Genomic DNA, 64,501 nt, shown 5'->3' with positions numbered 1-64,501 from the left:
CCGGAGAAATAACTTGAGGAGCTGGTTGGGTAATGACTTCAGCTGCAAACAGAAAGAGAAATTAAGAGGTAAAATAGGAAAACCTAGGCCAAGTCGAAATATTACCTTGACCAATACGCATGTTCAGCGATATGTGGTTGAAGATTTCGACGGGCACATGATACGGAAAGTTCCATAAGTGGTACTTGGTCCAAGTCACTCGCTTTCGAGGAGGAAGAGCTTGATTGGCCAACACATTTATATTTACATGGTCAACCCATTTGGGCAAGACCGGTGGAAAGGCCAATGCAAACCTACTCGTAGGCAAAGATGGGAACCTAAAGCCAGTTTTTCGAATAACAAAAGATAGACCTTCCTCACAAGGAGGAATAACTAACTTGGATTTTTTGGCTTTAAATTCCCATTTTTGCCTTAATACCTGAGCTGCTTTCGCAACCGTATCTCGAAGGCGAAGAGTTGGATAATACACCACACCAAAGAACTCTTGAAATGATCGAATTTCTGCCAGGTGCATACCTTTGGTCTTCTTGAGATCCTGCTTCTGCAAAAGAAAAGCATCTGTCATGCATTGTAGACAATCTACGAGTGGCTTCGAAATTTGGGCCCAATACTCAGACCACCAAGCTTTGAAAGCATTAGTGGCATAATACGAAGGAGCGTAGGTGAATGGACTCAGGTTGAGAAGTTTCTTGTTATAGAAATGAACAGTCGTGTCAAAAGCAGAAGCCCTTTTAATAGCCCTAGGATACAAGACAAGACTCTTGTCGAACAAGGTGTTGGGCAGAGCTTGGCTAAGCCCAAACTGTCGAGAAACCAATTGGGGATTGTAGCCACATAAAGTATAATCACTGCTAGCAAAGCCTACAGTTAAAACCCTAGGCGAGAGGATGGTCCTCCAGAGCGTAATATGATGTTCTTTGGGCAATGCGGAATCACAAGCGTTAGGGTAAGAATTCCTCAGCCAGAAGGGGCCACGAATAGCCTTGCTATAAGGAGAGAAACTGGAGCAATAATGCTTTAGCTCAAGAAACATGGTGAAATATTTTCTGAAATCAACTTCAAAGCTCGATGCATCATAAGCCGGGGTCAGGGTCTCGAGCCTGTGGGCATCAATCCTGGTGTTAGAAACAGCTGGGGGATTATCTTGTACCGGCAGGAGAGATTCGAAGACCGCATTCAACCAAAGTTGAAATAGCCAAAGAGGTCCAGCTGCATTCAGAGAAATGGTCTTGGTATTCCTGATGTCCTCGACAGCTTCATTCAGCATTTGATAAAGGTTGCCAAGGACAAGCCTAGCCATAGCAAGTTGTCGACCCTCGTGGAGTAAATTGGCTAAAGGTAAAAGCTTGGCAGGTATACGCAAAGACTTGGTGCAAAAAACATAAGCAGACAGCCAATACAACAGGAACGCGACATGTTCAGCATCAGACACCTCACCACTCTCGACATAATGGTCCTTAATAAATCGACTAAATGAAATATTGTCAGTGGGAATCGAAATAGGGTTAACAGTTGCAGGCGCAGAGTGATAATCGTCACCAATGGGCCATAATCCAGTGATGGCAGCAACATCCAAGAGGGTTGGAGTAATCATGCCAAAGGGAACATGAAGGCAATTAGTAGACCTCTCCCAAAAATAAAGCGCACTCAATAGCATAGCAGGGTTATACGAGATTTGCGATCTCGACAGCTGAATCAAGTCGAGAATCCCGACATCCTTCCAGTGTTGCCTCTTGTCTTCCTCAACCCTATCTAACCATTTGAGGTAGGCCTTGTCGTTAGCAGAAGGGTTAGGAGGAGCTGAACGAAAAGCTCGTTTTGGGTCGGTAAGAAATGGCATACGGTAAGAAGGTTGGAATGCCAAAATAAGCTCATCTCCCCTAACACTAGGGTGAAATGACTCATGTTCTTCAGGAAGACTATTGGGCCTATCATGCTTCACTACTTTCAAAGGACCCAAAATGGCGCGTAAAGTACCATTAACAGAGAAAGGAATGAGTACCTGGGATTTCCAGATAGCTCTCTTCTCCGCTTCGTTGGGAGGTTCCGGGATTGCCACGCGTTTGGATTCATCCAACTTAAGCTCAGTGGCCAACGGAATGGTCTGCTCAGGATCGGAAGCCATTGAAGGAAATAATAGGTATTCCGGAGAAAACGGAGGAAGATGAAGTGAGAACTTTGGGGAAAGAAGCTGAAGGTTTGGGGAAGAAAGTAAAGTTTGAACAGGAAATGTCAATAGGGTATTTATAAGCAGAAAGGCAAACGGAACCCAGGCCGCATTGTGCATTAATTTATAAAAATTTGGAGTCCAAGTGATTATTTTATTAGCTAAATCATGTCATTTCTCAGCTTTTTGGCATAGGTGAAATCATGGCCCTAAAAAGGCTATAACTGTCAGCTAGTGGAAGGTCATCAGACGTTATGGCTACTGATTGGACCTGAGGATCGAACGGTCAAGAGCACAAAGTATTTGAATCGTTGAGATTGAACGGGTGCGATAAAAAATGCTTGGTATCTTCAAGCTAAAGCAGTCGACAACCAACATTTTTGGGGGGCAACTGTTGAGCCAAGATTCCTAATGCTACAATTATCGACACCGGTGTTAGGAGGATGACTCCCCGACAGGAAGAACCTTGATGAAGCTCGAGGTTCATTAGGCGACACTCCCTCAAAGTCAAGGAAGTAAAGAAAATTCGACAAACCAGCAAGCTCGACGAAGGAGGCAGTTACCAAGTGGTGGGCAATTATCAGCACGTGTGCATACCCACGATGCCACAAATGGCGGTGGTTACCCACGACTCAAGGCTACCCACGTCGCAAACAAACCAACTAAAGTCACGTGCGCAAAGCCACCGGCTAAACGTGGGGTAAGGCGCCAAAATTCAAACCCACGAAGCCATCATGCATTGAAGAAAAACCGCCAAGAACGTGGAGGAAGAAACAACACTATAAATAGAAGAAGCAGCAACAGAAAAAGGGGTTCCCAACTCAAACTCTGAGAAATTCACCAAAAGCTCTAAACGTCCGCATCAATGAGACTCAAGGAGCAAGACGTGATGATGGAGGAGTATGTTGCAGAACCAACACTTAGTTTTCTTGTATTAAGCTTGTTAATTTCCAGTTCCTTTATGCACTTTTCTTGTCGAAATCCACATTTCTTGTAGCTTTCGTGTTATTTTGATGTATGTGACTTCTTTGTAATTGACCCGTGCTTAATGAAATCAAGTTCTATTTGAACCGATTCGTTGTTGTCGAAAAACACTCACACACACAACACTTTGGCAAAGCGTTTTCTCAAAAAGACCCTGAAATCTAAACTTCCTTTAGTCGAACTAAGAGGATATTTGTTTACCAAAAATCAGCATAAACAACAAGTTATTTTTGCCGGTCTGTGTGCGCTTTGGGAGAGAAGGAATTGTGTGGTTTTTGACGATTTACAAGCTGATATTCCATGACTTCTTAAAAAACAACAACAATTGATGTTTCTCATTTCCTCTAGGTCGAATGTCCCATGTGCTCCCGCTAGGACTGCTGAGGCTGCTCGTTGAGTTCCACTTGGTCATGGAAAGATCAAAATCAACATTGATGTTGTGTGTGACAATGGATGTGTTTCGCGTGTTGCCTTTATGGCTCGTGATGGATATAGGATCTTCTGTTGGTCGAGGGTTGTGGTTCGGTGCATCGTGTCTCTTCCCCTTCATAGCGGTGGTGTTATTTGATGCTTGGTAAAAGTCTAGACTCAATGTATGTCATTTTGCAATTGTTTTGCGGGATTGTTAGGCGCTAGGGTATGCTTTTAATTCTTTTAGTTGATTTTTTTTAAAAGAGATGGTATTCGAAATGCTGATTTTGTTTTAAAAATGATTTTTGTTAGTCCCGATTTTATCTGGGTGGAGAATATTCTCCCATACTAATTTCTTTCCTTCAGACGGATGTTTTGGAAGTAACCCATGTTTCCATTGGTTCATATAATATGTTGCATTTAGAAAAAATAATGATGAATTCAATAAAAGGTATTCAACTTTGGTTGTAATAAAACTAGTATTCAACTAACTAATTTTTTTCTGATAATATCAATTGTACCAAATAAACATAATACTCCCTCCGTTCCTGATCTTTTGTTGTTTAAGGTTATGCACATTGTTTAAAAGTGCAATCATTGATATATTTGTTGACATAAGCACCCCTATTTAATGTTCTCTTATAGTGAAGAGAGAGAATTATAGTTATTGGTTAAGAAATTTGTTATGATTTTGATTGGTGAAAATAAGAGGTGGTAGGTGAGAGGTATAGTATTAAATGAGGGTATATATGGAATAAATTGAGAAAAAATCATTGGATTTGTAAAACAACAAAAGTTTTGGAATTTAGGCCAAAAGTTAAAACAACAAAAGATTAGGAACGGAGGGAGTAAAATAATAATAATCAAATATTTAGTGGTTTTAGTAATTTCTTATAAATATTTTCTAACAGTATAAAGATTAACGATATGTGTACTTTCAGTGTAAACTGGTTTACATTGATCGACTGTGTATATTTATTAAATTCATATTTAAATATAACTAACTAACTGAGATTAAATTCTTTCTTATTTTCATACTTTCTAACTAGTAATAAAACAAGCTAATAAAAATAAAGTCAATTAAAAATTTCATTAATTAATATAGAAAATAGTGATAAAAATTGACAATATCAAATTAAATTATTAGTTTGCAGTTAACATTGAGAAAGAAGTGAAATGAACAAATAAATTATTACTGTACAATTGAGAATGAAAACCAAATTGTAAATTGCAAATTCGAGAAGTTAAAACTTTAGGAAGAGATTTAGTCATATGGGGTATTTAGGAGTATTATATATGGGGTATATAATATTCTTGTGGGGGCATATAGTATCGATGTTCAATTACTGTAATATATTTGCTCTTACATTATTGAAAATCTCGTGGGGCAGATAACCCTTGGAGCTATAATGGGGCAGACCCCCAATGTTAACCAACACCCAAAAGCCAACCTATATTAAGGCACATATTCATCATCGCCATTAATTTACCTACACAATTTTTACTACACATTTCATTGCAAGACAAATGTAATTAAAATTTCTAGTTAAATCTACTGTAAGAATTCATAAGTTACATCCAGATATCATCACCAAATCCTATGGTTAAGGTAATGGGCGTAAGTCCTTTATTTTATACATTTGTACACTAGATAATTTACATAATGTGGAACTTATTTGAGTTTCCACTTGCTATTTTCTAATATTTCTCCTTTAAGTGAGACTGCATTTTTTTTATCTTATTCTTCTTGCATGGACTTGTTTCCATTTTTGTTTGAATCTCAGAGGCTTTACGACTTTACTTTGTTTGGGCTAGGCTTGTACTCCAATGGGAACATCAATGGTTGTTGTTCTTGTGCTCCTTCGTTTGAGTCTTAGAGGCCTTACGACTTTCTTTTTTTGAGATTGTACTACAACGAGACCATCAGTGGTCTTTAGACTTTTGCTCATTCATCTGAATTTTCGAGGTCTCACGACATGCTTTGTTTTAGATTTGAGCTCAACGGATACCAAGTGGAAACTCAAATATGTCTCATATTGTCCATTAAACAAGTAATTAGAGTTTCGATTTCCAACTCTTGTGACTAAAAAAAACTCATTAGCTAGTCTTCTATTGCTGACAATGAGATAAAAAAATTAATCTCACACCTATCACTGTGGACATACCTTGATTAATACCAAAAAAAAATATTTAGTCAATATAATTTATAACTTCAACATATTCATGGTATGCATCAAAACAAAGCTTGAGCAAATAAAATAAAATCAAAATAAAGCTTGAAGCATGTGCAAATGGTGCTGATGAGCACAAACATATGTTTCTCTTTTAAGATGGATGATGTGACAAAAACCCGGAGATATTCATAGGTAAAGTTCAGCGCATTAGCATTAGCTGTATCATAAAAATAGGCATTGTAGCTCCAAATACTTTATCCTTTTATTTTTTTTATAATGACTTTATCCTTTTATTGTTTCCAATATGAATTTTCTTCCTTATTTGAGGCTTTGAGCTTGTAGACAACAAAATTGATCAGCACTCATATGGGCTCACGGCTGCTATATATTCCTTCTCTCTCAAAATAGAATTTGACATGCTACTTTCCCTTTTCCAAATTTTGACCAAGAAACATATAGTTATATTTTTTCAACTAGATCAAGAAAAAAAAACGAGTAGATATATCTACAACTATGACAAATTATTTCAGAGTATTGATATTTTTTACTCACTTAATTGCACATTTAATCTCTCGACTATAGTTGATGTGTGATTTTGGTCTCCTAGTAGTATTTTTAGCAAATTTAATCTCTCAAGTTTAAAAATTGTTACAATTAAGTCCACTATTCAATCTTATTTTACATTAAAATATCAAATTCTAATTCTAGAAGTAAGAATTTCACTCACCGACCAATTCATAAAATTTCACCTAAGATTTTAAAATAATTACAAATTTCTCCTCTTTTAACTCTAAAATCTTATAAAGTCCTTTGAATTTCATGATTTTTCACCAATTCTTCACCACTGGACTTTCACATTTATATATGTTATATCTCAAATATACAATCGACTCTAAAATATTTGAATAGAACATAAAGATTTAAGCATATAAAAATTGACAAAGGAATCAAATTTACTTATTTTTTAAAGTATGCAAACTTAATTAGTTAAAACATAGGGGGATTAAGATCACACATAATTGGGGACCAAAAATACAATTAAATGTTTTTATTTTAGTTAATGTATAGTCTAGCTATGAGAGTCGGTATTGTTTGAATCCAAAACATCTATATCTTAAAGCTACCTCTCTCTCAATGAGAGTTTATTTAAAAAAAAAAATTACTTAAGGGCATAAAGTATGTAACTTTTTCTTTCATTTATCTTCCTCTTCTAACGTCTTATTCATCAATTCCGCTTTAACCCTGGTCTCCAAGATCTTGGTCTGGGACAAACGTCCAGGACCCTCCCCACTACCCATTATCCAGCATCAACTACATAGCTAGTAGATTCAGTTTTAGACACTTGGTCTGCATTCAGACAAGAAACAATTAGTGTTGAGTTTGCAAATTAATGAAGGTGACAAGTCTCAACTGCTAAGACCAAAAAAAAAACAAGTCTTTTGCTGATAGGTGGGTTCCCACACTAACAATAATATATTTTCCTATTGCAAATTTGGCCAGCACGTGTCAAGCTTAATAATAAAATAAACCATGCACCATCCGATCATTTACTAAAAAAATTAGTAATATAATGATAATGCTTAGATAGTGTGCACTATTAGTAATCTCTCCTATCTATAAAAATGTATATTAATAATTACTTGCCTCTTCATTATTATACGAATATTTAGAGACATTTTAGTGTTTTTTATATAATGTCTCTTATTAATTTTTTTTAAAGGAGAAATATATTGATGTAGGTACACTATAAGAAAACAGTCCTGTAGTGACCGCAAAATCGGTCACTAAATGGATAAAATCGGTCACTAAAATATTTAGTGACCGATTTAGTAACCGAATTATATCAGTGGTTAAAATGTTGGTCGCTACGGTTAGTGACCGAAATAGTGATCGAATTAGTGACTGAATTTAGCGACCGATTTAGTGACCGAATTAGCGACTGATTTAGTGACCGAATTTAACGACTGATTTTGCAACCGTTTTAGTGACTGAATTAGTAACCGATTTAGTGACTGATTTAGTGACCGAATTTGTTCCATCCTCTACTACCACGGTTGCACATAAAACCGTCGTAATAGATATAATTTTTTTGTTGTTTCCAACATGGCATGCAGTCTAGTACTAGCTGGCTAGTTCAGTAGCATTGATGATATCAAATCTAATACACACTGTCATTTTAGGTCCAACAACTTATCTAAGCACATAGACATGATACAATTCATGAATTATCTAAGCACCTACACAGAATAGTATAATACCTTTCAAGGATCAAACTCAAACCAATCTTTCCTATTATTCAAAGACTATCTCATGAAATTAAGTCTTGTAGAAAGTATGTGATAGAACTAAATTAATCTACAAAATATAGCTAGAAACCTAACTGATATGCTCCAAATGCCAAGCTCCATGATCACCCCTACAGTACATCTATATCAAAAGCAAATCAAACCAAGACCTATTATAATCTTTAACTAGAAAACGTTAGTTTCCAACAGCATCCATAACAGTATAAATAAAAAGGAAACAAAATACCTTAAATTTGCTTGCTTTGGATGAAATAATTTACTTCAAACATTTTTACAACAGCTTTAATTACCTATTTCTAGAGGTATAAGACAACAAAAAACACTCACCTTTATTATTGTTAAAACAGCTTCAGCCCAGCTTGTCTTCAAGGGTTTGAGTGCTTGGTTAGGATTGAAAATACAAATGAAGTCAACACCACAGATATTTCCTCTAGGATTTCGATGACTAACCTACTGCAGATTTAGGAAAATAAAAATCCATGGAAAATAAAAATCAGTTAACCTTGTGCTTTTAATAATTTGAAAGCAAAGCATACATACAATTTTATCTACTAGTGAGAATGTTGGATAATTTACCTTGTGAGCATCAGCATAACTGTCAATGTATTTATTAGCAATATCATAGGATGAACCAAACCTCTGAGACCTAAGAAACTTGTAAACATGTCCAAGCTTGCTTCCATTCCAGTCACTGCATTATATTGAAATATGAAGTTCAAACTATAAGGACATCTGATTCCAGTAGAAATTCAAATATCACTAGAAATTCAAACAATAAACTCACCCAGAGTACAATAGACATGGATTTGAACCTATTTTCTTTCTGATATGATTCCACATACTGCAATATTTGGTAAGCCTACAAGTAGACAAAGAGAGAAGAGTTTTAGGATAGAAAGCACGATGGCTACAAAAATCATAAATGAAATAAGAAACAAGGTTTTTGGGGACTGATTTAGATACACTCCCTCCCAACAACTTGCTGGTATTTTAAGGGTCAAACAGAAAATTCAATCCATATCATACAAAAAAGTATAGATGTTATTATTTACTATATTCCTCAGAAAAGAGCAAAATATATAATCAGGAATAAGGGGAAACCATTTTAACTTGTAAGACCTTCCTAAAATTACACATAAGATCTTTTAACAACCCCCTGCCCCCCTCCCCCTGCCGGAAAGAAAGGTCTTTTGATCTGTTAGTGAAGAAAGGAGACACAAATGGGGGAGAGCAGCAAGAGAACCATTGCAGGTGACATAAATACGTGAAATTTGACTATAATCAATTCAGTGGGTTGAGGGAAAAAAAAATATTCTCAATTTTATAATCTCCACTTAGCCTCATTCTTCTCCTCCCCCAAACCCATTAAACTAAATAAACATAAAAACTCCACAAACTGAGTATTCAACTCTGCATCACTTAATCAAATCACATATAGCTGGGTGATAGAGCTGCTATATCACTATAAAGCAATGATTTATCACTACACAGACCATGAATAACAAAGACTTATACTCTGCTCAAAACTAACTAACTACACATCTCCTAAATCTAACTAGATTCAAGGGTCGAAAACAAAATAAAAACCATGAGATTTTTGTATACCATCAACGATCTCTTTCAACGGAGACATGGTGGGGTTCCGACGAAATCAAGAAGGGGGAAAAGGGGGACTTACCTCGGCGAGATCATCGCTGAGAGAGTCTAGGGTTCCGACCCGGAGATTGGGGATGTTGAACTGCGAAATCAATGTGAAATTGTGAATCAATAAAAGAAGTGAATTGAAGAACAAGAAGATGAGGTAGTTGGTTACTCTGTAAAGAGGGGTATCGAAGGAATGCTTAGAGACATTTTGCTGCAACTGGTTCCATAACTCAGATGCAGAGTTGTGAACGGGAAGAGAGACTACCCACCACACCACCTAACTAACAATCAAACCCAACCAGCCACGAACCACCACGATCCTCCCTTCATCGGCACTAGAACCCTTCCAGAACAACCCCACGAACCCAGAACCTCCAGCGAGCCACCCAGATCCAAACCATCTCCCCTCCTCCATTCGACGGAGGACGGTGCAGCCGCGGCGGCGTTGAGTTTGAGAGAAAGAGTCGAAGATGTATTGAGAAAGAAACTATTATGGTTCAAGTGTTTAGTAAGATTGAGGATTTTGTTTCCAGTGTTTTATAAAACACTTAATGAAAACAAACACATTTCACAGATTAGAAGAGATTTCAGTCCAGTTGGCAAGTGGAAGCAAGGTTAGTGCACCTATTCAAAGGAGGCCAAGGATCGAATCCCCAATTGAGAGACTTTTGTATTATGTTCTAATTTTACAAAGAATTTTAACGTGAATTTGTGACGGAAAAGTTTGTCACAAAAATAGCAACGAATTATCAATTGATGAATTACTTAAAATAGCGACGAAATAGTCCGTCACAAACTTTTCCGTTACAAAATCGGTCACTAACCGTTCATATTTGGAGGTAGTGAAAAAAAACCTTAATTCGGTCACAACTGTGACCGAGTTAATTCAGTCCCTAAATCAGCCACAAAACAGCAAATTTCTGGTAATGGTAGTGTTGAGAAACAACCCCTCAACAGCATGGGTATAGTAACCTGGTTAACCAAAAAGTCGACAAAATTCGAGCCCCAACAAGGCACAATCTACCCTAAAGATAGAACAAAAATCCTAATTACGAAAGATAAAATATTAAAGCCCTTAAAAAACTCATGGATCAAAATCCTGATAGCAGATCGCCCACCAAACCCAACCCTGCAAGACAAAACCACAAGAACACCGAGAATAGAAATTCATCGGGGACCGAGATGCAATGGCAAGCCACAGAAACCCAACAAAAACAGAGTCTTATCTCGGCATTGAGAGGCACGATAGGCAGACAACGCAAAAGCCATGAAAACTAGAGAGCAGTAGGCAGGAGACAGAGAAGCAAAACTCTGAATCAGAAACAACAAGACACACGCTGAACATGATGCAAATGGTTGAAAACTCCAAGATAACCAAAACCCCAACAAACCAGTCACAACAACGCCTCAGATCTACTCTGCCTCACCAAGCAGAAGCAAAAGAAGCATAGAGAAGCACCGCTGGCATTGAATCCCCAAATGCTCATAGCTGCGCTGGGTAAAAACAGCCTCACCACCAAAGAAACCAAAAACCACCACCAACAAAACTCATTGAAGAATCGGAACCAGAGCGCAACCATATCAGCGAAACCCGACGATTCTAACTCAGCCACAACCACGAAATTTCGGTCAACCCCAAGACTACGAACTAGCCACCCCTAGAAAGGAACACATAAAGTATAACCAGAAATGTTCTAGCACGCCGCAAGCTTACGGTAACGAACGCCCCTAACGAAATATCACCACGATGAAAAGCACTCATCGCCACCGCATCAGGCCACCCCGCATTAGATCCATAACCCAACGCCTTGGTCCTCACAGACGAGCCCCTGGTAAGCACATTGATAAACGACCCAACAAGGAAATCATCGACACCAGATCAACGACGTCAAAGCATTAGAACTCGTTGGCCAAGGAAGGAGTGACCCAGACCACGTTGAAGCCTCCTTGCGAAACGAGATCAAATAAAACCCCAGCTGAAGAGAGACGAAGACGAAGGTGAAGTCCAAGCCAGAACGCAAAAAATTACTACTTATTTTTATATATACCGTTGCATTTATTAAAATTTTGTAATTTCAAAGTTTGATTATCATCTATCTATATATATATGTAAAGCTCACTTGAGCTATAAGTATTAAATACATTAATGATTAAATAATGAAGTTAAACAATTTTCTATTTAACTTTCAATATACATCCACTTATTATTAATTATGAATTAGTAATGGTTAAACTTGTCAATTTCTCATATTTTAAATTAAATATTAATATTATTCAAATTTTAATTATTCATTACAAATGAGGGAAATTTTAAAGTAATAATAATAATTGAAATTGACTAACTTTACATTAATAACAATATTAGATAGTTAATATTAATCTTTTATACTTCTTTCCAATTGTAAATATTTCTAATTTGTTATATATTAAAATTAAAATTAAAATTAACTTAATAATAATTATTCATCATAAGTTGAGGATTTTTTAAAAAATAATAAATAAAACTTATTACTATTTTTTACACTACCTACTAAAATGTAAAAGTTACTTTTAACCTTTGAATTAAAATTTTCCTTTGTATTAAATAAATTAAATTAAAACATTAAAAATGAATAAAATTGCCTAAGTCATTAGCTATTCAACTACCTACTAAAATGTACAACTCAATTTAAATTTTGGTATAAATACACCAAAAAACTAAAAAAAAAAAACCTTTGTATTATATACATTAAAGTAAACTAAAAACTTATCAATAAAATTTTCAAATCAATTAGTTGTTCAACTACCAACTAATTTTCATGTTTGTTGTATAAGGAAGAATAGAACATGACAAATGACTCATGAAACATAACACTTTAGTTCTCTAAAAAATGGTGAAAAAATAAACGAACCTAGACACTCAAATAAACAAAAACTACACTTTTATTTGAGGTAGGAAAGTTGATACGAGTTAATATAATAATTTAATAAAATATTTAATTAGATACAAAATATTTCAAAAAAAAAAAATAGTCACAATCATTTATTTTTTAATTTAATTATCATAAAAAATTTAATTAAATAATTAAGCAGTAAAATTTTCCTACGTTTGTATTAATATAAAGGAAGCAATAACAAATTTCTCTGTAATTAATATATTAATAATAAAATTAAATATTTTCAAAAGTAATTCAACTACCTAAATTGAATAATAATATTCATTCTTTTAAAAAATGGAAATATATTAGATAAAAAGATATCTTGAGAACACCCTCTCTCAAGTGAGATAAACAGAAACGGAAATGAACATAACAAAGAAATTGAAATGAAAATAAACAGAGCAGTCTAAAAAACATAAGAAAGCAAGCTGCCTAGAAGCTACAAAACATACGAAACCTACACCAGGAAAGCAGGAAACAAAAGTAGCTTGAAAAGAACATAAAAAAGTCACCAAGGACAAGGTGCACAAGCCAAGAGAACTCAGCAAGGGAGAGCACGGAGAGACAGCCGTGAGATAGGAGTAAAGAGAATCTCCTCCAAGCAGTTGTAAACATAAAAATTGACTTGAATTTTGCATAAGGGAAAAATAACAAAAATTAAACTTGATTAATGACAAAATAATGTTATCAATAAATAATTTAGATAAAACAATTTAAATTAAAAAATAACGCTATAAGATATTTACCATGAACTATAACGTATGTGTGTTTTATTAAAAGAAACAATCTCAATATAATTTTATGATCTTATTATATATTAGTAAAAACGATTTTGAGCAAGCTTAGCAGAAAAAAGTTATGACCAAAGTTGAATAAATATAAATTTATTACATAATACTTAATCTATTTAATTTATATCTTATTATAGTTGAACAAATGAAATTACTGTATTTTTCTCGATTTTAACATGTGTAAACCTGTTTGGGAAATTGTGATCGCCCTTCCCAAAAAATGACTTTCTCAGTAAAAAGTATAAAAAATGGTAAAACAACTTTTTTTATGGTATTAAAAAACTTATTGCTTAATTTTTTTCAAATGGATTGTATTATGTTTCAAATTATTAAATAAATAAATAATTAATTTTATAAAATGATCTAATGTTGATTATTAAATATTAGTAATTAAATTTAAGTAATATTAATTATTTACAAAGAGAACTCCAATACTATTGAAAAGTCTTTTTTTTTGAAATTATTGAAATGGTGAACACAATTATTATTATTTTTTAAAATAATAACTATTTTAATATTTATGTAATAATTTAAACTATAATCATTATTATATAATGTTAAAAAATGTTAAAAAAACCCGTGCAACATAATACCTAGTTATAATTAATTCTCTTCAACGTCAAGAAAAATTGTCTTCAAAATTATCTATACATCAATTAAAAGTAAATATGAAAGACTATATAATCTTTTTAAAAGTTAATGTATTAATAACTTCATTTCATATTTTTAATAAGCATAATTATCTCAACAAGGTCCTAGAATTAATGTATTACATAACAAATAACAATAATATACTAAAAAATGTAAACTTTGCAATATCCAACAAATACTTCATTAAAGTTATGATATATACACACTTTTCCACCCCCTTTTCACCTTAATTTTTATCTATTTATCTCTTCTTAATCAAATAAATCAACTATCACATCTTTATTTTCTCTCTCCTTTCTTCTTATCTCTCTCCTCTTCCACCTCCCCACACCTAAAAAATGAGGTGTAAAGATATAATTATTCACTTCATTATCATTTCTATTTTTTCCATTAATTATATTTTAAATTTATTACTATTCCTTATCTTGCTTTCTCATTTTTTTTATATAACGGAAATATAAATTACACATTCAAAAAATTGGTCCCTTAACCTTCTTATCTTTACCTCATATATCATCGGGCTCTTACCACTTGAGTTATTCTACTTTCTCATTTCAAGTGTTTGTTGAATTTTATATTGTGTAAACCTACGAATCATTTTCCAACAAAGTAAATAAGCAAGAGTTTAATTTGGATATTATTTTAGAGGTCATGCTCCTTGGTTCTTATATAGAACGCCTATCCCATCAGCTTTTTGCCGAATCAAAATTGGCCAATCCAAATTCAGCCTAAAGTCCAACTTAGCGGCGTTAATCAATCAAGTCGCAACAAAATGTCCTTTGATTATATATTCAGACATGCCCAGCCACGTGGAGGTGTCTGCAAATTAAAGCAATTACACTTTGATTGAATCATTTCCTTTTTCAGCCTCTGTTCATCATCTGAAAGGGTACATGTGACTTCCTAACTCCTCTCAAAAACGGATATTATACTTAATAGCACGTATTAAACATGCTTTAAAGTTAAAGGAAAGAGAGGACAATTTGGAGTATAAGAACCAAATTGAAATGCATGTTACTCATTTTTATAAGAATCAACTTAAAATTTGTAGTGCATTAATTATATTTTTGACAAATTTACCTTCATTTAATTGGATTTTATCTCTATTTTCATTATACAACACATTAATGATCAATAGAAATTTTAAAAAGTGCGTTGGGGTAATTTGAAAAGTTGATAAAATTGAGAACAAATTTAATGCTAAAATCTACTTTAACTACATTTTTTTGAAAGTTAAATATATAAATATATAGATAAGAAGTATTGAGAAACAGCCCCTCTCAACATGAATCTACAGCTAATCAAATGTACTCTTTGTCAATATTTTGTTTTCCAGGATCTAAGCTACTGCTAACAAAATACAAATAAATCATTGAAAAGAAACCACAAGCAACCCCTAGAATAACCACTCACAACCATAAAAAAAAGAAGTGTATATCTCACATTTAAAGGTCTATCGCAGATAACTATGCATAGAGATTGATCATACCCTTGGAACAAGCTTTATCCTGAGCTTTTAATTGACAACGACAATCTATCAACACTTAATAGATCATAGAAATCAGCATGATGTTGTTAAGAAAGAAAAACACTGACTTGGATTTGGTTACTCAAGCAGTACCTGTGCCAAGTCACTGCAGAAGGTGGATGCATAGGTGGTAGGTGCACGATATAAGGACGACAGATGCAGTGGCGAAGGACGGAGCGACGATACAGAAGTGGGCGGCGCATAAGAACTTGTGGTTGATGCGAGGTGGTGTCGTAGAGGAACTGGTGATGTAAGGGGAAATTAGGGCGTCAGAGGGAGAAGGATGACGATAGAAAGTAGGGGGTCGGTGGGAGAGCGGGAGGTAGTGGCATAAAGAGGGGGCGAAGGTGACGGTTAGGGAAATAAGGACTTGGTGGCGTAGCGATTCTAGGGGAGAGGGTGCGATAAAGGGAAATGGGGCAACAGAGGATATGTGGAGGTGAGGGTTTGAGGGTGTGGAGGGAGAAGTGGGGGTGAGGGGGAAATGATGGTCATGGGGCGACGCCATGGGAGGTAGGGGTGGCGTCCATAATACGAGGGTATGAGTTAAGGAGAACCAAATAAGTGTGATTGGTTTGAGGAGGGAAGAGGCTTACAAGGTCATTGATGCGAAGACACTTTCAAAGCTTAGTGTCAGTTAGTCGACGCTAAGTCGTGTACCTATATGAGATGGGTCGGGCTTAGTTGGTCGGTGAAATTATCGTCGATGGTAAACTATTGCTAATTAACGTTGGACAGACTAAGTTAACTTGTGGTTTTAGCATCCGTCATAGCCAACACTAATAGTAGTTAGCAGATGATAAATTTAAGTGTAATTAAATTTTAACATAAACTGACACTAAAAACTAAAAAGTGAAAATTAGCGTCAGCATCAAGACTGACGCTAAATCTTTTCATTACAATGAGCCTTTCCTCATAGTGAACATGCACCCAATCATAATTTCTTTCATGGAGAATTGCTACTATTATAAGCTGCAAAAGATTGAATAATGCAATATGCATGACATGGGATTTTCATGAAAGATTAACTTAATTAACAAGATCAAATAGCATTAATAAAAATATTTTTTTATAGACTTTCTTTCTTACTTATTTAAAAACAACTTTAATAGATTTACATTCCTTTACCACATTCCCATACTCCCCATGAGTGGGAATGGAATTTTTCCATTTAAAAAACGTGGCATTTGAAATGAATGGGCCTAAAGCAAATTTAACCCACACTTGGAGTAGTCTTGGACCATCATAGAGTACCTGCATTGTCGAATGGCTTCCATCACTGCGGTCCCTTTACACATCCTCAAACTACTCGAATATACAGTACAGTAAATTTGGGAATTAGTTATGACAGAGTTTATAATAAATTAATTTGTAGCAAATTTTTAACTCATTCGGCTGTCATTTACTTTCCCACGATTTTGATTTTATGGACTTTTCTTTTGTTCGTAGAGCGATCATTTAACATTTGATTTATTTCTCAAAAGGCTTATAACTTTTCTTCTCTAATTACATAATACAATAACTAATAGCTAAATATTATTAAATATGTGTAGCAATATTGTGTAATTATTTTTTGTTTTCGATGAATGTCACCATTCATTCGGGAAACACTTGCATGTCCCTCCCAATAAATTTTTTTATCAAGATTTAAACTTGTGCTCTCGTCCTTCTAGATAGATAATTCACAGTTAACGAGTGGGTATGGAATAGTTTAAAATAATTCAATTTGAAGTTATTGGGAAAGTAACTTATAATTAATTTCTTATTAATTTAATTATTAGTTAATTTCAAACAATTTTTTTTTGCACATAAAACATAAAATTTTGCCATGGTTAGATCACATAAATTTTTTATTATGAGAGCATCATTTCCTTATCAAATACTTAGGTAGCGTTTGGTAGACAGGTGAGAAGGAAACGTATTCCGTTATGTGTTTGTCATGTTTTTAAGATGGAAAGGAACGAGACAAAATGCTCCAGGAACAGGACACTTTGGTTCCCTAGAAAAGGGTGAAACAGAAGGGAACGGAACGGAACACTCTCTTAAAACTTCTGCAAGTTCAATAATACCCCCCTAATTTATATTTGAAATTTTATGTATGTAAATAGTTTAAAATCACTTCTAAAATTGAAAGCACTTATTATATTTGTAGACAAAGTTAATGAAGATCTACTTTTTCAAAAAAATCACTTAAAATAAAATCAATTATTTTTTCAAAAGTAAAATCACTTTTTGTAAGCAATGATAAACGAGTCAATTAGAGTGCGTTTGATTCAACTTATTTTGGAAAAAAAATCACTTTTTAATCAAAAAAACACTTTTAAAATAAAAAAATCACTTTTTTTAATCAAAAATCACTTTTTGTGTTTGTTTCAGCTTCAAAACAGAATATTTGAAACAGTTATTTTATATTATCATGAAAATCTATGATGATAGATGAGAGGAGATAAAAAAAAAGTGATTTTAAATTAGAGTAGTGAAACACGAATCAACTTAATTAAAATAAAATCAATTATTTTTTTAAAAGTAAAATCAGTTTTTGTAAGCAATGATAAACGAGTCAATTACAGTGCGTTTGATTCAACTTATTTTGGAAAAAAATCACTTTTTAATCAAAAAATCACTTTTAAAATAAAAAAATCATTTTTTTAATCAAAAAATCACTTTTTGTGTTTGTTTCAGCTGAAGCTGAAAACAGATTATTTGAAACAGTTACTTTAGATTATCATGAAAATCTATAATGATAGATGAGAGGAGATTAAAAAAAGTGATTTTAATTAGAGTAGTCAAACGCGAATCAATTTAATTAAAATAAAATCAATTATTTTAAAAGTAAAATCAGTTTTTGTAAGTAATGATAAACGAGCCAATTAGAGTGCGTTTGTTTCAACTTATTTTGAAAAAATCACTTTTTAATCAAAAAATCACTTTTGTGTTTGTTTCAGCTGAAACTGAAAACATATTATTTGAAACAGTCACTTTAACTTATAATGAAAATCTATGATGATAGATGAAAGTAGATGAGAAAAAAATGATTTTAATTAGAGTAGTCAAACACAAATCAACTTATACTTTTCTCAAAATCTCTAAAAAAAAATATAGTTAAAAATCATTATTTTTTAATCTAAACAAAACTTAAAATAGCTTAAATAAATAATTAGGTTTCTACTTTTCCCAATAGCATACTGAAACAACTTAAACAATATATAAGTGATTATTTTAAAGAAATAAGTGATTATTTCATGAAGTAAGCAATAACAAACGGTTTATTTACAAAATGTTTAATTGAGTTTAATTTGTTTTCGCCAATCAAATATTAAACATGCAGAGTTATATATGTAATTAAAATCATGGTTCCGTTCTATTGACTTGGTGTTACCAAACACAACATACATAATATTGTTGTACTGTTCCATCCTGTTCTGTCCCGTTCCGTTCTGTTTTACCTTGTTCTGTTCCGTCACCAAACGCTACCTTAGTCTATATATGTACTGGTTGATAAAAATGTTAGAATTAATCAATATGATAAGGTTATAGTCTCTTTCTCAAGTTGAGGTAAACAAACAAGTTGAAGTAAACAAACCAAAACTTACAAAATTTCTGGTATTGGTCAATTATTTAATGTCCAAGTCATAAGCACAAGGGACAAAGTTACAAACGTGTAAAGGTGTCTTTCCATGTGATCCAGTACCAAGAGTGGAATATAGTTAATAAAATTTCCTTGCAAGAAGAGTTCCTCTCAGAAGTACATCTAACCACTTTAGACATGTTTAATCAAAGGATGACTCAGATGTGGTGCCTCAACTTTTATGCAAACTTGATCACCATTGTCACATCTGTTAGGCATAATGGACACAATGAATAATCTTTGTATATCAGAAGTAGATAATTGAAAATTGAGGTTTTTTTAATAGAAAAAAACTAATTACCAAAAAGTTATAAAAAAAAACTTCACCACGAAGAAGTTGATTTCGGCGGTAGGATGATGATATGACATGTATGTGAATCTCCCCTCACATGAGGCATGTTTGCATGCAATATTTTTGAAATGAAATCCGTCTCATGTAAGATACCTTTTATGGTCTCACACATTTTTCTCACCTAACTCGTCTCATGAAATTTGGATTTTTTACTGCCTCTGCATCCTCTCCAGCAAATGAGCAACTATAATTATTTTTAATATAAAAATCTAATTTTATTTAGGCTGATCTCCAACCATTAATTGTAAAATTTGATGGTTATAATTGTGTAGGAGGGATTTGTAGAGGACATTTGTTACAGATAATCCATATTCTACCTCATGTGAGAATATTTCAATTACATTAAACTAGCTCATGTAAGACACTTTTTGTTGGATTCAATTGGCCTCTTATGACTTGTTTGCTAGGGGGAGGAAAGAGTAAAAAAAAAAAAGGGTAAGAGAGAGTTAGGAGAGAGGGCAGATGATCACCCTTATTTGGTCATTCAATACGGTAGAGAAGAGATAATTTGAGTGGGCTGCAGGCCGCTTTTGACAATCTTTACAAATTACGAAGAAATTAAGACAAGCTGAATTTTATTTTTCCTAATCAATCTGAAAAAGTGGAGTTTTAAACTGCCACTATTTACTTTTTGATTGCCACAATAACTTTTGTTGTATCAAAAAATGTTTTTACTCAAAAATTAATTTTTTTTCTTTCTCGTCCACCTCATTCTTTCTTTTCTCCTTATGCTCTATTTCTATTATACCCCAAACACATTCAAATCTACTTCAACTTCACTGCTGAATGAGACTTTGAGCGTTATATTATTTTCCATAAATGACATGTTCTGCGTCCAGCCTGTGTCCTATACTGACTTTGAGCCTTATATTATATTATTTTCCATAAATGGCATGTTCTGCCTCACCACACACTCATTCTCTGACTTTTCAAATTTCAATCAACTTACCGGTTAAGACACTGCTTGCACGTGGTGGTCAGGTGGGTAATGGATAACTATAATGGATTAGGATTCTTAATTCTATATTATACAATATCAAGTGAAACATAGTGTCTATATTTTTCTATAAATATTAAAAAAAATTCACTTATTTAACATGCATAAAATGAAAATAGAAAAATATGCATTACATTTTAATATGAGAAAATTTTCACATGAGAAGACTTTCACCTATCAAATACAAATCGTGTATGCATCTCCATACCCACGTGATCCTTTGTTTTTTTCGTTAACTCTGAAAACAATTTTATAAGTAAATTATACCAAAGTTGTGTACATTTCAACATTGATATGTTCCCTTCTATAAATACCCAACATGCCTAACTACCTTGAACACACACAGTTACCTAACTCTAGTGTCTCTTGTGCCACAAATGCTTAATGGCTTCAAGATACCAAAGTTCACCAATGGCTTCTAACTACAACAACAGCCATAGAAAAAGCCTTGGCAATGGCCCCAAAGTGTTTCCCCCAAGCCAAGTGGTAGTGGTGGTGGTTCCTTTTCCAGCACAAGGCCATCTCAACCAGCTCCTCCACCTCTCTCGCCTCATCTCATCACACAACATCCCTGTCCATTTTGTTGGCACACCCACACACAACCATCAAACCATAGCTCGTGCCCAAGGCTTTGACCAAAACTCCATCTCAAACATCCAAATTCATGACTTCAAAGTCCCTCCTTTTGCCTCCCCTGCCCCCAACCCAAATGCAGAATCAAAATTCCCTTCCCATCTCCTCCCTTCCTTTGAAGCCTCCTCCAATCTTCGCGAACCGGTGGCCGCGCTTCTCCGATCCCTCTCATCGGTTTCTCGAAGAGTTGTAGTCATCCATGACTCCCTCATGGCATCTGTGGTACAAGATGTCACCCACATAGCAAACTGTGAGAGCTACACTTTCCACAGTGTCTCTGCTTTCACCATGTTCTTCTACATTTGGGATGCAATGGGAAGACCCCAAATACCAAAAACTCCCCTCATGATCCCAAAAGTCCCTTCTCTTGAAGGATGCTTCACAACCCAATTCCTAGATTTCATCACTTCACAATATGAATTCCACAAATTCAGCAAAGGGGCCATCTACAACACAACAAGAGCAATTGAAAAACCTTACATGGAGCTAATAGAAACCATGATCAATCACAAGAACCACTGGGCTCTAGGGCCATTCAACCCTTTGTGTGTTGACAAAGGACTAATACCCAACAACAAAAAAGGTAGACACTCTTGCATTGATTGGCTTGACAAGCAAGAGAAAGAGTCAGTGATCTATGTCTCTTTTGGAACAACAACAGCTTTCACTGAGACACAAATCAAACACCTGGCGTGCGGGTTGGAAAACAGCAAGCAAAAATTCATCTGGGTATTGCGAGATGCTGATAGAGGCGATTTCTTCAACAACAATGGTGATAGCAACACAAGAGTTGAGGTACTACCAAAAGGGTATGAAGAGAGAATCGAAGGGATGGGTCTAATCGTGAGAGATTGGGCACCCCAATTGGAGATTCTGAACCACCCTTCAACAGGAGGGTTCATGAGTCACTGTGGGTGGAACTCATGCATGGAGAGCATCACAATGGGGGTGCCAATTGCAGCATGGCCTATGCATTCGGATCAACCGAGGAACATGGTTTTGGTGTCGGAAGTGCTGAAGGTTGGTCTTGTTGTGAAGGAATGGGAACAGAGGAATGAGATTGTGGCAGATACGGCGGTGGAGAATGCTGTGAGGAGGTTGATGGCGACGGAGGAAGGTGGTGAAATGAGACAAAGAGCGGTGAATTTGAAACATGCGATTCGGAAATCGAAGGTTGAAGGTGAAGGTGTTTCTCGTGTGGAGTTTGAATCTTTCATTGCGCATGTTACCAGATATAGTTTGGTCCAATCACATGAGACATGAGGCATGTGACACATGTTGGCAGTGTAAACTAGTTGAATACTTGAATAGGACATTGATGGTGGCATTCATACTATGTGAAAGTGAATGAAAATACATCAAGACTTTTATTTTAGTCTAGAGATTAATGTATGTATGGATAAGTTAAACTTTAATATAAATTGTTTAAGCATGTTCCATGTTGTAGACTTTTCATTTTCAGAAAAAAAATCTTCTTGTCAATCAAAGTTGCAGATATGATGAATGGCTAATAAGAGAGATAGAATGAAAAAGGAGAAGAAAGTAGATTTGAACATATCAAAGTTGTTTCTACCATCACACATGTAGAATATATTAATGGGAAGTTCAATTGTGTGAATTGCCTTATGATCTTATCTTCTCCTTGGATAGACTAAAAAATGTAAATTTAAAACTCATTAGTATCTATCATGAGTCGATGACATTTATTACACGTATAAGCACTCAAATATTGTTTAACTAAAAAAATAGATAAAGTTATTTGACCAATAGCTATAGCAATGGACCAATAAGCATTTTTTTACGGGAGTTGGAATTGGCACCCACTCTTACACTCTGTTTGGTAGAGAAGAGAGAGTAGAGAAGAGAGAAGTTGAGTAGGGAGAAATATGTGAGAAATAGAGTAGATTTATAGGTTGTTTGGTATGATAAAAAAGGAGAGAGATAGAGAAGAGAGAGACCCCTAACTACCCTAAATCAAACCTTCACTCATCTCTCTTCAATTTGGAGAGACCAAAAAAGTGGTGGGACCCACCATTTTTTCTCCCTTCTATCTCCTTCCTCTCACCTACCAAACACACATACTTCATCATTCCTCCCCCTAACTCTCTCTTCTCCATCTCTTTCTATCCAAACCTCCCTCTACCAAACAAAGTGTTAGAATTGTTACCCTCATTTAAAGTGGGAAACCTCCAAAATATCCCTGTTAAAAATAATTCTCGAGCTGTGGGACCTCGGGAACACCCTGAGCCTTAAGTCTCGGAATATATTATAATTCTTATGACTTTTTTGAGCTTTTGTACCTCGGGAACACCCCAAACTTTGGACTATCTGCGATTTTGTCCCTTTAAAATTTCAATAATTAAGTCTCTCTACTTTTGAAATTAAGCAAATTTGGTTATTTTTTCAATCTTTATATGTATAAATCACAAAATCTTTATTTTTCATTTTAAAATTTTTAGGTAAATGATGCATTGGATATATATTATTTTAATAACATTAATAAGGTGTTGGTTTAGTGGTAAACAAGTTGAACCCCAGAAATGATGAGATCACTAGGTTTGAATCTCGGAAAAGACATTTGTTGGGAGAGAAATGCAACTGTTCCCCGAAAGGGTGTTGACATCAATCAAAGACAAAAAAAATAAAATAACCGAATTTTGATTAATTTTAAATGATTATGTAGAATATAATATTAGGGGTTTAAAGGTCGGAAATTGGAATTTTAAATCTTTGGTTGAAATTAAATATTTTGATTAATGAGTTTTGTTGGAAAGAACTCACAAAATTAATGAGTTCCTTCATCAATTTTAGAGACTCTTTTCCTAAAAAAAACCTCTTGCTCTTTCGGTTCCGGCTCTTCCTCCACAATTTCTTGAACTCTTTCCTCAATCACATTGCTCACTGAAACGACCTTGTTGTTATAGTTCTGGTTATTCTCAACAATGATGGAAGTTGGAGGCGTCAGAGCCCTTATTGGTGACAAGGGGATCGCGACGTGAGGGATTTCTGCTTTGATCTAGATTTCAACTTCACCTTCTTTGGTCCAGATTTTGGCTTCACTTTCTTCAATCCAGATTTTAGCTTCACCTTCTTCTATCTAGAGACCGCAACAACCCCTTCTACACCTACCTTCTTCCTCTGCTCCTTTCCTTTCTTGATATATGATTGGCTTTGGGCAGGGGCGTATCCATAATTTTTTTGTTGGGGGGCAAAATATAAGACAAAAAAAAAATCTTTATTGAATATTATATAAACTTTAAATAATAAAAAATTATTTAAATACAACTGTTTGTTCTTTCATAGTACTAAACTTATCTATTATTGTATCAACAAGGATATTTTCAGCAATTTCTCTCTCGATATATAGAACTAACAATTTTTGAGAAGATCAGCTTTAATTTTGTTGCAAAGCTGAAGTCTTAACTACTTTCATTGCAGAAAAAGATCGCTCAGTAGATGCGGTTGAAACAGAGAGTGTCAAAACAAGACGTATCAATCTATCAACAAGTAGAAATATTGTTGTTTTTTTAGTTTCAACTAACTTCTGGTAAAACTCGGATAAAATGAAATTTATTCCTAAATTAGGATCTCGGGAAACATTTGAATGATAATGTCTCAGTTGGAACGACAAATCCCTTTTTCCTAGCTCGGAAAAATCATCTGTATAAAATTTCTCAACAAGCTTACGAATTTTCTCATTATCAAATGTTTTAAAATTTTCCTTAGGATCTAAAGCTGAACTAAGTATGAGAAGTTACGCTGCCTTTACATTAAATCTTTTATTTAATTCAGATAGTTACAAATCAATTGCAGAATAAAACACATATATTCTATAATGATGTTTCATATCTCCATCTTGTTTCTCATGACGACCATTACCAATAAAATAAGGGGCTTTCATGTCAAGAAACTTAACTTGATGAACATCACAAAATATTATAACATTTTCCTGTATAAAAATACCTATAGTCGGTGAAGATTTCAAAATTTTTGGGGGGCGATAGTCCCTACCTGCCCCTCCCTAGATACGCCCTGTCTTTGGGTTAGATGTTGCTATGGATAAGTTAAACTTCAATGTAAATTGTTCAAGCATGTTCTATGCTTTAGACTTTTCATTTTCAGAAAAAAAATCCTTCTTGTTAATCTATCATCACTATTGTTATGATCACTCTCAATTTTTACTTAGTTGGGTGGGATGAAGAGTGAAGGATAAAGGGTTCGAATTCTGAGATCACTAATTTATTAACATTACTAACAACTAACATTTGTCTATAAAAAAACTCTCAATTTAAACATATCAATATGAAAGTTGTTTCTACCCTCTCACTTGTAGAATATATTTGTGGATGTTGAATCGTGTGAATTGTCTTATCTTCTCCTTGGATATACACTAAAAAAATCTAAACTTAAAAGTCATCATTATCTATTATGAATCATGACATTTATTACATTTATATGCAACTTACTAATAGTTATAGCAATCGACCATTGATAACCATATAGGCTTAGTTGATTCTTTTACCCCTTAATTTGGCCTAATATGCGATTTTAGTCCCTTTAAATTTTTAACTATTAAATCTTTACTTTTGAAATTAAGCAAAGTTGGTTATTATTTCAATATCCATATGCATAAATTACAAAATCTTCATTTTCGTTTTACAAATTTTTAGGTTAGCAATGTATTGGATATATATTATTTCAATAACACCAACAAAGTGTTTTTTTTGAAAGTAACACCAACAAAGTGTTGGTCTAGAGGTAAGTAAGCAATACCTCGTAATAATGAGAGCACAATTTTGAATTCTAAAAAATACATTTGAAATGAAATGCAACAATTTCTCGAACAAGTGGCGATATCCATTAAAGACAAAAAAAGTAAAAAAAAAATTAATTAATTTTAAACAATTATGTAGAATATGATATTAGGGTTTAAAGGTAGACCAACACAGTGGAGGTTGTGCTAGTGGTGTTGTGGCTATGGTGGAGGTTAAGCGACGGTAGTGGTGATTTTGCTGGTTTTTTTGGGGTGCAGGATTTTGAGATTGGGAGTTTGCTGATTTTGAGTTTGCAAGTTGAGATGGTGGGATTGGGGGAGACTGTGGGGGGAGTTTGCTGGTTTTGAGTTTGCAAGTTGAGATGGTGGGATTGGGGGGATTGTGGGGGGAGTTTGCTGGTTTTGAGTTTGCAAGTTGAGATGGTGGGACTCGGGGAGATTGTGGGGTTGGGGTGCTAGGTTTGAGATGAAGAATATTGATGAAGATGAAGAACACTCATGAATTTAGATTATTAATTTTTTTTTAAAAAAATCTTAGTCCTGTAGTCAATTAAGATTAAGATTTTTTGTAATTTTTATTTCTTAATTAAAATAATAATTTAACTTAGTTCATAATTATAGATTTAGAAATAAAAAATGGCATGGATATTGACACGTGAGTGTTTGTATGCAGTCACTATGCATGGTCACAGGAGCTCCACCCTCCAACAAAGACCAAAACCAAACATAGTGCAAATGGAGGGGTTATAGGCAACTATTTTCCAGCTACGAACGGAAAAGAAATAAGGTGACAAACATGGACAAATTTAACCATTAACCCAACATAAATTAATGGAGTCTGAATACAATCAAATAACAGGCAACTGTTATATAATTTTTAGACGTATTGGGACTTTATTTTATAAAAAAAAACTTCTAACCTATAAAACCTGTATAAAAGTTCAATAAATCCATATAAACCTTGGAAGTAATTTAACCCTTCTTTTTTCATAAGATGTTCCATTCCCGAAAAGCTAGAAAAATGTTGTGTGCATTAGTAAAATCATGCATACAAAACCATATTCAATATGGACTACAACTGTCTAAAGAGGAGGAAGCACCAATTCATCCATAGTTTACCAATTTCTTCTACAAAGGTTACATAGCAAACCAAAAAAGAACAAGTGATTATAGAATTTGGGTCTTCTAAAGTAACTGCATAGAAAGCAGATCAGACTGTTAATGAAATTAACACAACAAGTTAGAATAATAGATTGAACATATGCAGTATCCTTGTTTTTGCTCTAATAATAAATCCCCATCCATCCAACTCAAGACATTATAAACTTCAGCATATATATGATCAACAGTTACATGGGCCTGCATCAATCATGATCAGATTGACCAAAATCAAGCGCTGGTTGTGATCTGAGCCTTTGCAGCACAAGGTACAGCTTCTGAAGCTTTTTTGCACATCAATGGATCCTACATAGGTATTCTCTTATCTTTGCCATCTTTCCCTTTAGGCCCAGAGTGAAAATGTAGGCTTGTTGCCAAAAGTTCATGGTAGAACAGGAAGTTCAACCTTGTCAAAGGAAAAGAAACTGACCCTTCCCTCTGTGACCAGGCAGATTTTCAAAGGAATGCCATCACATTGTCTCTCAAGGGCTTCAATTTCTGCTCTAGATGGTGGATTACTCCTAATGATGATACATATAATAACTTATTTAATGGATGTCATAAAACCAGAAAAAAAGGGAAATAAATAAAGGAAAATAAGGGCTAAGGACAAAATTGTGTAGCTAAGTGTGTTTTTTTAAATCAATTTTGAAATAGTAACGGTAACAAGTGCTTATGTGGTCCTAATAGATAAACTTTACTAGCTTATTCCTATCTCTTGTAACCCCAGGAATTAAAGATATTGCTCTGAAATGTCTATTTCTCGAGACGCTATGTAATGTAGCAGATTTATCAGTCAGAAGTTATTTTAAGAGAGAAAATTGAATCCTATTGTAGTAAGAGCTTTCTAGGTCATCACCTTAAAATCCTATCAGAGAACATAGAACTACAAGAACCTTCATCAATTCCTACTATTTACTGTGAGAAAATATGCTTGAATTTATTTGATTCATGTTCTTGATTACTCATAAATCTTCAGGTAACCATATCTAGTGATCACTAACTAATTAAATTTCTGAATCTAAAGTAATCATACTACAAAAACAGAGACTTTGTAATTACCTGGACAAGTACAGCAAAAAATTCGGATCACCAGGAGAAGACTTTCTAAACCTGCTGTTTGGAAGATAAATATCAAAATCTGGCTTCACATCACTAATCTTCAACTCACCAAATAACTTATTGATACAAAGCTCAACTTTGGAACCCATTTCTTCTAGTTGACTGCTTTCTTCTGTGGCTTCAAGAGCAATAGGATTATGAGAACTTCTAACACTCTTCAAACTCCAAGCAACATCATGCCGCCTAATTATGTAGCCAAGAGACTTGAGGTGCCTGTAAACCTCAAACAGCTCCCAACAACATCCACTCTTCCCGCCAGCAACCTTTTCATACATTTCTATTAGAGATATACTTCTATCACTATTATCAAAGAGATCTAAGGCCCCTAGTTCCATGAGATACCTGCCAAATTAAAATTTACATAAGCACATTTTTCATAACATTTGATCCTAGCAAAAGGGTATCATCACAAATTCCCTTTTCCACTAATTTCTCTTCTAACAACATCATGAAATCTCAATACATACTTTTTTTCTTCACGTAAGCGTATCAAATAACTAAATATTCATCATTTACATAAAGCTATGGCTTTAAGATTTGTGACAATATCCTACTTCTAAACATCACAACAGAAGGCATATATAAAAAAATGGTATATCACCTACAAAGTCTCTTCAATTGAAGAATAAGTCTTGCCACCGCGAACTATTCCAGTTGTTACCCACATTTTCCCACTCTTCTCAATGACTTCAGCCATTCCCATCTCTTCATCCCATCTGCATTTGGATTTCACATTCCTGGCAAACAAAATTCAAAACCTTCATTTCATAATTCAGAAACAACACTAAAGCACACTACTAAGCAACTAATTTACACTTGACCTGAACTGCAACTTGGGCATGGAAGCAGATGAAAAGCCAAGCTCCTCTTCATCACTTGCAGTTTCCAAATAAACCTCATCATCATCACTATCTTCCATGGATCAAAAGCTGTAATATAAAACAATAGGGTTAAAACCTCGTTTGTTGTTACTCAAACAGAACATAATCAAATGCAAAGGGAAACATTCAGTGGCGGATCCAGGACCCCGGGGTTAGGGTTAAAAATTTTCAAATGAGCAAATCGATAAAAATATAATTAAAAGAAGACTACATGCACACTTTTTTTTTTGTCAGCAAAAGTGAAATTAAATTAATCAATCCCACTACAATAAACCAGAATATGACAGATTTATTATACACCACTAAAAAGAGTACTAAATTACTTAAGCCAAAGAGATATCTCCAAGAAGCACTATAGTCTAGGCCATCTTCAAATGACAAAGCTAATTCCTAACACCAGCAATTCCAGCTATGGAAATTCACCAACCAATTAAGCTAACGCAACTCTGCCAAATGCCCAAGAATGAACCCTGCAAAACTATCAACCTTCTTCTCACATAGATCCTCACAATTAAAAGCCACATATCATATTGCTGTCAAGACCATGCCCCCAATATCGCTAATGAATCCCAACAATGTATAACAAAGCTTCATGAATTCCAAGATGCACTTCTAGTCCGCACCATGCCCATTGAAATTTAGATGACAGAGCCTCCCAGCATTTAAACACGCTGCATCCATTCATACCTTACCTTACTACTCCTTTGACCTTTCCAATAACATCAAAACCATATCACTCATTAATCAGATTCAAATTTTCCTTCCTGCTACAGCAATATCATCCTCAACTCATATCAGCAATACACGCAAGTGGATCATTATACCATTCTCCAAGAGCATGTAGGAAATCCTTATTCCTGGCCCACAACCACTCCCATGCCCTCAATTTACTCTTCTCAAATACTTCAGCTGGATTACAATTGCCACCCTTGAAAATACCATCACCCTTGAAATTATCTAATTAATTATGGAAGAATGCAACCCACAATTTCACCCGCTGAATTAAAAAGCCAAATTCAACCACCCACTGTCCACAATTTTTCATCACCCATCGTTGAAACTTGAAATTGTTCTTGAACAATTCAAATCAAATCTAAAAATTTATTTAACACATGATGATGCATTGAAAAAAATGAAGGGATGCATTTGACAAAGTAATTCATCAATTACAGGTGCTTCGCTGTGGTTTTGCAACTGCAGCAAAAAAAACCACAACCCCCATAGCTACCCCAATGAGCCACCAGTAGCCCCATGAATTAACCTTCTACTTCAAACCCAAACCTCCCAAATACACCCATAACAGTAACCATCCAGATCTGCAAATCCCAGAGCCACCATCCTAGATTGAAACCCAACAACTCCAGCACCTGTAAACCCATAAAATAACCAGAAGAAACCTAGAAAAATCAACAACAGAACACATCCAGGAGTGCATCTGGTTCTATGAGGGGCCATACCTAGGGTAGAGCCGCATAGGGGCGGCTGGACTGGTGGACGGTGGTGGCGTGGTGGTGGTGCGCCGTGCCCTGCGTGTGTGCTTGAATCTTGATGACCTAAGTGAGAATCCGAGAGGGTGAGGGCGTGGTGAGCGTGAATCGTGAGAGGGTGAGTCTGTGAGTGTGTGTGAGAGAGAGAGGAGTAAGTGGGGTCTGGGTGCAAATTAAATTTCTCAGGGGTTCAAAAAAAAACATAACAGGGGTAAGTTTTTTTTTTTTTTTTCAGAAGGTTCATCTGAACCCCTGACTTGGCTGTGGGTCCGCCCCTGGAAACATTTATTATGGTAAGAATGAGAAATCAGAACCTGAGGCGGTGGCGGCGGCGACCAACGAGGCTGCAAGTGGTGGTGGTGATCGACGACGAGCAGCGGCGAGGAGTTAAAATTGGGAAGGTATCGTCAATTCAATAGTGAACCAATTAATAGGATTTGTATCAATTTTATATCAATGGCTAACAATTACTTATCATTAATTGTAATGGTGTAGCAAAACTGGTAGATAGTTGAGCTCCTTAAGCATCTAGATCCAGTCCTAGGTTCGAATCTTGGGCAGATTAATCTCATGGATTAAATGTTTAAGAAGTTCAGTTATCTAACAGTTGTGTGACACTTTGTATTTTTAGTGAAAAATCATATAATTTTTTGAGTTTCCTAAAGTACCTCACAGTGAGCGACCGTCTGTCCCACCAAATCCTCCATACGCACCCCTTAGAGATTGAAGTCTAACTTAAATGTTTAAAATTCCAGCTATTTAGCGGTTGTGTTTGATCTTGTTGGTGATCTCACACAAATTTTAACCAATTAATGATAGAGGGTTGGAAAGAGAGTATTGCCACCAATTTTCAAGAAGATTTTACAATGATATTTAATTGTGTTATGTCAAGTGAGCTTATAAAATCAGAAACACTTACATTAATTTTTATTTTCTGAACTAAACAATAATTGAATGTGAATGTAGAAAAGTTTTACTCTAGAGCATGAATATTAATCCTTGGTACTTGATGTAGTACCTTAATTTAAACCAATGTATGGTACCCAAAATGAGTTAGCATAGTAATAATGACTCATCTATCACATGAGCGAGCAATTGTATTTTCCCAATAATGTAACTTAAGATTTATTGTGTCTATTAGATCGGTGTCAAACCTCTCCCTTGATCGAAACCACAACACTCAGACCCAATGCTACGGTCGAAATTCGCTGCAACTGCTTTAAGGTCGTGGTGGATCCCAACAAAAGTTGTCGGGTGACAGTTGAGTTGCCCAGTGAACGAGAGCACTATTTGATTAAAATTATAACGTTGAAAATTGTAATTTCAATTACCACATGTCATTAATCTACTGAATCACCTAATGTGGGCATCACAAATAAATAAAATGCGGGTATCACTGAATTCACCTTAATCGTTTTATATAAAGAATAAACAAACTTATGAAATTTTACAAAGGAAAAATGAGAAATGGTACATCCTGTATAAATAACTTTTTTCATTATTAACAAATCAGGTTTGAGAAGTTTTTTACATCATCATTTAAATTAATAAACTAATTTAACTCAATTAAGTAAACAAACCATTTCTCTCATGTTGAAATGTGACCGGTACTATCAATGCCCAAAAATAAAACTCAAGAAAACTTATGATTTGGTAAAATCAATTTTTTTTATTTTATTTAATTAGTTGATGTGTCATAACTTTTGTTGGGGAGCCCTCTTTCTTACCTACGCAATTCTCAAACGGGGGACTAGGATCGGTATCGGGGGGAGCGAATGGTGGGGCGAAAGAGCTACCTGGAATTCCATTACGGTTGTGCAAAGAATATGAGGGAAACTGGTACTCTATTAGTTCATTCAGTCGATGACAAGTGAGAAGAAGAAGATCAAATTCCAAAGACTCATCACAAATATTGTAGGTTATATCTGAAACAGCTGATGTTAGGATTAAGGAAGTAGACTAACATCTCATATCCTCAAAATCTAATTCGTTGATAGTGGGGAAAAAATTACATTGTTAGTGAGTATACATTTTTCTCTTATAAATATACTTCACTAGATAAACTTCTTTCCCTCAAATTCCTTGGACAAACAGCATATTCATCAATGGCATCAACCATAAAAAGCACCTCATAATACCCCTTAAGTCTCTACATGAAGGGGGGAATTCTCAACAGATTTCTTTCTTCCACTGGTAATGTAGTAGATGTAACAAACTTCACAACCTACTTTGAAATTGTCAGCAGCTACTTTTACATGGAACTTTTTCATGGATGCATCAATCACCTGACAGAGACGAGTGAGGGCGCTACAGACAAGCTTCTAGTTCAATACAACCTACTATTATTGTGTACCATGGTGCTGAAGCACATTAATAGCCACATGTCCTGCCATATTGCCAATATGCAAATACATCACTGCATCCATGTCTACAACATTTCACAAAAAAAAAATATAGGGTTAAATAAGTTTTTCGTCCCTGAACTATAGCGAGTTTTTGGTTTCCGTCCCTCAATTAAAATTTTGATGATTTCCATCCCTTAACTTAGTAAACCGTTTGATTTTCATCCTTTGACCATTTTGACCGCTGATGTGTGCTGCCAGCGTGTAGGTAAATGGTGACGTGTCATTTTTTCCCGATTTTCATATATTTTTAATTACACCTGGAATAATTTTATCATTTATATTTTTTTAATTCCACTTGAGATATTACTTTCCCCCAAATCATTCTAGGGTGTTCTTTCACCGTGATTTCAGAGAGAAAGAGAAGGGAGACGAAGCAGAAAAGAGAAAGAGGGAGACCACGAAGCAGAGAGCGTTGACAGTTCGAAAAGATGTAGGCGAACAGGAACGGAGCTAAGCGGCGAACACGAACGGAGCAAATCTGCAGCAACCAAGCTTCAAATCCTTCCCCTTAAACAAACAGCAAACCCCCACTGCAGCAACCTTCGCGAACTCACCATAGCCCTCTGTTAAGAGCCGCCACATCCTTCCTCTTCCAAGCTTCGATCTTCTCTCGATCTCACTCTCTCTATCGAGGTGCTCTCTTGTGGTGAGGGTTGAGAGGTTGTGGTTCTCATTGTGGTGTTTGGAAGAGAAGTTCAGGTTGTGTGTGTGAGGAAAAGGTGGCTGGATGGTTGCGTTGGTTTTGGAAGAGAGCAAAGGTTAGGGTGTTGTGTTAGGGGAAAAGAGGAAGGGAATTTTAACTTTAGGGCTTTGGGGTTATTTAATTAGGGATTTTAATTTGGGGCTTGGGGTTATTGAGGGTAAAAGGATTTTAATTTAGTTTGGTGTTTAGGTTTTGAGTAAGATTAAGTTAGTGATTTGTGCCGCAAGCTGTTGCTGTTTTGATTTGTTGATGTGCTCTTCTTCATCTCTGCTTGGGTATGCTGTGGTCGTTTTTTTGGTCCCCGAATGGTGGAAGGTGGATCAAGCTGATTTCTAATTAGCGCTGGGTTGGCTTTGTCATAGTCTTCAGCTGGTGCTGGTTTCTCCTTTCCTATCTTTTCTTTATGCTTTTCCTGTTTTGCTCTAGCTTGGTTCTTTTCTTTTCGTTTTGTTCGCTAGTGATCTTTCCAATTGTTTTGTGTTCTGACTCTGTTTCCTTCTTCCATGTTTTTGGAGTAAGATTGCATTTGGCCTTGAGTTTTCTCTCTTGGCTTTATACCTCTTTAATATTATCTCTTCAACTTTCAAAAAAAAAAGATTAAGTTAGTGATTTGAAGATGAATGAGGAGGAAGAAGAGAGATGAAGAGGAGGGTAAATTTCTGGGTTTTTTAAGTTTAGGAGTTGAAGATGGAACAAGTCCATGGAGGTTGAAGATGATGAGAGATGGTTGAATTTCATTCCTGCTAGTGTTTGATTTTCTGGCTAAAAACCCAGGGAAAAAAGGCTTGTTAGTGTTTGCTTCGTCCCTGTCAATGTTTACCGTCCCTTGATTGTTTATGATTTTCTGAAGGACCCTATCCAAATTGATCTGGGGTAAAAAATAAAGGAAATATGGAATAAAAAATAAAGAAATTAGTAATTTCCTTCGTGTATTTAAAGAAAAAGAAAAAAACCGCCTAAACCTGCTAATTTACTGACACGTCACCAATTACCTACACGTTGGTAGCACACATCAGCGGTCAATATGGTCAAAGGACGAAAATCAAACGGTTTACTAAGTTAAGGGATGGAAACCATCAAAATTTTAATTGAGGGACGGAAACCAAAAACTCGCTATAGTTCAGGGACGAAAAACTTATTTAACCCAAAAATATATATTCATCTGAAATGAATCGACCTGTCCTGTCTTCATCTGAAGATTACATCCTAGAGGCACAGCATAATAGACCCAACGGAATTTGAAGAAGGACTTCACAGCACATTCAATGACTGGCATGCCTAACACAAGCTGTTTGGAGTCATTTCTAACAAACAACAATAACCCATAACTGGTGACATTTATTATGAGGACAGGGCAACATATTCAGAAGAAATCATAATTTTCCTATGCACAGACAGAACCTCTTTTCTGTTAAGAGTTGTTATTCGGTATCATAGGCTACTTATTCATTTATTTATTTCTGCATTTTGCGAAATCTCTGGTTGTTTTCAACAGAATCCATATCAAATGCTGCCTCAACTACAATGTATACAGCTCACAAAAAACAGGTCATGGAGGCTGCTAATTGACAAAAAACAGAGTTGTTAGAATTAAACTGATAATAGACTGTAGGACTGCATGACCATAAATGAAATTATGATAACACAATACGGAAAATAAGTCTACTTATATCGTTGTTTAACTTAATTCACCAAAAAACCATAAAAGGTTTTACTGGTGTTCCATAACTTCAAATTTGTAGGAAAAATTTCATGGGCAGCAACAAGGGATTGTTAATTGTGACTCAAGATGCAGCAAATAATATTTGATGATTTGATCATACCGCAGGATGCTTGAATTTTTCTTCTTCTCAGTCCTGATTCTTCATTAGCTTCATCAGGTTGTTCTTAGACTCTCACCTGTAAATGTTGCAAGTTCAACGGGTGGCATCGTATTTTACCTGATGATGGGGTTGCATTCCCGATGTTCTATGATAGACAAACCCTTGCATCATCCCTGTGAGTACCAATTAGATACACCCTCACTTTCTCACTTTACAAACAAAATCATACAAAGAGCTTTTTCCCATTAAAAACACAACTAGTAAAAATAGAGAAGGGCAAATTGGCTGCAATACAATATGAAAGCAATGTATCGAGACAACTAGTAGCTATTAGCTAAGAAAGAGAGAGAATGTGGCTGCAATACACTATGAAAGCAATGTAGATAGATAAATAGACAGAGACAGAGAAATATCAAATAACTTTCAAGTCAAGCTTAAATGAAAGAAAGTAAAAGAACCCTTGGTGCAATGTAGTATTGGAACGTGTTTGGATTTAAATATTTTTGGGAAAATAATCGTTATTTTTCAAAAGCTGTCTCACAAAAATAAAATATTATAAATTGTTTTAAACTCAAATAAATTAATCCAAACAATAAACCTAACTTTAGAGTAAAATTTTGACATCCCCCAAGTTAAGTTATATCCTCAAATGCACATTGCACACAAACATTTCCTCCACATAACCCTATATAATTAGTAACATTAAAAAAGAAAAACGGAATAGATCCCCTAGGGACAGAGTGAAGAGATACATGAGCATGAAGAGAAGAAAGAGGGTTATGCTGCAATATACGAAAAAAGATAGTAAGAAAAAGGTAAAACTAGAAATTACCAGATACAGCTGAATAACTGTCCAAAATTTACCACAGAATGAGGCCTATTCAATGCATGATCATGAGGGACAATAGCATAAAATTTATTGTGGATTAACGTGGGAAAGCAGCATGGTATGAGAAAAAGAAAATTTTGACATCCCCCAAGTTAAGTTATATCCTCAAATGCACATTGCACACAAACATTTCCTCCACATAACCCTATATAATTAGTAACATTAAAAAAGAAAAACGGAATAGATCCCCTAGGGACAGAGTGAAGAGATACATGAGCATGAAGAGAAGAAAGAGGGTTATGCTGCAATATACGAAAAAAGATAGTAAGAAAAAGGTAAAACTAGAAATTACCAGATACAGCTGAATAACTGTCCAAAATTTACCACAGAATGAGGCCTATTCAATGCATGATCATGAGGGACAATAGCATAAAATTTATTGTGGATTAACGTGGGAAAGCAGCATGGTATGAGAAATTGAAACAAAAGAAGTTAGAAATAGAAATGAAAGTGGAGATGGAGAGTGTGGAATTGTGGATTGAAACTGGTAGAGGAAGAGAAGCTCCAAGTTTCCTGAAAAGTGATTAGTAATAGAAGGAAAAAAGAACGATGCAGAACGGGAAGAAAGAGATCAAGAAGCTTTGAAAATGAAAAATACCAAGTACCAACTCCTACGGGAAGGGGAGGGGGGAGCATCTCACAAGACTACATAGTTTAGCAGGACAACCCACAGTTTTTCAACTTGGCATCTTAAGGTTCAAAGAAAACCACGAAAGACATGACTATTAAGTTTCATTATATTTAACATTCATGGACAAGAACACAAGCCAAGTCCTTCAACATGGAACCTTAGAACAATGGTGCAAGATCTACAAAGCCTATTCAGAGACAGACCACAGGGGTTTTTTCAGGGGGGGAGGGGGGGTGTGCAACTAGGACATCAAATAGCAGAATATGACTTAAACTCCTACAACTTTAACAGAAATTACCTATTGAAGGGATTGGCTGGTGGCTGCAAAAGCTTGTTTAAAATCTACATATATTACTGACTGAATTAGATTGGTTTGCAGTGCCCAATTTAGAGGAATGTTCATTCAATCAAAGTGGAAGTTGTGTTCCTCGGTCTATTCAACCTTGTTGGACTAATCAAATTTCTGGCAGGAAATCTATAAAAGATACAGGATGAGCTCCATCTAATTTCAGTATTCCCAAAATTGATGGAAAAATGAGAAGTATGGATGAACAGTCAAAGTTCCATACCATCCAGTTAAACAAACTGATTTAAGGAGACCAGATAATCTATCCAGCAACAGACAAACAATAACTTACACAGGAAATATCCACAAGTACTAACATACTACGTTATTATATTATTAACTTCACCAGAAAGCATATTTGAAATGGATTATTCCTCAAATCAAGTATAAAAAGGAATGGTTGGTGAACTAATACAAATGCCTAAATAATTTAAAACATTCATCCAGTGTTGTATATATGGAATTACCTAAAAGATTCTGAAACTTGCACTTTCTTCACAATGAGAGACATCCAAGCTCTCCTGCCCTCAACTGAAATCAGCTGTATCCTATTGGACTACATCAGTTACCAGTAATCACCACAGGAGCAAACCCCATGCTGAAAATGATGGAAACGATTTATATCTCTGACAACAATTTCTCGTTGCACAACTTCTGATATCAGCTTTATAACAGTATGACAATCTACACATATACGGAGATTTTTCAGGATACGAATAGAACATGTTGATGGAATTCGAAGCAGTCCAAAGGCCAATGCTAGTCTTTCACTATGAACCCACAAGTGACGCTCCTTTTCATCATCCTCTACATCAAGCAAAACAGCATTGCAATCAGGAACATATCCAGCATCCCTAGTTTTCTTGTTTAACCATTCAAGCATTGCACATATTAGTTTATTGTCAGGATGAGAAGTGTCCCCCACACTGAAATAGTGAACCACACCTTGGTTTTCAACCCAGCTTAAGCCTGGTTCCTTCTTCACTCCTTTCCTTTTCATATTCTTTCTAACAGAAGCAACATTGTCCCATCTCTTAGCAACTGCATACATGTTTGACAAAAGTACATGGGTTCCATCATCATGGGGTTCCATCTCAAGTACATGCTGGGCACAAAATCTTCCTAGATCAATATTCTTTTGGACGACACAAGCCCCAAGCAATGCACGCCACACCATAACACTAGGTTGAAATGGAATTTCTCCAATGAGCTTCACTGCTTCATCAAATTTGCCCAGTCTTCCAAGAAGCCCAACCATACAAGTATAATGTTCTATACATGGTTCAATGTTGTAGTCTTGTGACATTGACTTAAAGAGGGATTGTCCTTTGTCTAACAACCCTGCATTGCTACATGCGGACAGGACGCCAACAAAAGTTAGTTTATTAGGTTTACAATTAGTTTGTTGCATCTTGTTGAACAAATTTAGAGCCTCCGTACTCAAGCCATGCATAGAATATCCACATATCATAGCATTCCATGAAACTTCTTCTCGTTTGTCCATCTTATCAAATGTTAGCCGGGCATCATTAATTCTTCCACATTTAGCATACATATCTATCAAAGCATTAGCAACTGCAATGTCATTGTTATACCTGGTTTTGATTGTTAAAGAATGAACTTGAAGCCCTGGATCTAATGCTGCAAAACCAGCACAGGCACGGAGAACACTTGAGAATGTCACTTCAGTTGGCTGCATGTCATTTCCAATCATAGATGAAAACAAATTCATTGCTTTTTCCCCATCCCCTAACTGAACATAACCAACAATCATAGTGTTCCATGTAACTTCATTCTGCTCTGGCGATTCCATGAACAATATCATGGAGTTCTCAATTTCTCCACACTTGGCATAAACATCCATGAGGGCATTTGACACAAACACATTTGAGTCCAGACCAACTTTCAGTACATTAGAATGAATTTGCTTTCCCAAAATGAGCAAAACTTGAGCGGCACAAGCTTGCAGCACACTAGCAAATGTAAAATTATTAGGGACAACAGATGATTGCCTCATACAATGAAACAACTCCAAAGCCTCCTTACTTCTGTCACTCTGAGCATATCGCGCTATCATTAGACTCCAAGGTATAACATCTTTTTTTGGCATTTCCTCAAAAAACAGTTGGGCATCAACAATATCTCCCGACTTAGCATACAATTCAAGCAACTCGGTGCCAACATAAAGATCCTGATCATAACAAGCTTTCAAAGCACATCCATGAACACTTTTCCCAACACCAAACGCCTCCAGACCAAGACAAGACTTAAGCGCGGCTGTAATGGTATAATTGTTAGGTCTATACCCCATAACCCTCATCTGGCAGAAAAGTTGCAAGGACTCCTCATAGAAACAATTCTCAGCATAACAACCTACCATCCCAGTCCAAGACACCATGTCCTTACAGAAAATGCCATCAAAAACTTGACGGGCAGCATCAACATTTCCACAAACAGAGTAGGCATCAATAAGGGAAGTCCCAACAAACGCATCAGCCTGATGGCCACGCTTATAAACACAAGCATGGATAGTCCAACACACGTGAGGCAAATCCATGCTCACCAGCAACTTGATAATAGTAGTACAAACAAAAGGGTTCACCTCATGTCCTTCTTTGAACAACCTGCACAAAAAACTTAGATCATAACATGTGCAACGCATAATTGTAAAATACAAGTCTGTAGACTACACCCTCATTTCCATGCCCTTAAACATATTATTAGTGTGCGTTTTTATTTGTATTACTTTCAAGTTGAAAGTACTTTCAAGTTTCAACCCAATGAAACAAATACTCACTTCTACTTTTTGTGCTTTGGAATGTGTGCAAAGTGGGTTGGAAGCAAATGAACTGAAACCCAAACACACCCTTAGTAGTTCATAACCCAAACACACCCATAGTAGTTCACTCTTTTTTCTTCCTATCTCTCTGCGCATTTCCTGTCACATCACTCATTTTTCTCTCTTCACTTCATATAACATTAAGGTGGAGGTGGATTTGAATTGTGAACAAACAATTATTCAAAAGCATGTACTTTTCTTAGTCTAGGGACTAGTATACGGACTGCAAAGGTCGAAAACAAAAATGGGGTTGACTCTAAGTTGATGGACTAAATAAAAAAAATAAAAAAATTTCTAATAAATCTGGAATGGAGGTGCAAAAAGACCTGAGAATGACGTGAAGGGCATGATCAAATTGGTGGGAACGAGAGCAACCCTGAGCCAAGGTGACAAAAGAGATGGTGTTTGTAAGGGGCATTTCATCAAACAGTTTGGACGCATCATCCAAACAATCAAATTGTACATAGAAGTTAAGGAGAATGTTGTGAGCAAACAAGTCGAGAGGAGCGCCTCGCTTGAGGATATCACAGTGCAGTTGCTTCCCTGCATTGGGGTGGCGGTTTTGAATCGCTTGTTGGAGCAATGCGGCGTAGGAATGAGAATCCAACGGTGGTTGCAGATGGAGATGGTGGTTGTGATGATAGTGGTGGTGGTGATGGTGAAGAAGTGGCCTTATGGTTCTGTAGAGTGGCGCGCCGTACTTGTGTAGAGTTCGGGAAGCATTGACCATCACCGCCTTGGGTTGGAAGCAATCTACTTCGCTTGCTTCTGCAACTTTGTGAGAGGTCGGAGTTGATGGAAGAGTGAGAGACTGAGAATATTACTCGTTTACCCTTTATATATACATTGATAGAATAATGAATAAGGGCAGTTTTGTGATTTCATTACTCTAACACATATTCATTTGCTTACCCAAGGTTGAAGGGAACACTTTAGATGCATGGCTCACCATTCCCCCTTGTTTTCCTTCCTAAGCTAAATAACTCATGTCACGTTTTCCCATCATAATCCTTCTTTGAGTTCTTACCTTTCTCTTTTCCACCATTTTTACATAGATCCAAACAAAGTGCAAGTATGATAACATCTTGTTGCTCCATAAACAATCAAGTTTTAGGGTATTCGTGTAGAAAAATGGTGTTTAGTGACGGTCAAAATGACGTTTATTAGTTGTTTTTGACTGTCACTAAACGTCATTTTTCCGCCGAGATACTAAAATCAAACTCGCTTGTAAAATCAGGGACTAATTTGACCATTAACCCTTTTTATCACGCCTCACTAACTATCTAATTTTATTCGCTACTTATATTCAAATTCGTAATTGACTTTTTCCCACAAAAGAAACACAATAAAATTTAAGGAATTATTAACAAACTTTACTTTGCGAGTGTGTAAATTGTAAATCTGTTGGGCTATATCAAACCACTCAAGTAGGGGACACCGGACTGAGGCAGCCAATGATCCCCACCCAAGAAGTTAGACACAGTAAAATTAGATGCATCAGAAGCATTAATGACATGGTAGCCAAGCCAATTCGCTCTGTTCGTAGTGTTTGAACCAGGTCCCGTGTTATTATACTCTGCATAATACAAGGTACTTAATGCAAAATCCCCGCTCCATTCATGCCAACCAGCAGGATCTATCAAGTTATCCATGAATGAATGCAGATAAACAGTCCTTGAGTATTGTTGCCATGGCCTCCCAAGGTATGTTTTCACAGTGCTAACCACCGGAGCCAAATCACCAGCGGCTTTAATAGTGGCGTTATGGATAGAAATGCCTGTGTTTTGATTTGGATCAGTTCGCCCTTGAGCAGTGATGGGATTGGATTGGCCACTCATGGGTAGGCGAGGATACAGATTGCAGTTTTGGAAAACAACAACTGCATCTCCGAATATGAAGTCAATTGTGCCATAGATGTCACATTCACGATAAAACTGCCTCAGAGAGTGCGTGTACAAAGTGTCTTGATACCCTTCAAAGCTGCAACTGTAAAAGGTGGACAGGTCAGCTCCGTTTCTTACTGCAACTGCTTGGTGCTTGCTTGGCCCAGCAGTGTTACGGAATGTTATATTAACTCCTACGAATCCTTGTGCTACCACGACTACACATGAAAAATATGTATAAGAGGATACTCTCAAATGACGAAAATAGAAAATATGGCTAAGTGGGCAAAAATTTAAAACATTAAATAATATTAAAATACCTTATTATAGATGACAATATAAAATATTTTAGGGGAGGCAGATATAAAATTCAATATATTCTATTGAAGACAAATTTTCTTGCCATTAGTTGTGTGTACTTGGGTGATTAGGTCCATAAAGATTTGAACATGTGCACAATGCTCTAATTTTGCTTACCAAATGTTGCGGAGTTGAATGTTGTAAAATTATCGACAACATTGTGATTACCGGTGATAATTGTTTGGTTGATCCCATCTCCGACCATCATCAAGTACTTTTTGTTTTTGGCTATAGACACATACTCTTGATACACGCCCTTAGTGACATATACAAGAAAGTAGCCACCACTACTATCTGTGTTATTTGGTGCAGCGGCTATAGCAGCATTGATAGTAGTGAAGTTTCCGCTTCCATCCTGACTAACAACCACGATGTCACTCACCGTGACGCTCGTGTTGTCATCCAACATTTGAAGTAACCTTCTACCTCCGCCTCTAGCAGAATCATAAATCGCACGTGCTCGATTTGACATCTTCAATGGTAAACGACCGTTGCGAAAACCCAAGTGCCTCCCGATATTGGGTTGCCATGATGTTTGTGTTTTCTTATGAGGCACCCAACCCTTCACGAAGAGGGCAAGGGAAACAGCGTGAAGCTTTGTATCATTAGAGAGTGATGACAATAAATCATCCTTCAATCTCTGATCAGAAGTTGTGGTCTCTAGGCCTTCTAAACAAGTATGTTGGTTTGTTAGAACAGCACTCAACAACGTGTGCATTTCTTCCGCTTGGGAAGAAGGAAGAACGTCGCTAGCTTTATAACTAGCGGTGTTAAGGGCGTTTGATAAAAATTCAAAATTCAGCTCAGCAAGGAAACTGCAATCCTCAAGAGCGCGAATTGTGGGTTGAGAAAAAGACGATGTGTCTTGAAGATGTGAATCTACAAGGTTTAAGAACTTGCGGGACTGGGACAAGGACTTTGTGACCGTAAAGCGGCCATAGTCGAAGACGGTACTATTTTGATTGGCAAGCAGTGTTTTGCAGAAGGAAGGGTTTGCGGCGGATCTGCAAACAGTTTCTGGGGGAACTATAGGCGGAGTTGCAGCACCTATGGATGATGATGATGATGATGACAAGATGGAAAGTATCATAGAAACACCGAGCGTGAGAAATGACAAGTTTTTTAAGGCCATTGTTTGTTCAAAACCAATGGAAGCTAAGATTGAATCAGGAGCGATGATATATAGCTATGAGGGTGGAATATACATGTCAAGTGGTTCTTGAGATTCATGCCAAATTATTGGGCTCCTAATATATAGGCGAGGAAGAAGATTAGATATAACAAAGATAATTGGTCAAAATATAAGATTGATGAAGGCATGACGTGCTAAAATAGTCAATTAGAAGGACTTTGCACTTAGAAATATTGATTGATAATAGTCATCGATGGGAAGATCAACATGTGTGATTTTCTTTTCTTTTTCTATCCCTAAAAACTTGAGTATTGAGCTAGTATGAGGAAGTCAATGTACTATATATGAAGTAAAGTGGTAACAAGTAGAGATTTAATTATGAGTTAACCTCCTTACAAGTTGGGAAAATGAGCATTAATGCTTGTGAAGATAGCTCACCATGTGTTCAAGTGTAAGAGAATCAAAGGGTTTGTAGACTTTACCAAAAAAACACAAAAGAGGGTACGTGAGCAAGATGTGATAATCTACACTCACAAACTTAATACACGTGCCAGATTAGTATATAATTTATTATTTATTAGCTGACAATTCTTAATGGGGACTTCTTTTACAACTAGTGGCGGTCAAAATTGCCACTAAATGTTACCTTCCAAAGTGCCATTAGACTCTGTGTGGCGTTTTTTCTCCAACCGCTTGTTTGAGATGCCAGAAACAGCTATTGACGGTTTTAATAGCGGGGTTCCAAAATAATCCTCAGTGAGCACTATGAAACCACCAATAGGTTACTACATAGTATAATGTATTTTTAAGTAATAATTAAAAGAAAAATGGCTTGAAACCCCATGAAGGTCATGGTCCAAATCATTCTCACTACAACAAAAAGCGCTTTTTCGAGGCAACAAATATCGATTTTAGCAACAATAAAGATGGTCGCTACAATGTTTACCGGCGCAAGCATTTCCGCTGGTGCATCGAGGGTCGCTAAAGGCTTTGCCGACAAATATTCCGCCCGCCGGTAAAGACCTCTAAAATGGCCGGGAAAAATAATCACCTTGCAGCGGCCATTGATTGTGGAAAAATGGCACAACGAATGGTTTGTACTCAACCAAAGCTGGTTATTCTTTTATCCGCCAGAAGAGGGCTCGTGATGGTGCATCTTCTCCACAAACCAACAAGCTCCTATGAAGTTTTGGAAGTCACTTTGGCATGCTTCGGTACTCCCTCGTTGTAAAGAGTTGGCGTGGAGAGCTTCCCTTGGAATTCTTTCAGTTCGTCATGTTCTCCGGGTGTGTTGTGTAGATGTGGAGGACCTCTGTCCATTCTACAATGATGCCTCAAAAACTCCAGGTCATGTGCTTTTTACTTGCCCAATAGTATCGCGGTGGTGATTTGCTTCGTCTTGTGGATTGCGGGTGCAACTTGATAGCTCCGTCCAAGATGTTTTGCAGAGTTGTTTTGCGTTAAATGATCTTGTTATTGCCAGTATGTGCATAACCTCTATGTATGTTATATGGGAGGCCCGAAACAGACTTAATTTTCAGGCTGGCACTCCCTCGATTGAGGGGCTTCTCGAGAGGACCCAAGATCTCTGTTTTGTCCGGACCAAGAACCACCGTCCTGCTGGTCACGAGCTGTTGTCGCATTAGCGTCGTCCCGAGGTGGAGGTGATCAAACTAAATTTCGATGCTTCATTTGTGGTGCGTGGCGTTGCGGGGTTCGGTTGCATAGCGAGGAACCACCATGGAGAAGTCATGGCTGCATCATCAGCACACCACGTGGAGGTTTCATCATCTTTACTTGCAGAAACTTTTGCTTTCAGGCGGACCATATCTTTGGCTTTGGATCTTTGTTTTCAGAACATATGTGTGGAAACAGATTTATTGCAGTTGTATGAGGCTTGGAATAGACATTTACAGGGTACTTCTTATTTTGAGTCCATTTTGAAGGATATTAAGGATTTTTTGTTTTCTTTTTATGGTTTCACTTGTCCATTGTTCGTCGTCTGAAAATTATGTGGCTGATTACTTGGCCAAGAGCTGTGCAAAATATCCCAATTTGGTTTGGATTGAAGAAGTTCTTCTGGACTGTGTTTCTCTTGTTGAGTCTGATGTAATTGCCTCTTTGACCACTTAATTTCTCTTAATATATTTATCTAGTTTTAAAAAAACTAAATCTATTACTTAATATATATATATATATATATATCATATAGGGTTAATCATCATATTAATCTTTGTGTTTGTGTCGTCGTCTGACCTAAGTCCCTCGCCGGAAAAATTATTGTAAATGATCCTCATTTTTAAAATTTTTTTGAAGCGGATCCTCGCCGGAGGTCGGAGCTCCGGCGAGTGCTTAAATGGCATGTTGACTGGGTTTAATGAGGTGATGTGAATTAAAAAAAATTGTAAGTCAAATTAATTTCCCCAATGAACTAAAATTAACCTCTTTCCACACAACGTTCAACTCCAAACTTACCTACACCTCCTGAGCCACACAACGTTCATTTCATCCCGATTTGAATCATCAATTGATCATCAAAGAATTAAACTCTTTCCACACAAAGGAGAGAGATAAAGGAATGGGTGCTTTCCTTCACCTCCTGAGCCACCAACAACGAGGACCAGTTTTGAGGACGATGGGGTGGTTTGACTATCCTTCTTCAACTCCAAATTTCCAGTTTCATTCACTTCACCACTGTACGGGGAAGTCGATTTGCGCTGAATCTACCCCCTCTTCCCTTCGATTCGCACCTGGGTTTGCAGGTTAGGGTTCCAAATTGGTGGTATTTGGGGGTTGGTTGAATATGGGTAAGGGTGTATCCTTGGTGGTTTGAAGGTGGTTGTTTGGTCTGTGTTCTTCAGGATCGCTTCCATGCTTTTCTTCTGCTCCTTGGTGGTTGTTTGATCCTTGGTTGCCGATCCATATTCTGGGTTCTTCTGGGTCTTGCTTCCATGCTTTTCTTCTTCTTCTCTCATAAACTCAGATCCAAACTTAGATTGGGTTGGGGATTTCGGTTGGGGGTGTGGTTCAGGTTAAGGGTGGGGGTGCGGAGTGAGAGGTTTGGGTTTGGATTGGGGTGGGGGGTGGGGTTTCTGTTGACGGTGGTGGTGGGTTTGTTTTTTCGGTGAGTGATGAAGCTCCGGTGGGTTTGTATGGGGGTGGGCTACAGCCAACAGGTCTAAGAGATCAAAGAAGGAGAAGAAGTACAAGACAAGAATGATGAAAATGGACCAGTGAAGTGGATGATGAAGATAATTAAGGGTTTTTTTTTTGTTACAGTTCAGATTTATTTTTTCTGTTAAAGAGATAATATTGAAGGGTTTAATTTAGTGATAAAGGTTTTTTCGTTTGTGATTCTGGGTTTTGAGTTTCATGTTTGATTTTGCATCTTAAAATTTCTTGTTAATTGATTTAAGAATGTGTAATTTCTGGATGGAGACAACTTCTAATTTCTGGAAATACAAGTTGAGCATGAATTCTTGTTAATTGATTCAGGGTTATATTTGTTAATTAGTTTTATTTTTGTTAATTAAATTAAAATTTAAGACTTGTAAATTTTTATTTTATTTTTAATAATCAACGTCACCTCATTAAACCGAGTCAGCGTGTCATTTAAGCACTCGCCGGAGATCCGACCTCCGGCAAGGATCCGCTCCAAAAAAATTTAAAAAATGAGGACCATTTACAATAATTTTTCCGGCGATGGACTTAGATTAGACGGCGACACAAAGACAGAGACTAATATGATGCTTAACCCTATATATATATATATATATATATATATATATATATATATATATATATATATTAAGTAATACATTTAGTATTTTTTTTTTGAAAAATACATTTAGTATTTTTAAAACTAGATAAATATGTTAAGAGAAATTAAGTGGTCAAAGTGGCAATTACATCCGACTCAACAAGAGAAACACAGTCCAGAAGAACTTCTTCAATCCAAACCATATTGGGATATTTTGCACAACTCTTGGCCAAGTAATCAGCCACAGAATTTTCAGACGACGAACAAACGACATGTGAAACCATAAAAAGAAAACAAAAAATCCTTAATATCCTTCAAAATGGACTCAAAATAAGAACTACCCTGTAAATGTCTATTCCAAGCCTCATACAACTGCAAGAAATCTGTCTCCACACATATGTTATGAAAACAAAGATCCAAAGCCAAAGAAATGGTCCGCTTGAAAGCAAAAGTTTGTGCAAGTAAAGATGATGAAACCTCCACGTGGTGTGCTGATGATGCAGCCATGACTTCTCCATGGTGGTTCCTCGCTATGCAACCGAACCCCGCAACGCCACGCACCACAAATGAAGCATCGAAATTTAGTTTGATCAACTCCACCCCGGGACGGCGCCAATGCGACAACAACTCGTGACCAGCAGGACGGTGGTTCTTGGTCCGGACAACACAGAGAGCTTGGGTCCCTCGAGAAGCCCCTCAATTGAGGGAGTGCCATCCTGAAAATTAAGTCTGTTTCGGGCCTCCCATATAACATACATAGAGGTTATGCACATACTGGCAATAACAAGATCATTCAACGCAAAACAACTCTACAAGACATCTTGGACGGAGCTATCAAGTTGCACCCGCAATCCACAAGACGAAGCAAATCACCACCGCGATACTATTGGGCAAGTAAAAAGCACATGACCTGGAGCTTCTGAAGCATCATTGCAGAATGGACAGAGGTCCTCCACATCTACACTACACACCCAGAGAACATGACGAACTGAAAGAATTCCAAGGGAAGCTTTCCACACCAACTCTTTGCAACGAGGGAGTACCGAAGCATGCCAAAGTGACTTCCAAAACTTCATAGGAGCTTGTTGGTTTGTGGAGAAGACGCACCATCACGAGCCCTCTTCTGGCGGATAAAAGAATAACCAGCTTTGGTTGAGTATAGACCATTCGTTGTGCTTGGCCAAAATAGCTCATCAACTCGGGCCACCCTTGAAAGAGGGATCTTCAAGATCGACTTGGTAGTGGGGAGCCAAAAAACAAGTTCAATTAGCTCTCTATTCGACACCTGCAAATTGTCAAGAAACAAATCAGAAACATATTTCAAATTACCATCAACAGCTAGAGTTAGTTAATATAAAAGTAATTTTTTTAACGCAATTTTGATCCTGTGTGGTGAAGGTCAAAAGTATTATCAAGAGCAATGTTATGAAAACTGAATTGGACCGACCAGTTGGACCGATTTAACTGGGAGCTGGAATAGGCACCGGTCTGGACTACCTCTATAACAGGTCAAATGAAAACCTAGAGTTGAACCAGGAAAATTGGTAAAAACCGGCGATTTACCGGTTCATTGAAAAAGTTGCTAGGCAACTGCGTTTTGTCTAACCTGCAATAAAAAAAAAGTAAAAAATCATAGAAAGAAACTCTTCTCTTTTCTTGTAAGCTCTTCTAAAAAATCACTCCCTCTGTCTTACCATGAAGGATAGTTTCATTTTATGACTAATATTTAACTTTTGTGAATGGTGGAATGAAAGAACAAGAAGAGGGATATGGCTGAATGGGGGTTGTGGAACAGGAAGAGGGATTCCATAAACTTACATGCTTTCATATGTAAAAGTTGACAAAAAAAAGCTACAGCCTGTATGGGTTGTGGAATTGGGCCTATTGTATCAAAACCCAAAACGTTAATACGCTACCTCTCATATATATTAAATGAAAACTACAGTTTTTATTATAAAAAAAACTAACGACTTAAGGCCATTTGGTTTTTTGAAAATTATATAAATGACGTTAACAACACTTTATAATGTTTATTTTGTGATATATGCATTTGTGGATATTAAAATTTAATTTCCAAATGTAGAACTAATAATTAAATTAATGAATAAATATCAATTAGAAATGAAAATATTATTAATCTCTAATTTTTGAAACCCTTATCCCAGTTAAAAAAAAAAGTCTACATCTCATCATCAGAAAAAAAAATATGCCGAAAAAACTAGCCTTTCAATTACTAAACCATGATTTTCAAAAAAAAAAATTACTAAACCATGATTTGTTTAAGCTTTTCAAACAAAATCCATCATCCCCAACCATAAACAACATTGATACCCAAAAAACCCATAACATCCTAGAACACATATTTTTCCTAGAAAATCTTCTTCGCAAATATGGATTTCTACTTTACGCACCAAGAATATGGATTTCCACCGCGATACTATTGGGCAAGTAAAAAGCACATGACCTGGAGCTTCTGAAGCATCATTGCAGAATGGACAGAGGTCCTCCACATCTACACTACACACCCAGAGAACATGACGAACTGAAAGAATTCCAAGGGAAGCTTTCCACACCAACTCTTTGCAACGAGGGAGTACCGAAGCATGCCAAAGTGACTTCCAAAACTTCATAGGAGCTTGTTGGTTTGTGGAGAAGACGCACCATCACGAGCCCTCTTCTGGCGGATAAAAGAATAACCAGCTTTGGTTGAGTATAGACCATTCGTTGTGCTTGGCCAAAATAGCTCATCAACTCGGGCCACCCTTGAAAGAGGGATCTTCAAGATCGACTTGGTAGTGGGGAGCCAAAAAACAAGTTCAATTAGCTCTCTATTCGACACCTGCAAATTGTCAAGAAACAAATCAGAAACATATTTCAAATTACCATCAACAGCTAGAGTTAGTTAATATAAAAGTAATTTTTTTAACGCAATTTTGATCCTGTGTGGTGAAGGTCAAAAGTATTATCAAGAGCAATGTTATGAAAACTGAATTGGACCGACCAGTTGGACCGATTTAACTGGGAGCTGGAATAGGCACCGGTCTGGACTACCTCTATAACAGGTCAAATGAAAACCTAGAGTTGAACCAGGAAAATTGGTAAAAACCGGCGATTTACCGGTTCATTGAAAAAGTTGCTAGGCAACTGCGTTTTGTCTAACCTGCAATAAAAAAAAAGTAAAAAATCATAGAAAGAAACTCTTCTCTTTTCTTGTAAGCTCTTCTAAAAAATCACTCCCTCTGTCTTACCATGAAGGATAGTTTCATTTTATGACTAATATTTAACTTTTGTGAATGGTGGAATGAAAGAACAAGAAGAGGGATATGGCTGAATGGGGGTTGTGGAACAGGAAGAGGGATTCCATAAACTTACATGCTTTCATATGTAAAAGTTGACAAAAAAAAGCTACAGCCTGTATGGGTTGTGGAATTGGGCCTATTGTATCAAAACCCAAAACGTTAATACGCTACCTCTCATATATATTAAATGAAAACTACAGTTTTTATTATAAAAAAAACTAACGACTTAAGGCCATTTGGTTTTTTGAAAATTATATAAATGACGTTAACAACACTTTATAATGTTTATTTTGTGATATATGCATTTGTGGATATTAAAATTTAATTTCCAAATGTAGAACTAATAATTAAATTAATGAATAAATATCAATTAGAAATGAAAATATTATTAATCTCTAATTTTTGAAACCCTTATCCCAGTTAAAAAAAAAAGTCTACATCTCATCATCAGAAAAAAAAATATGCCGAAAAAACTAGCCTTTCAATTACTAAACCATGATTTTCAAAAAAAAAAATTACTAAACCATGATTTGTTTAAGCTTTTCAAACAAAATCCATCATCCCCAACCATAAACAACATTGATACCCAAAAAACCCATAACATCCTAGAACACATATTTTTCCTAGAAAATCTTCTTCGCAAATATGGATTTCTACTTTACGCACCAAGAATATGGATTTCGCCTAGGAAATCCTCGACTTAAAAAATAACCACCTAGGAAAATAATACCCACCATGGCAACCTCAAAGCTTCAACCTCCGAAGGAGGTAATGCTGGATAATGTGCAAAGGAGAGTGTTGAAGAAAGGTGAAATGACTCTTAGAGTTCTGGGTGATGATGGTTTGAATGTTCTATCATCGCGAACAACATTCATGAATTTGGAATGTTGATTATGCTCTAAATCTTCCTACATGTTGAAAAAATGCTATTCTATTTAATTGAGATGTGAGCTTCTAAAATCACAATTAAGGATTTCCAATCTTTTTGTTAAATTAATATTTTAATTTAATTATAAATCCACATGAAAATTAAGTATCAATAAAAAATACACTTGGCACGCTACATAACCTCTGCATGAACACATAACAACATGGCTGGAGCTCAGCTCCGATCAGAAATAGAACCGAGTTACTCTCTAAAATGGAGAGATAATTTTCGATCTTTACACTAAAAATATACTAGACCCCGTTTGGAAGAACTTATTTGAGATTATCTGATAGAATAAACTCTTATGTCAGTGTTTGAGAGAGCTTATGCAAACGGTTTATGACCTATTAAAAACAGTTTTAATTTGAGCTTATTTTCGTAAGTTACTTAGGATAGCTTATAAAAAAAAAGGTTATGCTTATATATAGCTTATTTTCAATTTATTTCAATAATTTTTTTTAAAATAATGTATGAATAAGCATTTGTCATAAGCGCCACATAAACGCTTAATTAAGTTATTTTTCCAAACGAAACCTAAAATCAAACTCGTTCACTAAACGCCAACCATCTTGGAGTAACCTAAAAAAACACACACACAAAATCACAAGTACAATTGGAAAACATCATAACAGAGACAGACAGGCTTCATTCAGAGCAACTAAAGCTAAACTGAAAGCATGTGTCCCTCAGAGTCACCAAAGGGAAAATAAGGATGAGCATAACAGCTTCGAGTAGACTCCAACAAAACTCTCTTCGCAAAACCACAAGCAACAACATCTCACATTGTGCTTTTAGGGAAAACAACAAGCTCTTCAGCAAATTTTAGACCCAAGAAAACGCAGCAGCAACATGAGGGGGCCAGCAAGCATTACAACAACACCAATCCAAGCGAACCAGCATTGGCTTTGAACCTTCGCCTCTTACATCAGCCAGAAATACTTAATAATGTAGGAAAAAAACCAAGACAAGAGCCAAGACATGGGCCAAAACCGCAGAGAAACCTCGATAAGAGCATGGCAGCAAGAAGGTCGAAAAAAGCACCAAATGTCAAGTATTTAACATTGATTATTAATTATATATAACAAATATATTAAGTATTTAAAATGAAATAGTTAATAATATAATGATATTTTCTAACTATTTGAAAATATTTAAAAATATCTTAATGCAATTGCACTTATTTAATTGGTTCCTTTACTCCTTAATTGGCTTTAAAGTAGGATTGTTTTCATGTCTTCTTAGTAACATCCCGATTCCCAATCACCTTTTACGCGTGCACACATTTATTTATTTATTAATTTCTCAATATAATGTCTTTTTTTAAACAAGAATAATGTCTTTCTTTTTGAAACATAACATAACCATATATTAAACTGAGGGCATAGAAGACAAAATATCCGTTGTTACAAGAGAGTCTGCCTCAGGAGGAACCTCCTCTATCCACACACCACCGGCGTAGAAGGAGGCATTCCTGGCCAAAATGTCTTCTTGAACTCCAATGAATGCATATTTTTAGCTTGTCACAACTCTTGTTTATTGGTTATAGTTTTCCTTCCTCCCTTTTAGCTTGATATCTAAAGTGGGTGTGGTTGATGAATTCTTGAGCTCTGGCTAATATTATGGATAGCCTAGTACTTGTTCAACACCCTTCAACTAACCCCAATATGTCGGTCAATATTGCCTTTAATTTCGTTGAGCCTCTAAGTTGATGATTGATTATGTATGGAGTTTTTACCCTACAATCTCCTTGAGCCTACATATATTTAAAGCAAATAATAGTGACCCATAATCTCGTTGAGCTTTTTATATTGCTAAAGAAACTTCATAAAAATGCCTTTCTACTACAGTTATGCTTAGCTAAGGAATCAACAAAGAAATTTCATTATCTGCTTCAATGGCTACCATGAATTGTACGTATTTAGTTTAAGCTTAACTTTAATTTCTTTTACTTTTTTCTTTTATGCTATAGTATCTTCATTTCATTCTCATGTGTCATCTTCTCTTTTTATTTTATTTCAATATTTATGCATTTAATTTGCAGACACTTGTTTATGTTAAGTTTTTTCTACGTCTTCGTGGGAAAGGGAAACAATCTCTTTATACCAAGTAAAATAAATCTTTGGAAACAATCTCTTTTGTTTCATTATGTGTAAAAAAAAAATTGGAGATTGATAAAGATTATGATTGAAGAAGAAGATGACATGACATTTCTTTTATAATGAAATAAATTAATCTTTGAATGTCATACATGTAGATGTATATATGTGATTAAATGAATGTCACCTAAGCAAGTTTTGTTAAATTTTGTACTGAAATGTAAGGAATGGATCCAATTCTCACAAATCAAAATCAAATCACTTAATCATATGATAGATGAGGGATTAAAAATTCAGTAAGTCTAAAATTTTATTTTGTTCCCATACAAATAATATGTTCGAGATCACCACTGGTTTTCTTGCATGTGTTCTAGAGGTTGATTTTTATTTGAATTATTTCAAGTATTAAATGTTAATTATCGCATGTTTGGTTTTATGATATCTAATCAGATTTCGAAATCATTTTTACTCATAAGCTGAGGCTAGTTACTTTTAAACATAATTTATTTTAGAGCGCTAAATGTTTGTGTAATGTTGTAGATGATACAAAGGACACTGATGGCCCTTCCAGAGAGAACATCTGAGTCATTGCTCCGGCCATAGATGCCCCATCTCAGCCCTCGCTAACATTTAGGGTTGTTATCATGTGTGATCATTCCACTTGTCAACGAGTATTTGCGTACAATAAAGAAAATCCAATACATGTTCCTCTAATCTTAGCTCAGACTATTTCTCTCGCGGTTGGGAAGTATATGGCTGCAAAACTTTCCTCTAAAATATTCAGAATCCCTCTCACCAAATGGACTTTCACCATGAATCCCAGTCAATTCAATTGGAATGTTCTAACCACCATCTTCACAAATGCTGGATCCAGTGGAGTTTATGCTGTGAACATCATAAAGAAACTGCTCTGAAAGAAGATGTCCATACAAGACTCATGAAGAGATATGAACTAGTCCCACAACGATGGGTTGTCTTCATTTTTATCCCAACAATTATCACAACTTTCTGAAAGAAGACGTTCATACCAGATTGATGGAGAAATATGAACCAGTCCCACAACGATGGTTTGTCTTCATTTTTATCCCAACAATTATCGCTTCTTTTATTTGTATTGAAAGCTTTTATAAGCAGCTCCAACTTCCATGGTGGGGAGTCTTGCTTTCTCTAGTGATTGTCGTTTTCACTTTACCAATTGGGATCATTCAAGCAACAACAGACATGATAAAGTTCATTGTCCAAGTAGAAAAAAAATATCATTATATATGTATGTTTGGAAACTCTTTTGCAATTAATTGTAAAGTTAGAATTAATTCTAGGAAGAAGATCATGTGATTGGCTTCTGAGTTTTTTAATTGATTTTGATGAAATAGAAGCTGATGCCCACATGTTGATAATATTTGTAATTGTTTTAAAGGTTATTTTTATTAACAAAAATTAATTTGTTATGCATAAAATTGGACTCGATGTGATTACACAGTTGATAAAGTGGGCACCTTTACCATATAAAACTCATTGGTAATATGGCCTTTAAATCTATGTTTTCGTTCCCTATGCTTAATATCCAGTCTGAAAATAAATTGGCTCAGCAACTTCAACATCTGATCTTCTAGTTTGTAACCTCATTTTTTTATTAATGAAAGTACCTGAAAATTATGTAAAGATAAGAACCATTGTTAGTGTTGTTGATATTTAATTAGAGTAAGATATTTATATAAAAGTTCATGTTAAAATATTTATTTGCTAAAAATTTTGAAGAACAAAATATTTCAATAAATTTTATTATTGTTAGAAATATATGCTTTCCAATGGGTTAAAATTTATTTAATTTGGTAATATTCTACCTTCTACCTTTAGCCTAAATTGGGATATTCTAAACCAAATTTGGATATTTTGCAGAGTTTTTGGCCAAGTAATTAGCTACAAAATTTACGAACCGACGGACAAACTATAAGTGAAAACCATAAAAAGAAGACACAAAATCCTTACAACCCTTTAAAATGGGCATAAAATAAGAAGTACCCTATAAAGGTTTACTAGATATTATACCCGTGCGTTGCACGGGTTAACTTCCAATATTTTTTAACATTATATAAAAATTATTATAGTTTAAAATTTTTATTTGTAAATATACATTAAAGAAGCAAACTCATGAAAAACTCTTCTGCTAGGGCTTGGCTGCCTTCCTCTTCTGCGCCGCCACCTTCCAACCAGGTTGGGGTTAACGACGGTCACAAAGCTTCTTCAGTAGACGGCGAGGCAGAGGAAGACGAGGTCGATGGGTGTGAAGAGAAATGGAGGCGCATCAATGAAGTGCCTGTTCCGGAAAGCTCAACGCTTTTCGACGGGATCTCTGAAGCGGTAGACTACCCTCAGATTAGGGCCATGTTTGCTCAAATTGGGAAGATTGGGAAGGTGTTTGTGCAACGATATTGCAAGATTGGCAGTAGGTTTTGATTTGGCTTTGTGCATTTCCAGTCGAGGGTTCATGCCGAGGCGGCGGTGGCTCGGTTCAACGGCGTCAAGGTGGGGGGTTATCATTTGTCGGTGACGGTGGCAAGATTTCCGTTAGTGAGTGGCGTGAATTCAACGAGGGTTGGTGTGGGTGCTGTGGAGAGCCAGGGGAATTCGGATTTGCAGAAGAATTCCAGGAAGACTGCTCCATATTCCCCTTCCTCCTTCTCCTGGTGTGATGTTGTGGCAGGACAACCTAGAGTGGGGCGTGTTCGTGCTTTGCTGCCGGAGGATGAGAGGTTGTTCACTGGGTTGGAGAGAGGGAGGGTTGAGGTTATGAGGGTTCCAGCGGCTGTTCTTTTTCCTGAGGTGGAGTTTTTTCTTCGTCCTTTGGTGGTTCAGAGCTCTGGGTTTGAGGCTTTTAGGTTCCCAGACGCTACTCTGTTCCCGGAAGCTGCAGCTGAGAAGGTTTGGGTGGAGACCTATGTCGTTCAGTCCGACGCGGTGGTAGTTGATGATGGAGTGGAGCTTCTACGTCCATCTCTGTTTCGTGGCAGTTTTCCCCTTCCTCCATGTCCTTCAAATCACGCTCTGAGTCTGTCTGGGTTCTGTCTATCTTCTTCTCCTCTGCGTGGGGTTTGCCAGTGTATTCAGGGCTCTGTTATGTGGTTTTGTGACCAACGCCCTTTGCTTATGGTCGCTGATTTGGGTGCTGTGCTGACTCTGCCATGGTTGTTGGAGGCACCATCTTTGCGGGCTAGAGTGAGGGAGATTGCAAAGTCTTTGAGGGATGGGGCAAGCTTCCACCTTTTCTCCTCCTTCTCTGTCCCATGTTCTCTCTTTGGATACCGCTGTGTGTGGCTCTTTAGGCTCGCCTATTGTAAGTGATGGATTTGATCTTATTCCTTTGGATGAAGATACCGGTAGGGTTCATTTCAGGCGAGGTCGAGGTCGTCCTAGAAAGCTTGGTGGAGGTCTTTCTGCTGCAGCTGTTGGGGATGCCCCTAGGGAAGAGGTTGTGCCTCCTCGCTCTCGGAGGCGACCCAAAAAGTTGCAGAAACAGGGGTTAGTGGTGGAGCTTGGGAGTTGCTCTTCTGCAGGTATTGGGGAGAGTACTTTGAGCCCTCATTGTAACCAACTGATGGTTGTGGATTCTCCGCTTCCTAGTGGCCCTCGGGGGGTGATGACGAGGGCGAGGGCGGCTCTGGCCATTGGAAAACGTATGGGGATGGTCTATGATTGCTCTAATGAGGTTGCCCTTCATGGCATTGAGGTTAACATAAGATCTCGGGGGTTGAGCTGACTGTTTTGATCCTTCTGTCATGTTCTGGGTCTGTTTATAAGGTTTTGTGCTAGGTGAGGTTTTCTTTTTGGGTTTGGGGTTGATTATATTTGTGTGTTGGTTAGCTCTTTGATGTACTAACCTTCACTCCTCTTTTGTTCTCCTCCTTGCTTGGCTCGCCAAGTTGCTTATAATATTATTCCTTTTGCTGTCAATTTTTTTATTATAAATATAAAAAAAATTGTGGTAAGACATTTCAATAAATATTATTATAGTTATTTTTGTATAAATAATTAATATTACTCAAATTTAATTATTAGCATAGAAGAAATTTTAACAATTAAAATTTTTATTTATTTAATAATATGAAAAATTGTTAAGTTAATTTGAAATATCAAATTACGTAAAAAAATGTTAAGTAATAAGTGTTTAATGTCATGAAATAAAAGAATGTTAAGTAATAATTGTTTAATGTCATGAAATAAGTTTTAATATCATTTTTTACTTTTTACCTGAAAAGTCATTTGCTGTGACATGTTAAGACCAAGAAAAATATATTAATTTTAACTTTTTGAATGATAATAAGTGATAACTTAAACAGCATTTTGACAAAAAAAACCTAAAATATTACTCCCTCCGTTCCTTATTATAAGTCACATTTTTTGAAAAATTTTTGTTACAAAATATAAGTCACTTTCTAATATCTAGGAAGCATTAAATAATTTTTTCCAAGTTCACCCTCATATTTAATATGAAAGAGATGATAAACTTTAGAAGTATTAATTTGGAGAGAGAAAATCATAAGAAAGTAAATAAGGGTAATCTAGGAAAATAAATCATTTTTTTTACAAATTTATTACTAGTAACTACTTTTCTTAATCTAAGAGAATTAGTTATTTGTGACTTATATATAGGAACGGAGGGAGTATCTTTTTTTCTATTATGCTTCCTCAGGTAGTTTTTACTAAATATCATAGATAAAAAATATATTTAAACATTTTTTTCAATAATGCACATATATGTTATAGTTAATATTCAATACCTTTTAGCGGCATTTTTAAATTTTAAAATATTTTATCCATATGATTTATTATTAAATAATTTCATTTTTTAATATTTTTATATTGCTATTTCAGTGTATTTTTTAAAAGTCAATTTTAAGTTGATGAATGTTGTTATTTAATGTAAATAGTTGAATTTTTTTGGCAATACAATTTTTTCAGTTTTTAATTTTTTTAATATATTATTACAAATTTATGAGAGTGTTATGTATTTTTACATATAAATAGTTTTTAATATATTATTACAAACTCAGGTCCTCGCCGGAGTTTTAATTTAATTAACAAAAATAAAACTAATAAACAAATATAACCCTTAATCAATTAACAAGAATTCATGCTCAACTTGTATTTTCAGAAATTAAAAGTTGTCTCCATCCATAAATTACACATTCTTAAATCAATTAACAAGAAATTTTAAGATGCAAAATCAAACATGAAACTCAAAACCCAGAATCACAAACGAAAAAACCTTTATCACTAAATTAAACCCTTCAATATTATCTCTTTAACAGAAAAAATAAATCTGAACTGTAACAAAAAAAAAACCCTTAATTATCTTCATCATCCACTTCACTGGTCCATTTTCATCATTCTTGTCTTGTACTTCTTCTCCTTCTTTGATCTCTTAGACCTGTTGGTTGTAGCCCACCCCCATACAAACCCACCGGAGCTTCATCACTCACCGAAAAAACAAACCCACCACCACCGTCAACAGAAACCCCACCCCCCACCCCAATCCAAACCCAAACCTCTCACTCCGCACCCCCACCCTTAACCTGAACCACACCCCCAACCGAAATCCCCAACCCAATCTAAGTTTGGATCTGAGTTTATGAGAGAAGAAGAAGAAAAGCATGGAAGCAAGACCCAGAAGAACCCAGAATATGGATCGGCAACCAAGGATCAAACAACCACCAAGGAGCAGAAGAAAAGCATGGAAGCGATCCTGAAGAACACAGACCAAACAACCACCTTCAAACCACCAAGGATACACCCTTACCCATATTCAACCAACCCCCAAATACCACCAATTTGGAACCCTAACCTGCAAACCCAGGTGCGAATCGAAGGGAAGAGGGGGTAGATTCAGCGCAAATCGACTTCCCCGTACAGTGGTGAAGTGAATGAAACTGGAAATTTGGAGTTGAAGAAGGATAGCCAAACCACCCCATCGTCCTCAAAACTGGTCCTCGTTGTTGGTGGCTCAGGAGGTGAAGGAAAGCACCCATTCCTTTATTTCTCTCCTTTGTGTGGAAAGAGTTTAATTCTTTGAGCCTACATATATTTAAAGTAAACAATAGTCACCCATAATCTCGTTGAGCTTTTTATACTGCCAAATAAACTTCATAAAAATACCTCTCTACTACACTCATGCTTGGCTAAGGAATCAACAAAGAAATTTCATTATCTGCTTCAATGGCTACCATGAACTGTACGAATTTAGTTTGAGCTTAACTTTAATTTCTTTTAATTTTATCTTGGCTTAATTGCACTTTTCGTCCCTCATCTATACCTCTTGTGCAAATTTAGTCCCCTTTATTTAAAAGGAGCAATTTTGGTACATCAAAGAATAGGATGTGACAATTAGGTCCGCCGTTAGCTTACTTCCAATTTTAAACGGAATATTCTCATTTCGATTCTTTTTTTTTTAATTACACCACCATGCTTGACACATCAGCAAATAAATTAAAATAAAATAAAATAAATAAACCAAATTAAATAAAGAATGAAATTAAACGTATTGAACCCTAATCCCAATTTTCCCCAGCCACCGTCACTCTCAACTCCCTTGAATCCTCCATCATCCACAACCAACCTTTTCCTCCACCGTTAAACATCTTCATCGTCCTCCCCTTCATCTTCACACACGTAGAGAGACAAATCCAGATCGAGAGAATCGGTGGTGCGTCTCCAAATAGAGAGAAAATGTCGGTGCTTCACCAGATCGAGAGAAAGGGAAGCGGGGAAAGGGTGGACGCACAACAAGGAGAGAGACTTGATGCGAGCTTCGATGGTGTTGGTGAAGAAGGTGCGGTGCTTGATGCCATGGCCAGGGAGCGGTTATGTCGACGGCGGCCATGGTCTGAACCTCGACTGTGGGCTGGATCGAGGTTGCGCGGCAGTGACAAAGGTATGCTCTGCGGCGAAAGTTGTTGGCTGAGATGGGATTAGGGCCTCTGTTCTTTCTGGTCTGGTTGGAATTTATGTTCTGGTTCCATAATTTGGGTATTCATTTGGTTGGAATTTATGTTCTGGTTCCAGAATTTATGTTATGGGTTTGAATCTGATGCAATTTCAGATTGGAATTTGTGGTGGTGAAAGGTTTTGCAGCAGGGATTAGTGGTGGAGAAGAAATAGGTGATATGCAGAGGATTGTTCTGGGTTTATTGTTTGGATCAGCAAGGATAAGTTGAAAGGTTTTGTTGTTGATTAATTGCAGATGAAGATGGAGGTCTTTTTTTTTTTTTTGGCCATTTTCTGTTTTCATTTTCAAAGAAAACAGAAAATAGTTGTGAAAACGTGTTTGATTAAAAATTTGAAAATATTTTCAGAGAAAATATTTCCGAAAATGGGTCAACTTTTGAAAATAAAAAAAAGTCGTTTTCACATTTTCAATGAAAACGGAAACGAAATGATGAAAACACGCGGTGGCAGGGTTGTAATTATAATGAAATTGGTTTCTTTCTTTTCTTTTTGTTCTGAAGGAAGAAAGTGTGTGCCGGCCCTAACCTCTGCAAGTTCTTCTCTGCTACCTCCTTCATCCCACAACCAAGGTTCTTCTCCTTCTCTTTTGTCTTCTCTTTTTTGAATTTTTGAAACGTGAAACTGGGTTCTCACCATGTTGCACTGTGAACCCTATTTTATGTCTTTTTTGGGTGCCATCTGATATGAACCTTATTTCTTGGTTACTCTATTTTGGGTGCTTCACTTGATGGGTTTTGGTTGATTTTGGAGCTAGTTTTTTCGGTTTGGTGTTTCAATCCATGTTTAAACCCTCTATACTGCCTTCAAAATATGTAAAACCCATGTTTTTTGGTTGATTCTGAACTCTATTCCTTGGCTGGTTTGCGTTTTATGCTGGGCTCCACTGGTCTTTTAAGATGTCCAGGCAAATTGCTCCACTTTGACTGCTGATATTAGGGTGTCTTCAACAATTAACATACAACACAGAATCCACAGATTAACCAACTGGACATATATTTTTTCATAGTAATACATGTCATATGTGCTATGCAAAAACACGTGATGCTGAGGCAATTGAAACCTTGGGTTTGCCATAGAACCTAGTGGCTTTATGTGGAGACTTGGCTGGTTGCATATTTTTCCTGTTTCTGTAAGGGCCCGTGGCTGCTATTTTTAAATTAGTAGGGGATTTGAATTGTTTTTGGTATGGTGTTATGTTTCCTTTGTACAGTACCAGTACTAGATAGTAGTAGCTTTAGTATTCTTCCTTCTTTCTTGTTTTTGCTTTGTACATGGCTTAAAATACTCATAGTATTTGCAGTAATTAAACTTTGGCTTACCAAAAAAAAAAGGTTTACTTGTAGTAGGAACAACTTTGATGTAGGAATGCTTGCATCTTGGTTGCTTGTAGTTGGCTTTCCAATAATAGGTGCTGGTTCTTTTTCAGTTTTTGGGAATGCCTCCACCATGGTAAATTTGGTGGGGCTTTTGGTTTTGGGACTAGTAGGGGTGTGATGTATTACCTTTTCTTTTGTTTTGTTGGGGATTGAAGCTAGTGGCTGCATTTGGTTATTAACTTTTTCCAGTTGCTGTACCAATAATCTGAATGTTATGGCATCCATATATATTGTCTCTTGTGTTCTTTTAATTGTGCTCTGCAGGGTCTGTTTTTTTTACTTGCCTTGTAAGAGTCTCTTGTGCCCTTTAATAGTTTACTTGCTTAATATGAGATTATTTGCATAAGATGGGAGGAAAAACTGAGAAGGGGGAGAGCATGGAATGGACAACCCAAAACACAAAGATATTCATTGATATTATTTATGATCGAGTGAAAAAAGGGCAGCTGCAAGGGTCTACATTTAAGAAAACAATATGGGAAGAAATAAACATTGAGTTGCAAAAGACAAGTGGAGCACCCCTACCTGATGGTGTAGAAAGGCTGAAGGGAAAGTTTAATCGGCTACGCCTTCAACATCGTGAATTTTCAACTTTGATATCTCGCACAGGAGTTACATGGGATCCTGAGGCTAACAAAGTGAATTCTCCTGAAGAAGTATGGGAAGAGATGTACAAGGTAAGTTTAACTTATAGAATATCATTATCATTGTTAAATTATCTTCTTCAATTATCAATGGCTTTATTGTGAAGACAAATCAGAGATGAATTTCTTAAAAAAGGAAAAAGAATTTGCTCTTGTATTGTAATATATATATATATATATATATATATATATATATATATATATATATATGCATAGGCTAGTAGGCTACACAATTATCTTGAACCGAATGAAATTTTGTTAATTATAAAATAAAAATGATATGGACTTGTAGTTGTGGTATATACTGCAAGTATATGTACAATTTTAGTAAAAACTTATCATTGGATTTAGTAGTATATAGTTAATATATGTATATGGACTTGTTTTAGTAGTTATTTCTTTTAACAAGTGAGCATGTAATTATAATCTCAACTACTACTGCTTTTCTTATGTATTTGGACAAGAGTACACATGTTGGGAAATATAATCATTGTTCTTTTTTTTTCAGAAAGGAAAATTCTACAAGCAGTTTAAGAAACATGGATTTGAGCATGACTATTATATCCTTGGTGAGATATTTAATTCTAGTACAGCAACTGGAAAGTTAAGTCAAGCTTCTACTCAAGAGCCACCAAACTCCGATGAAGAGAGAGAAATAGAGGAAGACTTTCTCTCAAAAGGTGTTCATATTGATTCTAAAGTTATTGATGTTGATGGAGAGGATCTGCAAGAAGTTAGTAAAAGGAGAAAAGTCACTGGGACTTCTAGTGAAGGTCGTCGTAAGGAAGCAAAAAATTCAAGGCTGGATGTGTTAGAATCAGCAGTGACCAAATGGTCTAACGCAATGGATGCAAGGGCAGATAGATATAAAAATGAAGTTGATTCTTCTGCAGACGCATGCATTAAATTATTAGATTCCATGGATGGTATTTCCCCAAAAGTTTTCAGCATTGCCGTGGAGAAGTTTACAAATAAGGATTTGAGAAAAATGTTTATAGCAATGTCTTCAATTAGGAAAATGGATTGGCTAGCATCTCTTGAGTAGTATCATTTAATTGATTCTAATTTTATGCTATTTTGTTTATGAGATTGAAGATCGGATTTTCTTGTTTTGTTTCCTTGTTAGTATTGAATTGCTATGATATGCGTTTAATGGGTTGACATTATTTTTTAGTATATGAATGTTTTCATATTATTGATAATAATTAATATTATTATTTAATTGAGCAGGTTAAAATGTCTATAGATAAATCTATGGATTGTTCAAGTGAAAGTAGCACTGACTCTTATTTGGATGACTTTGGAGATATTATTATTGCTTCATTGGTCATGGAATACCAGCAGAGTTTTATTAGTAAAACACCATGCAGAAATTCCAAGTTGACTGGAAGGATGTATACTCTAGAATTTTTGCTTGGTAATGAAACTACATGCTATGATAATTTTAGAATGAAGAAGACCGTGTTTCTGAATTTTTGCGAAACTTTGAGAGATGTTGGAAACTTGAGAGATGGAAAAAAGGTGAGCCTGCAAGAAGCAGTTGCAATGTTCTTGATCATAGTGTGTCATAACTTGCGTCATCGACTCGTTGCCGACCGCTTTCAACACTCATTGCATACAATAAGCAAATGGTTTAGAATTGTTCTAAGGTCTTGATAACACAAAATGTTCTGGAAGTATGTGATTTTGACATGCTATTCACATTTGTTTATTCTGGTTGGGAAGGGACAGCAAATGACGCAAGAGTGTGAGTGTTTTTAGATGCTTTGACTCCTGAAA

At 36.0% G+C, this 64,501-nt stretch overlaps 5 protein-coding genes across 10 annotated transcripts; 2 read left to right on the top strand and 3 right to left on the bottom strand.

Annotated features, from left to right (window-relative positions):
* The first annotated feature begins 20,853 nt into the window (after window positions 1-20,853).
* LOC130730147 (zeatin O-glucosyltransferase-like) lies at window positions 20,854-22,616 on the top strand. Its single transcript, XM_057582067.1, has one exon. It carries the CDS (start codon window positions 20,936-20,938, stop codon window positions 22,445-22,447), a length of 1,512 nt encoding a protein of 503 aa, XP_057438050.1. The 5' UTR covers window positions 20,854-20,935; the 3' UTR covers window positions 22,448-22,616.
* Window positions 22,617-26,960: 4,344 nt separating this feature from the next.
* On the bottom strand, window positions 26,961-30,771 carry LOC130730146 (uncharacterized). 3 transcript variants are annotated; one of them, XM_057582065.1, is made up of 6 exons: window positions 30,577-30,771; window positions 30,290-30,486; window positions 29,060-29,167; window positions 28,844-28,975; window positions 28,179-28,580; window positions 26,961-27,637 (listed from the first exon to the last, which is right to left on the bottom strand). In XM_057582065.1, the coding sequence occupies exons 3-6, from the start codon at window positions 29,155-29,157 to the stop codon at window positions 27,499-27,501; spliced, it is 771 nt and encodes a 256-aa protein (XP_057438048.1). In that variant the 5' UTR covers window positions 29,158-29,167; window positions 30,290-30,486; window positions 30,577-30,771; the 3' UTR covers window positions 26,961-27,498. The 3 variants fall into 3 exon arrangements, with proteins under 3 accessions (XP_057438048.1, XP_057438047.1, XP_057438049.1); XM_057582064.1 differs by lacking the exon at window positions 30,290-30,486; XM_057582066.1 differs by lacking the exons at window positions 30,290-30,486; window positions 30,577-30,771 and adding an exon at window positions 29,443-30,231.
* Window positions 30,772-32,378: 1,607 nt separating this feature from the next.
* LOC130730145 (putative pentatricopeptide repeat-containing protein At5g13230, mitochondrial) lies at window positions 32,379-41,130 on the bottom strand. Of its 4 annotated transcripts, none has more exons than XM_057582062.1 (5): window positions 40,569-41,130; window positions 37,871-40,027; window positions 35,538-35,710; window positions 34,892-35,272; window positions 32,388-32,992 (listed from the first exon to the last, which is right to left on the bottom strand). In XM_057582062.1, exons 1-2 carry the CDS (start codon window positions 40,970-40,972, stop codon window positions 37,969-37,971), a joined length of 2,463 nt encoding a protein of 820 aa, XP_057438045.1. In that variant the 5' UTR covers window positions 40,973-41,130; the 3' UTR covers window positions 32,388-32,992; window positions 34,892-35,272; window positions 35,538-35,710; window positions 37,871-37,968. The 4 variants fall into 4 exon arrangements, with proteins under 4 accessions (XP_057438044.1, XP_057438043.1, XP_057438045.1 ...); XM_057582063.1 differs by having other exon boundaries at window positions 32,396-32,992; window positions 34,892-34,992; XM_057582061.1 differs by having other exon boundaries at window positions 32,379-32,992; window positions 34,892-35,710; window positions 37,356-40,027.
* A 248-nt stretch (window positions 41,131-41,378) lies between these two features.
* Window positions 41,379-43,692, bottom strand: LOC130730144 (probable pectinesterase/pectinesterase inhibitor 20). Its single transcript, XM_057582059.1, has 2 exons — window positions 42,603-43,692; window positions 41,379-42,343 (listed from the first exon to the last, which is right to left on the bottom strand). The coding sequence occupies exons 1-2, from the start codon at window positions 43,615-43,617 to the stop codon at window positions 41,652-41,654; spliced, it is 1,707 nt and encodes a 568-aa protein (XP_057438042.1). The 5' UTR covers window positions 43,618-43,692; the 3' UTR covers window positions 41,379-41,651.
* A 17,165-nt stretch (window positions 43,693-60,857) lies between these two features.
* Window positions 60,858-63,767, top strand: LOC130723706 (uncharacterized protein At2g29880-like). The gene is made up of 3 exons (XM_057574835.1): window positions 60,858-61,271; window positions 62,426-62,755; window positions 63,231-63,767. Exons 2-3 carry the CDS (start codon window positions 62,426-62,428, stop codon window positions 63,765-63,767), a joined length of 867 nt encoding a protein of 288 aa, XP_057430818.1. The 5' UTR covers window positions 60,858-61,271.
* The last annotated feature ends 734 nt before the right edge of the window (window positions 63,768-64,501 follow it).

Source organism: Lotus japonicus, chromosome 1 (assembly GCF_012489685.1).
Source record: "Lotus japonicus ecotype B-129 chromosome 1, LjGifu_v1.2".
Classification (NCBI taxonomy): Eukaryota; Viridiplantae; Streptophyta; class Magnoliopsida; order Fabales; family Fabaceae; genus Lotus; species Lotus japonicus.
This window is presented reverse-complemented; position numbering and strand designations above follow the sequence as displayed.

Coding starts and splice junctions, on each gene's coding strand:
- LOC130730147 (XM_057582067.1), top strand. CDS start 20,936: ATGGCTTCAAGATACCAAAGTTCACCAATGGCTTCTAACTACAACAAC.
- LOC130730146 (XM_057582065.1), bottom strand. CDS start 29,157: ATGGAAGATAGTGATGATGATGAGGTTTATTTGGAAACTGCAAGTGAT. Junction 28,976..29,059: donor ATGCCCAAGTTGCAGTTCAG/GTCAAGTGTAAA, acceptor TTTGTTTGCCAG/GAATGTGAAATCCAAATGCA. Junction 28,581..28,843: donor TCTTCAATTGAAGAGACTTT/GTAGGTGATATA, acceptor TTAATTTGGCAG/GTATCTCATGGAACTAGGGG.
- LOC130730145 (XM_057582061.1), bottom strand. CDS start 40,972: ATGGTCAATGCTTCCCGAACTCTACACAAGTACGGCGCGCCACTCTAC. Junction 40,028..40,568: donor GCCCTTCACGTCATTCTCAG/GTCTTTTTGCAC, acceptor TTTTTTGTGCAG/GTTGTTCAAAGAAGGACATG.
- LOC130730144 (XM_057582059.1), bottom strand. CDS start 43,617: ATGGCCTTAAAAAACTTGTCATTTCTCACGCTCGGTGTTTCTATGATA. Junction 42,344..42,602: donor ATTCAACTCCGCAACATTTG/GTAAGCAAAATT, acceptor TTTCATGTGTAG/TCGTGGTAGCACAAGGATTC.
- LOC130723706 (XM_057574835.1), top strand. CDS start 62,426: ATGGGAGGAAAAACTGAGAAGGGGGAGAGCATGGAATGGACAACCCAA. Junction 62,756..63,230: donor TATGGGAAGAGATGTACAAG/GTAAGTTTAACT, acceptor TTTTTTTTTCAG/AAAGGAAAATTCTACAAGCA.